The 60,948-nt window shown below is 46.9% G+C and overlaps 1 protein-coding gene across 1 annotated transcript; it reads left to right on the top strand.

The window, feature by feature from the left end:
• The first annotated feature begins 8,932 nt into the window (after positions 1-8,932).
• On the top strand, positions 8,933-38,186 carry CREBL2 (cAMP responsive element binding protein like 2). The gene is made up of 4 exons (XM_074983681.1): positions 8,933-9,093; positions 33,425-33,622; positions 35,191-35,338; positions 36,665-38,186. Exons 1-4 carry the CDS (start codon positions 9,079-9,081, stop codon positions 36,667-36,669), a joined length of 366 nt encoding a protein of 121 aa, XP_074839782.1. The 5' UTR covers positions 8,933-9,078; the 3' UTR covers positions 36,670-38,186.
• The last annotated feature ends 22,762 nt before the right edge of the window (positions 38,187-60,948 follow it).

Raw genomic sequence — 60,948 nt, 5'->3', positions numbered from 1 at the left:
CCCACCCCCAAGGAGCCCAGGGATCCTGAAAATTCACTGTGCCCCAGCTAGCTAGTCCCTGTTTGGCCACAGATGCAAGAAGCTGCCCGCATGCCTCTTGCAAGGGGCCAACCCAACCCTGCTCGTTACCCCACCGCTGAGTTAGCTCAGAGAGTGGAATGCCCTGCTACCTTTGGGTCCCCACAGGCCAGAGCTGCGAGTGGCAGAGTGGGCGGCAGCACCTACCAGTGCCTTGCTGTGGAGTGTAGCTAATCCTCTGGTACTTGCTGTTGTTGGTGCCCCAGTCCACCTTCTTGTGGCTGCCGCTGGCACACTGCTCCTTGCCACGACATCAGTGTCTGCAGTGTGAGCATGCAAGCAGCGCCAAATGCAAGCGCTGTGCCAGCTGGCGGGTGCATGGAGCCGCCACCCTCTTAGCCACGGCTGCTGAGCACTTGAAAGTAGCTGTATCTGCTGTAGTGTGGAGTTTTCAGATGGGCAGAGCCAGAGGTCAGCAGCGAGAGGATGGGGGCTGGGAGTGCGGCAGGGTCCTGTGGGAGGGCACAGCAGGCAAGCAGCCCCTCTCCCCCACCCCATGCTGGTGGCTGCAGCTGGCTCCCACCTCTGTCTCCGTGGCCCCCCATTTGCCCAGGGCCACCAAGCATGGTTAAGTTCCCCTCCTCCACTTCCCCATGCCTCCCACCTACCACTGTTGATTTTGACTCACGTTAATACAAGAAACACATATGTCAAAATCATATAAGTCGGGGTCTACTGTCTACACATTCAGAGGATTACACGTTTTCCAGTGAAATGTTACATGAAATAGTTTGAATAAAGCATATTTGAGTTAGGCATATTCCCAAGCATATTTCCATAAAGAATATGAAATATACTGTCAGAGTACTTAAACATCATAATATGTAAAGCTACCTGCAAACTTCTCATGGTCATGACAGACTCCTTTTGAGTTCTAATATGCATGTACACTACATAAATCCAGTTTTGTAAAACTCAATTTTGAAAATCCTTTATCTTTTTAACATTGAAAAGTTCAATCATTTGCAGTTTAGTTACACAGGGAATCATGTTTGTACCTGAGAGAAGAATAAAGTCATTATTTTCAAATTATTATCACTACTACTACTGCTACTTCACCTACAGTTCTCAAAACCCTCACTATGGCTTTGGGCTCCAGCATGCTAAGTGTTTTACAAATACACCCAAGAAATGGCTTAGGTGCCTAACCTGCCAGACTCCAGAAAAGAGGTTACCAGCTGTGGATTGGAAGTGGAGACAGGTGCCTCCCTTCAGTGTGGATTAGGCACTTGAAGCTAAGTCTGTGTGTAACCCACATACCTATGTTTGGTTAACTATCCCATGTAGTGGCACCTAGACCACTTCACAAAGAAAAGAGTAAGTGTCCTCTACAGCCTAAACTGAGAGCCAGTTTCCCTTTAGCTCATGTTGTAGAGGTGCCTGCATGAAGCTCGAGGGGTTACAGATTTGAGTCTGCCTGTGAGCAGTTACATGTGGAGGGGACCAGGCCTCAGAATACACCCCACCCATCAGCATCTCCCATTGACTAGCTCAGGATGCTTGCTGCCCAGCATGCTGACTTGTATGGATCCCTTTGTTAAGTACATATAGGATATATCTACAATACACAGTAAGTCCAGGGTTTGAACTCAGGTTCAAGCCTTACACCCCTTTCGTCCATGCACTGATAACACTAACTCAGGGCTCAGACCCAGGCTCCCAGCACCAGAGATTTGAGAAGAAAACCCTGAAATCTGGCCTATGTTAGGATGAGGTCAATGCAAGGCAGCTTCCACTTGGTATAACTGCTTTGTTACATCAACTTTCTATCTCCACCTCTACAAGCAGCGCACAGTCAAGAACAATGTAGTCAGGTTGTTGCAGTGTCAATGTTGATGCAATCTCAATGTAAACACTGCATTGCTTTTGGCTTATGTCAACAGGTACTAGCTTTCAGGAGCCATCCCACAATGCCTGACACGGACAGCACAATCTATACAAATGTTCCTGGTGAGGACTTGCACCACCAACACAAGGGGCAAAGAGTACACATGCACAAAGGAGGCAGTTACTGTGGTGGCTATTTGCCAACATCAATGCAGGTGACTCAATTTTATAGTGCAAATATGGCCTGAGTCAAGCTGGGCACCAGGGTTCAAGCCCTACTGCCAGGGTGGCCAACCAGCTAGATACTAAGCCAAAATAGCATGGGTAGGGTGCAAAGAGCCATATTTATATATTTTTATCTCTAGGTCCTTGTGGTAAGTCCAGGTTATGTTCCTAAATAATGCAACTTACAGCAAAATGACTTATAAAGGGGACTTAATATCCATAAGGAATAACGTAAGCTTAGCCTGAGATGCATTCCCAACACATACAGTTCCCTATACATACCCGTAGCTCACAAACACAATAAAAAGAAACAGATTACACAAATAGAGTACTGTACGGGATAGTAAAATAAAGTATGTGCACTCGCAACACGTTCACTTCAAAACTTACAGCCAGTAAGAATGACGGAATGGATTGTGGTGTGATGTCACGGCACACGATAGGGATGTGCAAAATGTGGGGGCGGCCCCTTGGGAAGGCGCAACATTTTTTATGGGGGCACAGCAAAGTTTCTCTCCCTGCAGCTGCAGTGTCACTAACCGGAAAAAGCTGGCTCTGCTGGAAGGAGTGCACGCTTGACACGTGCCCCAGCCATTCTCCCTTGCAAGTGGACGCTGCCCCTGCACACCTGGAGGGCATGTATGCACTGCCGCCTCCCTTCAACCCACCACACAGCCTACCCCTGCAAGCTCTCCCCCTGCGCAGCAGGAGGACACTGCACACTGCCGTTTCTCTTCAGCCTGGTCCACAGCCTGCCCCTGCTTCCAGCTGCCTTTGCTGGGCAGTGTGGCTGCCTCTGCTGTCTCCGCTCTGCTGCCTGGCCACACTCAGGTACTCTACAGTACCTGTACAGGTTGAACCTCTCTTATCTGGAACCATCAGGATGTGACCCAGGTCGGAAACGACAATTTTCCAAATGAGAGAAAGTCATCTTTCCTCAGCAGCCCTATAGCTGGATCCTGACTGATCCCAGGTCTTGGCTGCCGGGACCCAGCTTCTGCTGTCCCAGGAGCCACCATTCACCGTGACTCCCTGCTGCCTACAGATCCAGGCAGCCTGCAGCTGTCACAGCTGCTGACCCAGGTCCCCACCACCCTGGCTCTCCACAGCTCCCTGAAGCTCCCCGCCCAGCTTCCCGTGGCTCCCCACTGGCTCCCTCCAGCTACCTGCCCGCTTCACCTGACTTCTCTCAGCTTCCTGCAGCCCCCTCCCAGCTTCCCACAGCTCCCTGCTGACTTCCTGAGGTTTCCCACCGGCCCTCACTGGCTACCTGCCAGCTCCCCCTGACTCTTCCCGGTTACCTGCAGCTCCCCACTGGTGCCCCATGACTTCAGGGCTCACTTCCAGGGCCCCTGCACTACAGCACCTGCTGCCCAGCCACCACAAAACTCAGCTACGTTCCCGGCTTTTGGTCCCTTCGTCCCTAAACAACGTTAAGTGTGAATCAGTGCAACTTACAATGAATTTACTTTCATGAATCAATTAACAATGTATATGAGAAACAACTTATAGTGAGGCAACTTATAACGAGCACCCTCTGTATGTGGCTCAATGCCCTCCCCCTTTCTCCTAGAGTTAGGCACTCCCAGCCACACCCCCCCACTCCAACCGAATCCTCCTCCCTCAAGCCAGGCATCCCCAGCCCCCAATGTGCTCAAACCCAATGCTGGTGACTTACTGGAGCTGCCGCCAAGCACTTCTCCCTCTGAGGGCTGGGGCGTGTGCGCAGAGCAGTGGTGAACAGTCCAGGCTCATGGCTCTGAGCAGGAGCCACATTTCATTGATCAAAGAGCCACGTGTGGCTCAAGAACTGCGGGTTGGCCACTCCTGCCCTATTGCTTGACACTACAGACACAACCCCACTGGATTTGTGATCTGAAAGTCGGCCAAAACTATTCCACAATCCCACAGGCTGATTTGTTTGTCATCTGGACAGTGAAATTTGGAGAACAGCCAAGATTTCTCACACTGCTCGACAAACAATAGGCCCCACTACAGTGGTGTTAGGGTTGAGAATTCAGCAGAGACCTGAGAGTTCCAGAGCCAGAGCACATAGTCGATGGCCCAGAGATGGAGGAGACCCTACAATGGTTCCTAAAGCAGCGGGAGCAGACACAGCAGGCCCTGCAAGGTGTGCAGCTGACATACCTGACTGAGATGCAAACCATGGTAACCTGGGAGATGGAACAGCAGCAGAGACTGGAAGATTTCATCAAGGAGCAGAGCAAAGAGCAGCTGCAGATCCTCCAGTGATTGATGAGTCTTGGGGGACAGCTGTACAGCAGCTGGTGCTGTGGGTGTGGGGAACTAGGGCATATGACTGTGCAGGGCTCCAATAATGGGGTAGCATGTCTAACAGAAGCGGGAAAAGTACCCCAAAAGTTACTTGAGTAAAAGAGCAGCTGCCTTGACTTCTGGGTACTTGATTATAGTAAATTCTTTCATATCCAGAAGCCTGAGGACCAGGAGGTTGCTGGATATTCAAATATTCTGGATAATAGAGAGGTATACGTAATAATGCATAATGCTAAAAAAACAAGATTAGTTATTCAGAAACAAACAAAAATGTACACGGAGTGCTTTATTTACTAACAACAGTAGCACTGTACACTGTAAACTTGTATTGCATTTGCTGAAATTATTTGTATTTACTGTCACTATTACTATACTTACGGAAAACGTAGCTAAAACTTACTTATGGTTAAAATGCTGGTTATCTGAGCATTCCGGACAATAGAATAGTGGATATGAAAGAGTTTACTGTACAATAAAGAGATGACGTGTGTGTTCATGAGTGTGTGCAGACACGTGTGTGTGTACTTTTACTCAAGGCATTTTGCAGAGGACACTGGTGACTTGTAGTAAAGTACATCTCCCCCCAGCAGCTGTAGTTTTACTCAAGTAACTTTTTGGGTTCTTTTCCCACCTCTGCTGTCTAAGGGAGATAGGATATGCAAGCACCATTGAAGGAGGGGAGGGACTACCAGGCCTCCCTATGGAAGCATCCCCAGGGGAAGAGACAGGGACACTGCTGGGGGAAGTAGGGGAAACTGAGGCCCAAACCACATCCCAGGAAGAGGGGGTTAATATAGAGCTCCTGCCCAAAGGACAAGTGGTCCTAGAACATAAGAACATAAGAATGGCCATACTGGGTCAGACCAAAGGTCCATCCAGCCCAGTATCCCGTCTGCCAACAGTGGCCAATGCCAGGTGCCCCAGAGAAGGAGAACAGAAGACAATGATTAAGTGATTTATCTCCTGCCATCTATCTCCTGCCCTTGTACTGAAGGCTAGGGCACCATACTTTACCCCTGGCTAATAGCCATTTATGGACCTAACCTGCAAAAATTTATCGAGCTCTTTTTTAAACCCTAATAGAGTCCTGGCCTTCACAGCCTCGTCCAGCAAGGAGTTCCACAGGTTGACTGTGCGCTGTGTGAAGAAAAATTTCCTTTTATTAGTTTTGAACCTACTACCCATCAATTTCATGTGGTGTCCCCTAGTTCTTGTATTATGGGAAAAGGTAAATAATTTTTCTATGTTCACTTTCTCCACACCATTCATGATTTTATATACCTCTATCATATTGCCCTCAATCGCCTCTTTTCCAGACTGAAAAGTCCCAGTCTCTCTAGCCTCTCCCCATATGGGACCCGTTCCAAACCCCTAATCATCTTAGTCGCCCTTTTCTGTACCTTTTCTAATGCCAGTATATCTTTTTTGAGGTGAGGAGACCAGATCTGCACACAGTACTCAAGATGTGGGCATACCATAGTTTTATATAGGGGAAGTATGATATCTTTTGTCTTATTATCTATCCCTTTTTTAATAATTCCTAACATCCTATTTGCTTTACTAACTGCCGCTGCACACTGCTTGGATGTCTTCAGAGAACTATCCAGTATAACTCCAAGATCCCTTTCCTGATCTCTCGTAGTTAAATTTGACACCATCATGTTGTACGTGTAATTTGGGTTATTTTTTCCAATGTGCATTACCTTACACTTACCCACATTAAAGGGGAAGACTCATAAGGGGTATGACTGGTGTGAGGACCTTTTAGCAAGGGCTGACTTTTATGGACTGGGCCCCCTCCTCTGTATCTTTTGCAGGGAGGGAACTAAGGAATCTCCTGAAAAAGCCCTGAGGGAGTACCCCAAAGGAATTCCTTTAGTAAGGCCAGAGTGCCCCAGGGAGAGTGGAACCCTCATATAGGGTGCTGGGGATTGCCCACCCCAGAACAAGGGGCTGCTCCAGAAAAAACTCTACTGCTGAGAGTCAGAAGGGGTGACAGTAACCCCAGAAAACAGTTTACCTGAAAAAGGGTGAGGGACTGCCCTGGAGGAATCTTAACACTAAGAACTGGAGTGGCTACACGTGACCTGACCTGGTGGGTTCTTGAGGCAGAGGGTACATGACCAACTGCAGGTGAGACAGCCTGACCCAGAACTCTGTCATGGCAGCCCCACCCAAAGAGGGTTATAGGAGCCAGCTGAGCAAACCCAGGCCTGACTACTGGCAGCTGTGAGCCCTGGAGCAGAGGGGGTTACCTAAGGCAGCTGGGCATGCAAGAAAAGGAGGCAGCAGAGAGGGGGAAATGGGAGGTGCTGCTCTTCTGTAGCTGGATAATTGGAGGGGCCTTTTTTGATTGATTGATTGATTGTATGTAGGATGTGGTGGGACTTTCATACAAAATAAAAGCATGGGTGTGTGGAATTGGGACTAGTCTCTGTCATGTTTATGGACAGATCAGTGGCCTGGGGTCCAGGATTCTGAGAGGCCCCCACACTATACCTTTTTGCATATGCACCACACTGTTAGCTCATGTTCAGTTTATGATCCACTATAAATTCCAGATCCTTTGGAGATGTCATTTCCTATTTTGTGCTTGCTGTTGTATTTTATCCTTGGCTTTATTTAATATCATCTGGTTGACTTCAATTCTACAATTTGTCAAGGTTGTTTTGAACTTTAATACTGTCTTCCAAACTGCTCTCAACCCCTCCCAGTTTGGTGTCATCTGCCAATTTTATAAATTCTCTTGTACTCCTTTATTTCTTAGATAAGGTCCCATAGGAAGAAAATCTATCAGTTATCAGCTGAGTTTTTTAGTTTGCTTTTTTGAAGTCCATCATATTTAATCTTTTGCTCTCACTCCTTTTGTTCCTTAGAATCATGAAATTTCGCTTCAATTGCCTTGCCCCTTCATAATGACAATCAGTTCCTACCATCCGGTCAGAATAAAGTCTAAAATGGCTGTGCCTTGGGTTATTTCCTGTATTTTCTGAAACAAGATTAACCCCAATGCCTTTCAAGAACTTTTTGGAAATTGTGTTTGTCTTATATTACTGTTTCAATAGATGTCTGGGTAATTAAAGGTCTTGTGTTGAGATATTGGTTTCATTTAGAATTGCCTCATCCACCTCCTTTTTCCGATTTGGTGTTCTATCATAGACCTCAAAACTGACATTACTCCTAATTTTTCTCCTTTTACCTTTACCAGCGGAGATTTTCAGCTGGTCTGCCTCTTACTGTTTCTGGATGCCAGTACAAGTGTATATATTCTTGTATTATAAAGAAACATTACCTTCATTTTTCTCCATTTGTTTTTTGTACTCCTCTTTATCAATATTTCAGTCATGAGATTTATTCCAACTTTCTGTGACATCAGTTACAGCTCATAATTTAGTTCATGTACTAATACATAACCCCATGTAAGGTGTATAGAAGGAACTATTTCTCTAAGCTTTGTCCTGATATGAAATATGATTAGTTTAAATTATTTAAATAATCTATTATTACTGTATTTTACATTTAAGTTTCATTGCACTACCTCTAGCCAGTCTCCTAGTACACTTCCTGCACTGGGCACTATAGAAGATGAGTTCACCATTCTGTTTTTCCAGGGACTCATACTTTGGTGCGATTGGTGTTGCTCTAGTGTGGCAAGTGGTTTTGATTTCCTGGGGGGATTTTTGCTTTGTACTGTCTAGGAGGTTGGTGCCACTGAGGTCCCCATGGGGTTGGGGGAAGGATAGCTCAGTGGTTTGCACATTAGCCTGCTAAACCCAGGGTTCTGAACTCAGTCCTCAAAGAGGCCATTCAGGGACCTAGGGCAAACAGATTTTTTTTAAAAGTGTGCCTGGTCCTCCTAAACAGGGCAGGGGACTGGATTCAAGGACCTCTTAAGGTCCCTTCCAGTTTGTGTGTGACATTGCAGATAGGATCGTACTTTGTAGCACTATGGCTTCACGTGGGTTTAATTCCCAAGTGCTGTGTGGTGCAGGGAGTGTTTTATACAGGACTGGTTTTTTGTAAAAGAAGAGGAGCCGGTACTCAGCTGGCTCCCCCAGCGAATCCTGTGGCTGCTAGGGTGCCGGTACTCAGTACAGGCAAGTACCAGCACAAAAAAACCACATCGGTTCTGTCGCTGTGCTAGGAGATGCTACACACGAGCTCATCGCAGCAGCGCTCTGCAGGTTTTCCAGTAGGAGACCCCTTTCTCCACCCGCTGGGATAGCTGCCAGGCTATGCGCGCTTTGCCCCGTTCAGACAATTCATTCTGGGAAACGTAGTTTCCAATTGGGTGGCTCCTCCTCCTAACCTATGATTTCCCCTCTGGTCCAATACTACCCCTCCCAGTGTGCACCGCGCCACGCAGAGTTCCTTTAAGAGCCTGGCCCCCTGGGAACTGTGGTTCTCTAGCCTCGCGGCCGGCCCAGGCTGGGGAGACTGCCGCAGGAAAAGAAAACTCCAATTCCCAGCATGCATCCGCCCAGCTCTTCCCCCCGCCCCGCGCCGGCCGAGAAGGAGAAGGGGGTTTGTAAACAAACCGCGCAGCCGGGTATGGAGCCGGACGGCGCGTGTCCATCGCTGTCGAGCGTTCGCGCGCCGTTCTGAGCGGCCAGCGCGGGGGACACTGCTGACGCGGGTGGGCGTGCGTCTCCCATGGACGACAGCAAGGTGGGCCGGGCCGGGCCGGGCCAGCGGGCGGGCGGGGGCCATTAGCGGCCGTGCCTCGTGCGCGTCTCGCGTGGCTGTTCGGTGGTTGGGCCGAACAGGTGTAAGAGGGAAGCGGTTCCCCCCCGCCCCCGCGAATTCTCCTGACGCTTCCCTCACCCGTGTTGGTACAGGCCGTTGCTGGGGGGAGGGGGGGGAGAGGCGTGACGCAGCGTCACGCGGGAATTGCGGGTGGGGATAGCCTGGTTGTTCGCAGCACGTGTGGGCGCGCGTTGTCCCGCGCTCTTCTGCCCCCGGGCGACCGCCCGCCCCCCCTTCGCTGTCTCACCCACCAGCTGCTGCCGCCTTGCACGTGCGCGCGATCTGATGTACCACTAGAGTTTGGGATAGGGGCCACTGGTGCCAGGGCCTGAGGTGGGCTGGTTAATCCTGGTTCCTTTTCAATCGCCCCAGAGGGGTGGCCCGGTGAGCCTGTACCTTCTCAGGGAATAAGCAGTCCTGCCGCACCTTCGCAGGTAACAAATGTGGTGTTAGGTCCTGAGCTTCTGGAGTAAAGGCATCTGAGGAAGTAGGTCTTCCCCAGGGAAGCTCGTGACCTAATACGTTTGCTAGCTTTTAAGGTGCCACAGGACTGCTAGTTATCTTTTCAGTGTAAGTGAATGAATCCCATTGAAGGAAAGGGTCTCTAGTAGCAAGTTAATGTAATAGTAGGTAGAATTGTTATTCTTTTCTCCTGCTGTAGGTCTGTCTCATAATAACATGATGACAACTCTGGCGAGTGAGATCCTTCAGTTACACAGTGTCAGAGAGGTAACCCAGTTAGTCTCTATCTTCAAAAACAACATGAAGTCCTGTGGCACCTTATAGACTAACAGATATTTTGGAGCATATGCTTTCATGGGTCTTTGCCATGAAATACCCACAAAAGCTTATGCCCCAAAATATGTTAGTCTTTAAGGTGCCACAGGACTTCAGTTACACACATAGCAGATATTGAAGAAACAGTGGCACAAAAGTATCCTTCACTTGCTAGTTACCACTGTGCCTAAGACCTAACCTGGGGAGCCATGGCTAGGATGAAAGGCTAGTTTAGTTTATTTCCATTGAGTCTTTAAGCTTTTTGTCTGTTTGTTTGCTAGCAGAGTATCACATTTTGATTCGTTGGTGTGCTGGTTGCGATAGTGCTGGTGTTTTAAGCTGTGGACAGTTAGAACATAAGAACGGCCATACTGGGTCAGACCAAAGGTCCATCCAGCCCAGTATCCCATCTGCCGACAGTGGCCAGTGCCAGGTGCCCCAGAGGAGGTGAACCCAAGACAATGATCAAGCGATTTGTCTCCTGCCATCTGTCTCCAGCCTTTGACTAAAGGCTAGGGGCACCATACTTTACCTTTGGCAAATAGCCATTTATGGACCTAACCTCCAAACGTTTATCAAGCTCTTTTTTTAAACTCTGTTAGAGTGCTGGCCTTCACAACCTCCTCCGGCAAGCAGTTCTACAGGTTGACTGTGCGCTGTGTGAAGAAAAATTTTCTTTTATTAGTCTTGAACCTACTACCCATTAATTGCATTTGGTGTCTTCTAGTTCTTATATTGTGGGAGCAAGTAAATAACTTTTCTATATTCACTTTCTCTACACCATTCATGATTTTATATACCTCTATCATATCGCTCTCAATCTCCTCTTTTCTAGACTGAAAAGTCCCAGTCTCTCTAGCCTCCCCTCATATGGGACCCTTTCCAAACCCTTGATCATTTTAGTTGCCCTTTTCTGAACTTTTTCTAATGCCAGTATATCTCTTTTGAGGTGAAGAGACCACATCTGCACGCAATACTCAAGATGTGGCATACCATAGTTTTATACAGGGGAAGTATGATATTCTTCATCTTTATTCTCTATCCCTTTTTTAATAATTCCTAACATCCTATTTGCTTTACTGACTGCCGCTGCACACTGCGTGGATGTTTTCAGAGAACTATCCACTATAATTCCAAGATCCCTTTCCTGATCTGTTGTAGCTAAATTTGCCCCCCATCACATTGTATGTATCATTGGGGTTATTTTTCCCCAATGTGCATTACCTTACACTTACCCACATTAGATGTCATTTGCCATTTTGCTGCCCAATCACAGTTTGCTGAGGTCTTTGTGAAGAACTTCACAATCTGCTTTGGTTTTGACTACCCTGAACAGCTTGATATCATCTGCAAATTTTGCCACCTCACTGATTACCCCTTTCTCTAGATCATTGAACAGGATTGAAGTTGAACAGGATTGGTCCCAGGACAGACCCTTGGGGAGCACGACTAGTTACCCCCATCCATTGTGAAAATTTACCATTTATTCCAACCCTTTGTTTCCTGTCTTTTAACCAGTTTCCAATCCATGAAAGGATCTTTCCTCCTATCCCATGACCACCTAATTTACATAAGAGCCTTTGGTGAGGGACCTTGTCAACGGCTTTCTGGAAATCTAAGTGTATTATGTCCACTGGATCCCCCCTGTCTGCATGTTTGTTAACCCCTTTAAAGAACTCTAATAGATTTAGTAAGACACGACTTCCCTCTGCAGAAACCATGCTGACTTTTGCCCAACAAATCATGTTCTGTAGGAAATGGACTAAGATCAGCAACGCAATTGCTGTTAAGTTCCCAAAAATATGTCGGGCATTTGGTAAATTCTGGCCTGACCTGCATGGATTAGAACCAGTGATGTAGAAATGAAAGGCACATACCTCATTACGAATTCTAAGACCATCCAGTCTGCCTCTTTTTCAAAAATTATTTCCACCTGTGACAATCTGTTTATTTGCAGAAGACACCACCATAAAACACATATAAATACAATAATTTGAAATGCTTGTATCTCATGTTTATGCAAGAGAGCGTGTTGGGGGGCAGTGCTGTGGGAGGGGGTGGGGAGACCCCATGGCTGGAAGCTGGTTGGGCAGCCCTCGGCCTGCAGATCAAGCCATGGGGTCCCCAGCCAAGGGTTGGGGAGACCTGTAGCTGGAAGTCGGCTGGGCATCACCCAGGGGGTAGGGGTCCCAGATGATGCTGCCACTTGGTTCCCCTTTCCTCTCTGCTTGGGGGACCTGGGAAACTGACCAGCCATGAGCGGGAATGCAACCCCCCCCATGACTCAAGAGTTAACTGTATTCGTGTGACTGAAGTTCTGGTCAGGATATCCAGAACTGCAAATTACTGCATTGCCAGGTGAGAGCTTTGTTGGGGATCAGGTAGCTCACTGCCACAGCATTCTGTCTGCTTCACCAGCAAACTCCTGCCGTTCTAATTCTTGTCTGGCAGGTAACATATGGTGCACCCATTACCCGTCCCTGCAAAAAGCACTAAATTTGCTGCTTCCAAAAAGACATCTAGCTGAAGACTCACATATCACTTCAATACCTAGTATGACGGTAGACTCTAATAAAACAAGAATTAAGTTTATTAACAAAAGAACAGATTTAAGTACAAGAAAAAGAGACAAGTGTAATTACAAACAAAACAAATGTATCTTCAGTTTACTGAAATTTAATTTTAACAAGTTACAGTCTGCTTCAGCAGTTTTCTTTCCTACATCAAGTCATCGACATCTCTAGGCCTCCTCAGGCCGATGGTTTCAAGTTTCACAGGTTCAGAGGTTGCTATATCCAGTGTCTGCTGAGTGCTGAATAACTAGAATGTCTTTTTGCTTCTTATTGCCCGAAGGTCATTGTCTCTGCCTCAAGAGCCAGGGCTGATTCCTGGGTCCCCTTGCGCTTGTTGAGCGGCTGCTTATCAATTTGAATGCTTTCTTTACTTTGTATGCTAATATATTTTGACTGTCCCTTGCTTGTAATGAAGTTGGTTACACAGATGAATCCGTATTCTTTTCTGAATTTGTGCATTGCCTGTGATGTTTTTAAGAACATATTTCCAGCACAGATGCATCTTTTTGTACATAGCCACTACATACACCAAACAATGGTTTTGAGGGACCAGTGAATCACCGGTTTACATATATATGTTACCTTACAAGATGCCTTTAATATGCAAGTGACAACAGAGTATTAGTGGTAATGGGTGTGTCGGGCATTATGAGTTACAATATGGTATACTCTTAGGTGTCATTGGGTATTCTGGGGCTCTTAGGATCTGAACAACTTCTGCAAATAACTTAGTTGTAGATAAGTATAATACTTCACTAGCGCTTCATGTTAAGCTTTTGATATTAGTGTAGATACTAGTTTGCCATATTATACCCTTATTCTAAATCCAAATGTGTGGCCCGTCACTGAAATAAGCAGGGCTCTGCATGGGTGCAAGGGTCTGTGGGACACTGTTTATGGGAGCAGGACTGTAGTTTGGAGGGGCATGGGGTTTTGGTTCTAGAAACATGTAATGCAAAATGGTGATGCCTGAATTATTTTTTCCCTTGAAAAACTTTTCTTCTCTTCTTCCACAGAATATACTCTCAAAGACCTTGCAGATCTTCCAGTTTTGTTATACAGGTTGAAACTCTATAATCAGCACTTTCTCGTCTGGCAGCATCCATAATTTGGCATGATTTCAGTTAGCTGTATGACCATTATAATAGGTGTGGCCAAGTTTCCCATGATCCCATAAAGTTTGTTTCCTGCCATCAGTGTTCTGTGCTCTTATAGAGCTGTAATTTGCCCCTAAATAGCTTCTAAAAGCCCAGTAAGCAGTGAAAGTGTTGATAATGCTGCTAGACAATATGACCTTCTGTGGTCTGGATAATTTTCTCCTCTGGCACCGGTCAGGTCCCGAGTGTGCTGGATTAGAGAGGTTCAACCTGTATTTTAAATTGGTAGCTTTAAGTGTGTTTTGAGAAGTGTCAAGATTGTCTCAGGATAAATAATGTCCACAATAATCTGGTGCGTTTTGAGAGGGTTACTGGTCATACTTACTTACTGGGTACCAAGACTCAGTTTATTTAGTAAGGTTGATTTTAGTTGAAGTGAAATGTATCTAGAATTTTCTTGAAAGGAATTTTTACTTATGGAAGAGGAAAGCAAATATATGCTGGCTTCCACGTTGCAGATCAAAGTACATTTTCCTGATTTTACTTTTCTGTATAAACATCCCAATACTTGCAGTGGGGATGTAAATACTTTTAAATGGAAATGTTATCTTTGAAAGATTATCTTTAGGATCTAATACTGGAAAGTGCCAAGCACCAGCAACTTCATCTGAAAAGTCTAAGAATCGAATGGAAACAGAGACACAACTAGTATTTTCACATATTAATGGCATTGCTAGGTGTATTACTCAATGTGTTCACATTGCTTAAAAAGCCTTTATTATCTATAATTATCCTAAAGAGAGAACACCAACTCTTCACACTGCAAGTTAGCCAGAACCATGGGTGGCTAAAGTCAGTGGATCCCATCTTGCTTTGTGAGGGGTCTCACTGAACTGTACAGCAGGCGACTGCTGCGTCAGTGGGACAAGAACAGTAATAGTATCTGATGATATTAGATGTACAGTTTGATATGGGTCAAGGCCAACATAGTTTGAAATCTGTAATCTGCTAAAACATGGTTTCCCAAACTCGGGGGCGTGAAGAAATTCCAGGGGCATGCGAGGTGATCTGGCTCACCCCCATCATTCCCCTCCTGCTCCAAGAAAGAGCTGACCTTTGTTTCCAGCTCTCAGCCCCTGCCATTTTACATGGGTGACCTGGCGCAGCTGCGGTAAAAAGCAGACAACTGGCAAAGACCCAAGTGGAGCTAGCTGCCTCCTGCAAAGGAGTGTGTGTTGGGCAGGGCAGGGAGGAGGAGGATGGGATTAGATGGCGGCTGGTGGAGTCTGGCTAAGAGGAAAGTGAGGGACGGGGGTAGAAGTGGGGGCTGTGGTGGTGCCTGGCTTTGGGGGAGGGAAGAGGCTCGGGTGGGCGGAACGCAGAGTCAGGTGGCTGGTGCCGGTTCAGGTTGCTTAGGCTCGTGGGTGTGTAGCTGATCCACAGCGTGGGTGGGCAGCTCAGGTGGTCAGCCCATGGGTGGTTGACCCCGGTGTCTGGTGGGTAGGTGGGCGGCTCTGGCAGTGTAGGACTCTGGCGGGTGGGCGGCTGATGTGGGCAGCTCTGGCAGTTGGCACGGGGCTCAGGCGGCTGGCCAGCTGGGATTGCACCAGACACCCAAGAGGTGGGAGCTGTGCTGTTAGCCTGGCCAATCGATAGTCGGCTTCTGGGCTGGGGTGGGGCTGGCACAGTGTCCGGTACCCTGGCCAGGGCTGCAGCTGGTTTCTGCAGGGCCCAGGCTGTGCCTACAGCTCTGGGGCCATGCCAGCAGCCCATTTGGGGTTGAGTTGGCACTCAAGGGGCCGGGGCCATGTCCAGCATGGGGGTGGAACCAGCCTTCGCAGCCAGTGGCTGGGCTGGTGTCAGCCCAGCAGGGGTCAAGGTCTGGCAGGAGGTAAGGGGGTCCCAGGGCTGGTGGGGAGGATATTAAGGCTTCAACAGCTGGCGGGTGGCTCGGGATGGCACGGCACAGCTCCATTGAGTCTGCTATTCGCTATTTTCCAGACAACTTTTCTGGTAACCCCATTCATAAATTAGTACGCAATCCATTCAGTGTTGGTGTTGATACATTGCCAGAAGTACTGCAAGAACAAGCACTTGAAATAAAATGTGATTCAAATGCAAAAGATAGAATAATATGTAGTGTTTTCATCAACTTTCAAGTACGCTGGGAAATATTTTGTCCAAAATTCCTCCAAGTTTGAGTTTTCGAAATTATCTATCATGTTTGTCAACGTAGTAGTAGTAGGCATCCTTCAGTCTGCATAGACTATGGATCGCGCCCTTTAAAGTTTCAATTGAGGACTTCATTTACAGCGTCTATTGTGACTATGAAGACCTACACGAGAGTGACAGTCCTTGCTGCATCTCTTGCAGATGTAGTGGGTGTCTGGCAAGTCCTTATTGTGCTTTCTGTGCGCTTGCTTCTCCTCTGCTAGCTGTCTGATCTTCATCTCGCCCTTCTGAAGGCCCTTGTGTAACCCCTGCCTCCATCTGCTGCAGTCATCTGCTTGTTCTTCCCAGTTGTCCAGCTCGATGTCTACCTCTCTTAGGTCTCTCTTGCAGACATGTTTGTAGCGCAACTGGGGGCGTCCAGGAGGTCTTTTGCCAGAGGCTAGCTCACCATACAGGATGTCTTTTGGAATCCTTCCATCATTCATCCTGTGGATATGGCCAAGCCAGCGGAGTCGACGCTGCCTGAGGAGGGTGTGCATGGTTGGGATTCCAGCTCGCTTGAGGACGGCGGTGTTGGTCACTCTGTCCTTCTATGATATTCCAAGGATGCGCCTGAGGCAGCGCAAGTGGAAGACGTTCAGCCTCTTTTCCTGGCGGGCATACACGGTCCAAGTCTCGCTGCCATAAAGGAGGGTGCTGAGGATGCAGGCTCTGTAGACTTGCATTTTGGTGTGAGTGTACAGCTTGTTGTTATTCCACACTCTCTTGCTGAGTCTGGACAGAGTTGTGGCTGCTTTTCCGATCCTCCTATTTAGCTCAGTGTCCAACGACAGGGTGTCAGTGATGGTGGACCCAAGGTAAACGAACTCGTGGACGACCTCCAACATATAGTTGTCAATGTTGATTGATGGGGATTCAGCAACATCCTGACCGAGTATGTTTGTCTTCTTTAGGCTGATGGTAAGCCCAAAGTCCTTGCACGCTTTGGAGAACTGATCCAGCAGTTTTTGAAGCTGGTCTTCTGTGTGAGACACTACAGCAGCATCGTCTGCAAACAGCATGTCTCTGATGAGGACTTCTCGCACCTTAGACTTAGCTTTCCGCCTTGCAAGGTTAAACAGTTTCCCATCAGATCTTGTGTGCAGCAAGATGCCCTCTGTTGAAGATCCAAAGGCATGCTTCAGGAGGAGTGCAAAGAAGATCCCGAACAATGTCTGAGCAAGCACGCATCCTTGTTTGACGCCGCTCCTGATTCTGAAAGCATCCGATAATGCGCCATCATATTGGATGGTTCCTCTCATGTCTTCGTGGAACGACTGGATCATCTTGAGTAACCGTGGAGGACAGCCTATCTTGTGGAGCAGTTTGAACAGACCATCCCTGCTGACCAAGTCAAAGGCCTTGGTCAGGTCGATGAAGGCTATGTAGAGTGGCTTTCTCTGCTCCCTGCACTTCTCCTGCAGCTGCCTTAGAGAGAAGACCATATCAACGGTAGACCTTTCTGCGCAGAATCCGCACTGCGATTCGGGGTACACCCTCTCAGCAATCTTCTGGAGTCTGCCAAGGATGACACGAGCGAACAGTTTACCAGTGACACTTAGGAGGGAGATTCCACGGTACTTGTTGCAGTCACTTCTGTCTCCTTTGCTCTTATACAACTTTACAATGTTAGCGTCGTGCATATCCTGTGGAACCTCACCCTCTTTCAAGCACAGGCACAGTAGCTCATGTAGGGGTTCCAGGAGTGTGTCCGCAGCACATTTGATTACCTCTGGTGGTATACCATCCTCACCAGGGGCCTTTCCTGCTGCAATGCTGTCGATGGCTCTCTTCAGTTCATCCACAGTCAGTTCTTGGTCCAGTTAGTCCATTACTGGTAGGAGCTCGACAGCATCGAGGGCTGTGTCAACCACAACGTTCTCGCGTGAGTACAGCTCGGAGTAGTGCTCAACCCAGCACTCCATCTGTTTGGCTTTGTCAGCAATGACTTCACCAGATTTGGATTTCAGAGGTGCCATCTTGTTCTGGGTGGGTCCTAATGCCTTCCTCATACCCTCGTTCATTCCTCTGAGATTACCAAAGTCGGCACAGGTCTGGATGCTGCTGCATAGCTGGAGCCAGTGGTTGTTGGCACAGCGCCTGGCTGTCTGCTATACTGTTCTTCTGGCCTCTCTAAGTGCTTCCTGGGTACTCTGGCTTGGTGAGTGTTTGTACTCCAGGAGTGCAGCGCGCTTCTTTTTCAATGACTGGAATCATCTCATCGGAGTTAGCTTCGAGCCAGTCGTTCATGTTTCTAGCTCTTCTTCCAAACACCGACAAGGCTGTGTTGTAAACTGTATCCCTCAGATGTTGCCATTTGGATGTCGCATTGGCACCCCCAGGGCCGCTGCGCAGATTTTCCTGGAGGGTCTCTGAACTTTTCAGCTTTCTCCGAGTTTGCCGTCTTTCTGGTATCAATGCGGGGCCTTCCAGCAGGTTTAGAGCAGTACAGCTTCTTGGGTCTCAGCTTGAGCTTGGAGCAGATTAGCGAGTGATCTGTATCACAGTCAGCACCATGATAGCTGTGTGTCAGAAGGACGTTTTTGAGGTTATTATGCCTAGTGATGACCACATCTAGTTGATGCCAGTGCTTCGAGCGTGGGTGTCTCCACGACACTCTGTGCTGTGGCTTCGTTTGGAAGAAGTGTTTGTGATGCACAGATTGTGGTACGAGCACAGTTCAAGGAGACGCTGTCCATTGTCATTTATTTTTCCCACACCGAAGTGTCGTAAGCAGGAAGGCCATGAGGCCCAATCAGCTCCAACTCTTGCATTGAAGTCACCCAAGATGTACAGTTGTTCACGAGCAGGTATTTGCGCTACAGCAGCACTAAGCACGTCATAGAACTTGTCTTTTACTTCTGGTGTGGCGTACAGGGTTGGAGCATAAGCGCTGATCAGGTGGACAGGACCGGCGCAAGTTTGAAGCGTGATCCGAAGAAGTCTTTCTGATCTGCCCATGACTAAATCAACCATTTGTAGAAGGGTGTTTCTGACAGCAAAGCCAACACCATGCTCTCTGGGTTCTTCTTGGGCTTTACCCTGCCAGAAAAAGGTGTAGCCCTTTTCCTTTAGGGATCCCGAATCTGCGAGTCACGTCTCTTGCAGTGCAGCGATATCAACTCTGAGCCTCTTCAGTTCCTCGTTGATGACAGCAGTCTTGCGGGTGTCTCTGATGGCCTGAAGATCTTCTGTCAAGCCGGTCAGCATGGTCTGCACATTCCAGCAAGCAAGCTTAAATTGTTGATGTTTCTCATTTCTTGTTGATTTTCTTCTTGGTTTGCCTGGTGCCCAAATTTCAGTCACTTGTCAGGTTCAGGAACCTTAAGCCTCATGCACCCAGCGAGGCAGGTGAACTGTGGCGGGACAGTACCCTATTGGCTGGGGGCTGCCCAGCTTGAGGCGGGCGGTGACTGTCCAGTGAGATGCGAGGATCTCTCCCACCGTCGAAGGCAACCCCTGGCGCTCGTTCTCTACGCCAATCGAGCAAGAGCTTATAACCGGTATCTGTTGCCTCCTGTGTTGATGCAACGCTGTTCAGCGATGCCGGAGTACCTCTCTGGGCGTGAGCCTGGGCACTTATTATGGAGACTCTGGGCTGCCCAGACACCAGTGTCCCCCTCTCGGCTTTACTGATATAGTCCAAAGGAGAGGATAACCTCCATGTCTGGTACCAGCTCAGCTGCAGAAGTTGCCGGGACAGTGCCAGAAGTTGACACCGAACCGCCTTCGGACTCCACTCCGGATTTTCTGTCAGGGTTTACTCACTTAGCCTCTCTCCTTCCCAGGATAACCCACAAGGCAGTGGGGTGTGGAGAATGTGGTTAAGGATCCAACTACTTCATGCCTCCCTGTTGCCACGAGTCACCACAGCTCCCTGCAGAGCAATGACCTCATATCCCCAGGACCCTGCTCCCCACCTTTCACCGCCTCTCCCCACAGCTACCATCACCATAGGACCCTTCCCAACCCACTACCCCCATCTGCTCCCATGTCCGCCCTCCTCACTGCACTGGCCCCTCTCCCCTCAGCTGCTCTCAGTGCCCCCAGGTCCACCTTCCCCCATCGCTCTTCAGGCTCTTCTCTTCAGAGGCTCCTTTTCCTGGTAGTGCTGCCTTGCAGGGCACAGGTGGAACATCATACCTGAAAAGGACAAACACGGTGCTCCTCCCTCAGTGAACTCCCAGAGGCAAACTCCCTTGTTTGCTGGGAGCTCCCTTCTTATAGGGAGAGCTCCCAGCTGGTCAGGCCTGGCTCAAAGCCTTGCCTCCAGTCTAATTTTAGCCCTTGAAGGCTCACCTGGCAGGGAACTCCCCCAGTTCACACCTTGCAAACTGCTCTTCTCTGCACAGCACAAGCTCAGGTACCTAGGCAGCTGATCAAGCTGCAGACACAGACATTCACCCACCAGGTCACCACACAGCCCCCCAAATCCCACACTCCCCCAAGCTCCTCTAGGACACTTTACCCAGAGGCAAACTCCCTTCCCTGTTAGCTGCTGCCCCCTGTTCGCTGCTCACCCCTTGTTCTTTGGGAGCTCCCTTCTTTGTCAACATATCTCTGTGGAAAAAAGCTTTTCAAGTTTAGTCACATTAAAAACTAAATAAAGAAATCAACTGGATGTTAAAAACAATTTGCGTTGTGCACTTTCATCTTTCAAACCTGGGATTTCCCAACTTGTGAAGAAAATGCATCATCATCCTTCACGTTAAATTTATTTTGTTTCTGCTGTTTCTGATGTTAAATTACATTTTTATTAATTTTTTGGGCCAAGAAAAACTATTTGTGGTGTATTTTTAATTTTAAATAACATTTTTATATCAGATTTTTGTGTTTATTTTAAATTACGAATTGAATTTTTTATTGAAAAAGGGGGTTGGATGATGGTAAAGAAGAGGTGGGGGCATGAGGGTCTCTCAAATCAAAAGGGGGGCCGTGATGCCAAAAACTTTGGGAAGCACTATGCTAAAAGTTCCAGTGAGTTATGTTTTTCTACTTGTTGCCAGATTGAAGTAGGTGATCTTAGAGGTTCACTTCCAGTCTCACCTGTGATTTGAATCGCCATGCCTGGGAAAGGAATTTCCTTAAAAAAGCTGAGATGATTAAAGTTGCATCCATATGGGAGTGGTCATGTTATAGCTGCATCCACCAGAGTTCAGTCACTCTGTTCTATACATTTTGTTTTCAGCCCCCCTTATCCCCCACCTCTCCCCTCACTTATGGGCTCAAATTCTGGAGTTAAGTAAAAATACTTCACTAGTTTACAGTTGTGTTTGTAAGTTATAAAAGATCAGAACCAGTAATGCCTTAAATATATTTTATGCTTCTGTATTTTACAATGTATATGACTTTTATAGTAGGATACTCTGGAAATAATCAAAGAGGTGAACCATATTGATCTTAATATCAAGTTTGGAAAATGTGTGCTCCATGGCATCTTCTGTTCAGATGCAGTTCTGTATATAACACTGGTATTCAATTACATTTTCTGCTGGGTGGACAAGTCAGTGTCCAAATGCTGATGGGCCAAAGGACACTGCCAAGGGCCAAAAAGCTGTTCAGGTGGTTGCCATCTAGTGATTCTGTCACTGGCTGGAGGTTGAAATCTTTCAAAGGGTAGTGTGGTAGGTTGTATTTAATAATCTCCAAAATATTTCAGTGAAATCCTGCAGACAAATAATTATCTTAGTACACTAATACTTCTCTAACAGCGTGCTATTTGTATTGATTATATTAAAGTGGTGACGTTAATATTAGAAATTAGACCCATGAGAAATGGACATCAATTTTTCCTTTTTATTACCTGAACTTTTGTCATTAGCTCTTTTTCTCTTTTTTTCTCCTGAACAAAGTATTGCACAGCATGTGTTCAAGTTAACTAATGAAAGCATGTTGACTTACTGTTCGGTTTATGTTGCATAAATGTCTGATTAAAGGGGTACCACTGTAACTTGAAGTGTCAACACATTCTATTTCCATTGTGTTTAAATGCAGACAAAGGTGTCTATGTTAAATACATGGTATGACAAAGTGAGGACAAATGAACTGGTGCCTTTGTCCAGCCCCCATCAGTTCTGCCCCTGCTCCCTGTCAGTTCTACACTCTAGCCTCTGCCCAGCTCTCAGTCCTGCGTCAGTTGTGGCCCTTGTCTCTCCTGCTGTACCTTCCTCTCCCAGGGTGAGGGGTGGTGGGGTCTCCTGTGGGATCCCCCTTCAGAGCCAGGGTGGCGGAAGTTTTTAGAGGTTCTTCACCTTCTTTTCCCAGGTAAGTGTGACAGGGAGGTGACCTTGTGGCATAACAAGAAATTCATGGTTGGAGCTGGCCTTCAAGCTGCCAATTGAAGAATCGTAGAGTATCGGTTTTACCAGTAGAGCTTTTTAAAAAAAAAAAAGTCTTGTTTACTTTTTGTAGACATTGGTTCCTGCAGTGCTTCTAATAAATTAGGCTTTGTTCCTGTGTACAAGTGCAGTACTGCTTGACTGCTGCAGTGTATCCCAAAGCTGACTGTTTCTGTATGTAAATCCTATGGGTTCCAATCCTGCAAATGGGACCATAGATATGGATCTGTGGAGAGTTCCATTAATTTTAAGTGATCTTACTATTTTTGTTAATCCAGGTTGCACAATACATAACAAAGCTCAGTGCGGTGGGAGTCTGTACAGGAAGAAGGGTTTTTCCAGGTGCTTATTTGTATAGTCCCCATCACTAGAGTCTGTGTGCCTTCAGAGGCTGGAGGTGAAATAGCTAAATTAATTTATAAGGATTTTTTTCTTTGTTTGGGTATGGATGGATTTGAGGGAAAGCTAAATTGGTGACATTAGTGTCCTGCCTTTCTCTAAATGGTGAGTCCAGCAGTCATCCATGTCTCTAATGAAAGTGAGTTATGTAGTCTAGCTCAGTGGTGGGCAACCTGTGGCCCATCATGGTTCTGTGTGTAGTCTGCAAGTTATTTTCTTTACTGTTACACATGTACAGGAGTGACAGATTCCACTGGTTTCCATCTGTGTAATTTTTTCTTACCAGTTATTACTAAGATGACAAGCCTATGAAGTGAGGTGTGTTCTGATTCCACTCAGTATTGACTATGAGAGCTGTGTGCTCCTGCTTTATCCAACCAAAGCACTTCCAGGTTCAGTTTGCACATCCCACAAATTCTAGGTACACAAGCCCAGCAGAATTACCCTATCCTGGGAGACCATTTTAGTTATGACAGTCTTGTGGCCCCCCCACACTTGTGCAGCCTACTTGCTAGCCAAGGTTGCCCATTGCTGGTCTAGCTTAAACTCCTGTTAATTTTTTTTCTTGATCATTCATGAGACTCCTAACAGTTTCACTGTTGCTGTGATACCTAGTGGTTTTGGGAGACTCTGGACATTGAGGGAGAGTTGATCGCCCAGGCGATTAAGGCCAGTCCTATGAAGCACTTAGAGGGCCCTCTTGTGATTCCAACTGCACTCTTGTTTACTGAGCAGTCAGTGTAGCATTGGGCTGTGTATTCATAGCAACCTGGGTTGTTAAGGAGATAAGCTGCTGTTTTCTCTAGCAGTTGGAGCTTTTTCAGGATATGTGGCTTCAGGTTTAGGGTCATAGTTTGTAAGTGCCTTTGGCTGTTTTGGATGAAATGAATGTATAGCAATGTAAACCATTCTTAATGATATTTGCTTTGAGATTAAAACCTAAATGTAAAGTAGCTTTGACTTGTGGCTTTTTAAAAATGTTTTTTTTTTTTTTTTAGAATATATAAGCAATTGAATGGTGTGTACTCTCTCTAGTGTAACATGTTGATGTCACGTCACAGTTCTTTCTGACTTTTGGGCAAGAGGAAGCACTCAGGGTAATGCTAGACATTTTGGATCGTGGTACTGAAATTGGGTGTACTACATTTCCAGGTGGGCAGTACAACATACTAACACTGTAGTGATTGACCCAAGTCTTTAATTTTTAAAATTCCTATTTTTAGTAATGGGGGTGTGTCTCAGAAAACATACTGTATAAATATATAGTGTACTATAAAGATTTTTACATGATAAAACATTAAACTTTGTAGGGAATCATTGGTGGTTATACTATTTAAGAGTCAATAAAAATATGTTAACTGGACACTTACATTTTTTAGTTATCAGTTTCAGACTGGATGGCCCTTTTTGTGTGTGATTTGGGAAACTGGGCCTATCGGAGACGACAGGACTTTAAACACTCAGTGGCTCAGGTCCAGTAATTAGATGGATGTCAGTTAAGCAATGTGAAACAAGAAATGTGCCATAATATCAGAATCTCCTGTATGTGTACAGTTGGGTTATATTTGTATTCATGTAAGTGATATACTGTGACTTGGTAGGTATTATCACCTGTATTTTTGGGGCTTGTGGCTTATTACATGTTTGTTTACCATTGCAGAGCGAGAGCGAGCTTGTGAACACAGATTTTTTTTTTTCCCCCCCGCCTCTGTTATCACAGGTGTAGTGTTTCTGAGCCTTTATAGATGAACAGTGCCTGACATTGTCCGTTAATGCTGGGAGCATGGTACAATGTGGTAAGAACCGTGAAACCAAAGTTGTGTTCCCACAATACGTTGTTACGTAGAGGGCCAAATTATGCCTCTGTAGGTGTGCGATGTCCGTACGTTCGCTATTTGCCACATGTGGCGAATAGGACACTGGTGGTGAATGTGGCTCCTCCTGAGAGTCACACATGGTGAGTGCCATGTGCTTTGCTCATACACCCCACTGCTTGGTGGGTGAACTGTGTGGCGGCCCCTGTGGTGGCCTAGATGGTCACCCCGGCAGCAGTTCCAGCAGCAGCCCAGGCAGCTCTGGTGAGTTGCTGGCGTTGAATTAGAATTGCGGGGGCTAGGGGTACCTGGCTCTGGGGGAGGACATTTATTTTAGTATGAAATACCTACCGATATTATTTAATAAATATTATTTAATAAGCCACTCATTCTCCACGCACATTAAGTTCAGAATATACTGCATTGCAGTGTGGGAAATCAGCACAAAACACTGCACCAGACATTGAAGCATCTCAGGATCCATGTTGTTCTTTTTAATGGCAGGTGGTAGTTAATGTAAAAGCAATGTGAAAATTCCCTCTTCCATTCCTTTTCGGTAGGAAGTGAGGAAATGCAGTCTGGGATGATGGCGTCAGAAACTCAGAATGACTCTTGTTTCCCCACAAGGCACTGTCTCAGAATCCCAGAATGCAATGGGCGAACAGGAACTGTGCGATAGGCACCCACAATGCTCTGCTGCCACAGTTGAACTTAGGCAATCTAATGGTGACACACTAAGTTGACTTTGAGCAGTTTCGGACACTCAACTTTTACTTTATAAAATCTAGTGTTATGAAGGCATCTTTAATAAATTTTTGCTTTATTCCCAAGTGTAGATGTACCTTAAACATATGCTTAAGTGCTGTACTGTATTAGGGAGTGCTCAAGTGCTTTCTTGGAAGTAATGCCAAACTCCCTCTGTGACAGTGGTGGCTGCATGGGAGCCAGTGGTGGCTTTTGGGGGGTTTAAGGTTGGGGAGTGATTGTGCTGCGCCTCCCACTTATGAAGTTTCCTGCCCCTCCTGAGGGGGTGTGTGCCCCTGCCCTAGCTCATTCAATTGCTGCCTCCTTACTTCAACCTCCTGGCAGCTGCCAGCCTCATCTCTGTTCAGTACCCTCTCCAGGCCTGGTGGGGTTGAAGTGGGGTCCCCTTTACCACTTCCGAGGCTGACAAGATTTTAAGTAAAATTAAGTCTCACTTTTAGAACTCTCAGATGTCGGATTTTTTTTTCCCCAGTTTGTTTACTTGCTTATTTGAGTTTTTCTTGCTGGAGTGTAGCTACTTGTTAGCTTGATAGCTTTGTTTCTCTGAGATATAAATGAAGTCTCACTGTCTTTCAGATTGTTTTGGAATTAGCTACCAGGTGGGACAGCCACATTCCTATGTTTAGGGTGCTGGTAAGTCCTGTTTGACTTGAAACTCATAAGAAGGTGCTCGAGTTGGGAAAAAATCACAACTTTGGAGAGGGGTGTTTTGTTTTTTTTTTTTGGTTTGTTTTTTTTTAAACTGTGATGTTATGAATGAGGCTTAATTTTATTCAGATTCATTGCTAGAGTTGACATGTCTGTACATCTAGCCATTGTACTTCATAAGTACCTGAATCACCATATAAGGTACAACATTCTGCTTGTGTGTTTGTCAGTTTTAATTTTCACACAGACTCTGTGTGACATGCAGCCCCCATTCTAGAGAATCTTGAATGTATAAAAATAACCCTTTTTAAACTTCAAGTGCTACTGGCTGAAATGGCATTTGCACAGTTCAGTAGCTAATAATGTCTTTTCAAGTGTCTTGGGAACTGCTGATGGATGTTGGGCTGGTGACTACAGGGAGTGCAGTCCTGTATTAATCCACAGAACTGGTTGTGACAGGCAGTGACACGTTGTATTGAGAAAGAGGTCTGTGAACCCCAAAGAATAAGCAGCTGAGTCTTTATGCAACATTATTGTGTCATAGAAATGTAAAGTAAGATCTCTTACTTGATGATCATTATGAGATATACAGAATGGCTATGAGTTTGTATAAAATTGTGCTCATAATTTGTGGTGTAGCATTCAGTTCCACCTCACAGTGGTAGGGTGAATAACCAAGCAGGAGTGGCCATTTCCTGTGTTAGAGGAGAGTAGCTTTGAGCATTTACAGTTGCACAGTCGTGGAAAACCATTAAAAGAACTTGAAACTGAAAAGAAACTCCCAGTTTTGGGAAACCAAGAGTGAAAGATTTTTTCCACTTTGAACAGGTGTAGTGAAATGGAAGGGGTTTGACCTGAGCAGCATCCAGAAGAGACAGGGCAGTCACCTGACAGGCGCTATCCTTGAAACACCTGGAAACTGTTCAGCAGAAATAGGTAACTTGTATTAGAAAAGGGAGTTGATTGAGTCTGAAAGTGTAAAACCTGAGGTTGTCTTTGTTTTCTGTGTAGCTTGCATATGTTTGCTTTTTCCTTTAAATCTGTGACCTTTTTTCTGTTAAATGAACCTTTTTGTTTATTTTTATCCCAAGGAGGTCTGTGTTGTGCAACTGTGGAGTGAATGTGCCAAAGCAAGTGTCAGGGCTGGTTTGACATCTTCCGGGCATGATGAGCAAGAGGGTAAATGTTCAAATGCCTGGTGGTGAAGAACTTGTGGTGGACAAATTCAGGGAGACTCGGGACTGGAAGGACTGTTGGTGTCAACCTGGAAGGAGTAACTGGGCTGGAAGCCAGGTTGAGACCTTTATGCTTGTGGGGTGGTTGTTGGTGTCAGGGTTCTGAGTCGTTGCAGTATAGTATTAAGGATTGCAGATTACAAGATTATAGAGCAGGCAGTGATAGAACCTCTTACTACTTTGACTGATCCCTAAAATGCCACCCAGGTACAATGCATAAGTGCCTCGGGCACAGTGCCAGCTTTCCAACATTACCTTATCAGTGTGCTTCAACACTTAATTTCCCCACCAGTGCTCATATTCTCCTAACTCTGTTTGTCTTTTCCAGTGAGAAATTCGTACACCTCTCCCTCTGTAGTCTCACATAGCTGCTTTTAGGTATCTGCCACATCTCTTCCCATTGCTCTTTTGCCGTTTTTCCTCCTGCCAGCAAGCTGATTACTGTGTTCATATCCCTCCCAAGCCAAGTAGTTATGCCCTAAACTCAGATACGTTGCCCAAGCAAGAGTGATATTAAGACCTTGGTAGAGGGAAGAAGACATTTTCCCCTGATTTCTGAAATCTGTAAATGGATTAACTGCAACATAGTTTTCTGGATTTCTGACTAACAGATAATGTGCATGGAGGAATATCTTTTTATGAGACCAGCTTCTGGTGGTGAGAGAGTTATACAGAGCTCTTCTGCTCTGTGCAAGCTTGAAAACTCTGCATCATCCACAGAAGCTAGTCCAAGAAAGAACATTACCTCACTCTCCTTGTGTCTAAAATCCTGTGACCAGCAGGGTTATGACAACACTGCATATGAGAAACAGATGTATTATTATTACTAATGATGGTTTTTATTTTGGTTCTCGATCCTGTATGACTGCTTGAAAAGATAGTTGCTGAATGATGCTGATAATTCCAGATAGTATACTAATGCAGATATAAAGGGAACTTGGGAATTTTTTTTCTCTCTTCCTTGCTTGGATTCATCTTACAGTGCTCTTATGTTTTTTTCTGCTATCCCAGCAACGTAGGTTTTGTCTACACTTCTAAAATTAAAGTGCAGCCACAGCAGCATTTTAAAATGAAAGTCTCTCCCACTGCTCCTGCAGTGGCCACAGATCTCCCACTGCTTTAATTAAATCACTTCCATGAAGAGAGTAGCTAACTTTCCTGGGAGTGGCTCTCAGTACTGTAGCCTGGTTTTTCACTTGCGCTTTAGAGTGCTGTAACTTTTACTAGGCTGGTGGGCTGTATTTTCACATTCATAAGCCAAAAAGCTGCAGCTCAGTAAAGTGTCAAGCAAATGTAGCCTAAGTAAACATGACTAGAAGTCAAGGAAGAGACAGTAATACAAAGGATTTAACCAAGATTTTTTTCTCTAGACACGTCACTCAAATTTACAGTAAAGAAAAAAAAGTTCCATGTTCCCAAGGGGGAAAAAAGTCGATTGTGGTCGTGGGATTATAATTAAATCACCTGATGGTGCGAAGTGGCATCAAATCATGTGAAAACGTGTGGATTGGAACCTTGACATTTCTTCCTGGAGAAGAGAGATTAGAATATTGTGGAACTTTTAATATCACTCTCAAGTCAGATTCCCAGAATGCTGGCGGCTAACTGCAAGGGGTGCTGTGACCTTAGAGGGTAAGCTTGCTCTCCTGCCCCTTGAGTGCAGAGCTGTGTGTACAGGGTGGCTCAAGTGATCACTGCTGTGTAGCATGAGTAGGGGGTCCGTCAAGATGACAGGATAAGCTTAACTGCCTCATAAAATGTGCATGTATGCCACTGAAATGCAGCTGTTCCTAGGAAAGATGGCAGGAGCCAGCTAGTACGTTGCGCAGAAGTACAAGAGGTGAGCTTTTGGTTAAGAACACAAAGACAAATCTCTCTTCTTACGGAAACAAGCAGGATCCTAATTTTCATTCAGAGCAGACAGAGCCTTGGGTTTAAGGTCTTATCCAAGTGATTTCCACACTATAAACTTGATGGTTCTCCATCTCTTGCTCTCGCTCACACACACACACACACGCACCATGTTAACTTGAGTGCGTAGTGCTAGAAAGTCACAAGTGATGCAAACCTGATGCTCAGATCCTCAAAATGTGATTTCCAGGATAATGAAATACCCCAACACTTTGAAACCTCCTTTTGGGAAAATTAATGCACCAGTTGTATGATTGTGTTTTGGATGATAGATAAAAGAAATAATGGACTTTGAGGCTCTTATTTATTGATAAACTCCTGTATCACTTGAAACATATAAACCATTATGCAAGTTACCTATATTGGAATAAATAGCCAAGCCTTAATTATTGCAGTAAACAAAATGTTTAGTTTGCATGGAAACCAACCAATTATTATAAATGTGTCTGACAAGGGGCTTACAAAACTTTATTCACCTGGGGTTAAATTTATTGCAAGTACAGCATAGTGAGAACAACATAGGAATGCAAGAATGAATTTTATTCCTTTGGGCCTTTGTATGCTAATTTTAAAATGAAGTTTTAAATATTTGTGCTTTGGAGTCTTTTGTCATAGGTAAGGTATATGGAATTTAGAGTTTAAAATAATGTTGTACGCTTAAACTTAGCAAAGATTTGAATCTTCTTCTGATCTTTTGATTGTATTTATTTGTTCCAAAACCAGTAGCAGTCTATGAAATACACTGTGTTCCCCCGTTTGTTCAGGACAGGTAGCCAATTCTGAATAAATTACAAAAAGGCAATAGAGAGGGCTAGGAGTAGGCTACCAAGTATCGCTGAATCATTTCACTGCATGTAGAATGAGTTCTGTTGTCTAATCCACTTCTTATAGAACATTTACTTCATTTAGCTATAAATTGTTTTACTGCTTGATGATATAGAACAAGTTTATGTTGATAATCCTAGATAACACTTGTTCTCCAGTGTTTGTGCAATTAAAAATGTTCCGTAACTCAAACGCTTATTTGAGCACTTGCCTGTAAGAAAAATACAGTAGATGTGTAATTTGCTGCATCTGCATCACAAGCTAAAGGTACAGTATTAGTTGAAGTACACTTATCCCTTGTTAAATAAGTACTTTACTTATGAGTACTTGCTTAAACGAGGGACACACATACCTACCTTTGTTCACTAGACAAGTGAACTCCCTTCCACTAATACAAGCCTTCCCTCCCCCACCCCCCGCTGCTCCAACCCACCGCAGCCTGACTCCCCCGACCCTCCGCTGACTCCATGGCCCCAACCAGCCACAGCATGAACCTTCCTCCTCTCCACTGGCCCGCTGCCACCACCCCCCTCCCCCCCCCCCCGCAACGACCTGGCCTGCTCCCAGCACCCACCTGGCCTGGTCCGCTAACACACACCCTCACGTAATTTAAGGACTTACTTGCTGCTGGTGCAGCCTGGAAAAGCTGCCAGTATCTCCAGCTGTGCACATCAAAATGGCTCTCGCCACATGGTGGGCCAGCCGTGTTCTGCGAAGCGGCTCTGACTGTGCAGCGGGGTGCCAGCAGCCATGCTATCAGGTGCCTCCAGCCACACCCCATAGCTCCCCCTGCACTGTCCGTACCATCCCTCTCCCAACACTTCCCAGTCCTGCAGTACTCCCTGGCTCGGCCCACTCCTAACACCTACCCCCTGGCTTGCAGCTCCCTCTGGCCCAGCCCACCTGGCCCAGCTTGCTCCCAACACTCCCCTGGCCCGCAGCTCCCCATACACAGCCTGGCCTGGCCCCATCCCAACACTCCCCCAGCCCAGTCTCTGAACCCCTCAGCCCTCCGCACCGCTCTCCCCAGGTACCACTGGTGCAGCCCGAAAGAACAAGCCGCCACCTCCTCCTTCACCAGAGCTGCCACAAGGTTTTAACCCTCCCTCCCTCTCATGGCCCCAAACTGCCCCCAGCCTTTAACCCTTTCAAGTCCCCCCCACCCTGAAAATCCAGGGTTCACTCACCTTTCAAAAGCAGTGCCACATGCTGCACTCCTTCGCCGAGTTGGCAGCACAAGGCACCAATCAGAACTGTAATGTGCATTTAATGGTAATTTAGTGTCCCTCTTACGAGTTTTTGCCTACAAGCAGAAAGTTGGGAACCACTTGTGCCCGTATAGCAAGTGATGAGTGTGTTCCTCACAGGTTTTTGGAATCTGGGCAAATCAAACCGGTGATCCATGAAGGTACTTTAGAGGAAAGCTCCAATGCTCTGCTCATCAAACTGGGGGATGCTAATCACCCTAAAGCACAAGTTTATTTTTGGTTGATAGCATGGCCTGTCTGCCTAGTAAAACATTTGCAAGGCAACCCCACATAATAGCACCAGTATCAGGTTTGAAAGAAGTCCAGTCACCTTCTGCATTAGAAGAAAAATATGTTGGGAAGGGAATTGAGACGTAAATTGCAGAGAAGTGAGTCCTTTCTGGACCCTGTATTAAATGTTCTAGTGTGATACATTTAAAATAGATTCTCCAAATTCAATAATGGGTGCTGGATACTTTATACCGAGTGCATATTCAGTGGCAGTGTTGGGACTGGAGCGGGAGAGGAAAAGGAGAATATTAGGAATGGAAATGTACCCAAATTACCAGGTAACTATAAAACCCATCAGATCCTTTTGAAATGAATCAGATATAAGAGGATGTAAGTGTGGTGCATTAGAGTTAGAATGGACCTCCTGAAGCCACGGTTTCAAATAACATCAGGGTCAACTTTGCCCTTCATTCTTCTCTGGCACATACGTAGAATGTCACAAAATTGTTGAGGATAAGCGTGTGTGTGGGCTTATAGCAGGTATGAAACTTCATGCGAAACTGGCAGAATACTTCAGATGCTGAACATCAAAGAACCTGTGGCACACTCTGGGGGGGGAAAAAAATAGAGCTTATTCTGATATCCCACTGTTGTGTAGCATGATCCGTGTCACAGAGTTTGCTGCACTTCTATGATACTGCATTATTATTTTATTTTTATTGCTGTATTAAAAGAAATCCCAATTCACCGTAATAGGTACTCTCTAAGCACATAACAAAAAGACTGTGCCTGCTCTAAAGAGCTGAAATATATATCCTTTGAGTTGGAAGATGGTACATTATGTAGTTGTAAACTAATAAAATGCTGTAGCGCTATACAATTATTCAAGTTGCTATATGTAGTATAGTAGTTCATAGTGAGGCAATGGTTTAGAGAACTTTTTGGTTTGGAATGTATTTTAGATTTTGAGGAGCAAGACTTTTGTGTTGCCTTAGGTAACTTTTGTCGCATTCATGAAATCTTAATGATTAACACTGTTGTCTCTTCAATGAAGATCCTTAGAATAAAAATTAAAATACAGTTAGATTTGGATTGGTAGATGCCTAAGGGGGGAGAGAAGAATCAAAATTATAGAGAAAGTGCAACATATTAAATATTTATTAATTTATTAACTTTTACATATTACTGTTCTGTGCATCATTAAATAATTTAAAAACAGCCTTGCAAAGTTGTGAAGACTTAACAGCACAATCTACTTGCCTATCCCCATGGAGATGATACTTCAGTCATTTATTGGAAAAAACAATTGATTTGTTATGGGTGATTTAGGCTTTGCAGCGGGATGATTTTTAAGAAGCAGAAGTCAATGTAATTCCTTTTGTAAAGTATATTTGGAAACAAGAAATGGTTCTAAATATACATCTCTCATTGGTGAATAGTTTTTCTTGTTTGTTTTTGTGTTTTTTTGCACTTAAGTCTGCAGGAGATTGTAGGCAGCTGGACAGCAGCCATAATTTGTATGTATGTATGTATTTTTTTTTTTTTTCTGACCAGTACTGTGATTTTCCTCTTTTGCAACCCTTTGCGGATCAGTCTTGTAATTTTATTAAACATAATATTTTAGGATTATTGTATAATGCATACACTCCGATTTTAAGATGCTAAATTCCACTCTAACTTGAGGGCTCTGTATTATCCCTAGTGGACAGGATTCCTCGCTGCATAGCGTGATCCATGACAGCAGCTGATGTTCAAACAGGCCTCAGCCTTGGCTGAGGTCTGATCATCTTTTTGTGCTTCTGCAGTATAGTTGTCCAAATCATATTGGAGTAGCTCACTGTACAGCTGCCTGGGCAGTGTCTTCATGTTAAGAAGTCCTTGTTGCTTCTGTTGCTTTTAATCAGCTCCCCAAAATAAAAAGTAAACTCTCTTCTTCCTTAGTTATCCAGTATCAATTAAAATAGCTAAGTACTATGCTTGACGCATCAGAGAATTAGATGGGATAGTGCTGCCTTGATTTTATTTTGCCACTTTTATTCCTTCGTGATAAACTTCGCAACGGTAGGTTCCACTCTTGCTTTGCAAATCCTAGCACAATGGGAGGAAGTCCATGCTTATTTCCTTCCTCCTCCTCTCCTTCCTCCCCCACTGAATGGAAGTTTAATTTACTGTCATTTTATAGGTGGTCGGAGGCAAAGTTAAGAAACCAGGCAAACGAGGTCGCAAACCAGCCAAAATAGATTTGAAGGCAAAACTAGAGAGAAGTCGACAGAGTGCGAGAGAATGCCGAGCGAGAAAGAAATTGAGATACCAGTATCTGGAAGAGCTGGTGTCCAGCAGAGAGAGAGCAATCTGTGCACTTAGAGAAGAGCTGGAAATGGTAAAGTATTTTCTTCTAACCTAAACTTGGGTTTGGGCTGGATCCTCCTGGATGTCAGTGAGTTTTGCTATTGACTTAAATGAGAGCTTGATTAGGTCAGAAGATGTCAAGATCACAAGAACAGATATGTTAAGTGCTAGCTTAGTTTGCATGTTGAATTCAATCCTGGTATCAGAAGAGGTTTATGAGTTAGTCTTGTTTGTATTCGATATTAGCAAGGAGACTGCTGTGCATGAGTGTCTCATCTTAAAATCTTATTTTGTATATCTGGAAAGATATATAATTTCTAAGAGTGGAAGGAGGCCTCCTGCATCTATAGAGTCATATGTAGCTTGTAGACATTTTCAGCCAGCTTTTGTGCATGTTTCTCTCTCTGCACAAAATTGTTTGCATATGTAGATTATGTAGTCGATTGCTCAGCTGTCCAGTTTTCATTGTGTGTGCAAAATGGGCATATGTACACTTTTGCAGGCACAATAAGTTGTGGACAAAAGTGAGCTTGCAAAATGGAAGCTTTGTTTGGAAATTTAGTTTTTGTTACATTGTGGTCTTAGCTACCCAGATAATCAATTTTGTTTATGAAACAGTGAATAGTCAAACAACAATCCTTTACTTTATCTTCTGGGATTTGTATATTTTTATTTATAGCCTAACCAGCAGAAATTAGGTTGGTACCCTGTACTTTCCCATCCCGCTGTTCCTCAGAAACAAAAAGTTTATATTTTTTGTAGTCTGTTAACAACAGTGTGTTTGTCTCTGATGTGGCTGCAAGCAAGGCAAACTACGCATAATTCTGGCTTGCAGAGTACCTGAATATCCACCAGCATTCACTTACTGTGAAGTGTCTCTGTTTCTGTGAAATGTTTTGGAAGGTGGTGAGCTGGAAGAGTATTCTAGCTAATGACATGCCAGCAAACGCACATAATGTTACTTGCAGTTTAGTAATTACTGTAGTCTAGAATGTGGAACTGCTACCAGTAGTACTTCTGCTACTGAAGCAAGATTTACTCAGGCTAGGCATGCGGTCATGGACGCATGCTTGACTCATCAGCAATCATATAAAAGGCTCCAGCCTCATAAATTCAAACCTTAAATGAGTATAGTGGAAAGTAGAGAGAAATTACAGCTGTTTTGTCTGCTAATGCAGCAATTTTCAAATAATGAGTCAGGACCCCAAAGTGGGTCTCAAGCCCATTTTATTGGGATCATCAGGGCTGGTTTAGACTTGCTGTGGCCCAGGGCAGACCCATCAACTTGGGGTCCAGGCCCCACTTTTCAGGGCCAGAACACAAAGGCATCAGCTGTGGGAGGCAGGACTTAGGTTTCAGGCATCCTTGGGGCTGAAGCCCTTGGGCTTTGCCTCTGAGCCTGGGGCAGTGGGGTTTGGGCTTTGCCTCCATCTCCTGGGATGGTGGGATTTGGGTGAGTTCAGGGTTTCGTTCCCCCCCCCCTTGTTTTTTCGGTCATATAGTAATTTTTGTTGTCAGGAGGGGTTTTAGTGCAAGGAAATTTGAGAACCCTTGTACTAATGTGATGTTTGCTAATGCTTTAATGTTTGCATTTTTCAGTACAAGCAGTGGTGCATGGCAATGGACCAAGGGAAAATCCCCTCGGAAATAAAAGCCCTCCTAACTGGGGAGGAGCAAAGCAAAGCACAGCAGAACTCAACCAAACTTACCAAGTCTGGGAAGACAGAAACCCACAATAACAATCCCTGTGAGTATCATGCCTGTGATAATAGGAACTGAGTCTTCATGCAGGAGTGCCAGAATGGTAGGCAGAAACATTAAGGATATGTTCACAAACACAAATGATCAATTATAGCCTTGAGACAAAAGGGTTTAGTGGGATGTGTAAAGACTTTGTGATATTACTTAACCAGTACAACACATGCAGTGGTAATAGCCAGGAAGCTTGGTGATAATGTTTAAGAGAGTCACATATTGCAGAGCAGCTCTTTGCTATCATTTTCCCTATGATGAAATACTGAACATATGATTTGTGTGTGTATTTGCCCTACTCTGATCATAAGGCTATTGTTGGAGGAAGGATATCAAAATATGTGAAGAAAGGCACTACTTTGGTATTAAAAAAAAAAAAAAAGCACTCCTGTAGCACCTTAAAGACTAACAGTATTATTTATTAGGTGATGAGATTTCATAGGACAGACTCACTTCTTCAGATCTGGAGGATAATAACCCAGATAATGAAGTGATGCCTGTATAATTTCTCTTAGTGGAAGAGGCATTTGGTCCTTGTTGCTTCCTCTACTTCCCTTTCTACTGTTATTGCTATCACCATGTGGGCAGCTGTCATCTCCTGGAGATATTGAAAGAAAAGGGGAGGGCAGCTCACCTATCACAAAATAAATCTAAAAGTTAGAACCTTAGGCCTGTTGGAAGGAGTGGGGGATCTGGGGTAGAAGTTGTCCAGAGACTTGAACCCTAGTATGGTCTGGGTTTGTAGTAAAACCCAGCACTTAATTTCTGTGCACAGCTGTTCTCCGGTGTTTTTTATGTGCATGACGTAAAGGGGGAGGACCTGAGTCACTGGTACATTCCACCAATGTAATGCTAATGAACTCAAGGTATTCCAGTGGAATTACATGGGGTTGCAGTTGGAGTAAAGCACTGGTGAATCAGGTCCGAGAAGTTCTTAGACAGTTGTAAGGGGGGTGGGGGGAACCCAAACAAGAAAAGAAAAGCTGTAAGTCTTTTTTTTCCTTTTTCATCCCAGATATTTATTTGATGTATGAACTAATGGAAAAATGTGAGAGAATGCGTTTTGTATGTCTGCTACTTAACAGGGGGTGTTGTGTCTAATTATATTTTTAAGATCCTTCAGTCAGGTGTTGCTTTCGTAATGGGATAATAGCATTCACTGAGGAATGTGGATTTCATGAATTGCTTTTCAAAAGGTTTTATAACTTACATGTAATTATTAAAATGTATTCAGTTTCAAAAGTCTTATTTTTCTTGACAGCTGAAACCATAACTATGTTTAGAAGAGTCTTTGTGATTTATGATTGATTTTTTCTTTCAGGGTGAGAGGTGTTTGGTTGATACAGAAGTCTGTGGTGACTCCAATTCTGCTCAGCATCCCATGAAAGAATGGATAAAATTTGGCTGCATACTTCTGTTTGCTCTGTATAATGGACTTGTGAGATCTTTTTAATTGTCATGCCATAAAAGTCTGTGTTGATATTACCCCAAAGAGTTTGACACCAGCCCATAAATGAAGAGAAATTCAGAGATGTAAGGCTGAAATTCAACTTGAACCGGAGCATGCTTACGTATTATAGCAAATGTGAGATGTAAGATCATCTGATGTTGATATTGCTACTGTAGGGAGAGGAAGACAAAAATTCAGCCGTAACACTAAATTTCCCTCTTGTTAATACTATGTAATATTCTCTATGTTTTGTCCTTTGTATAATCCAATTTATTACTTTTTATTCTGGCTACTTGGGTGAAAAGTGTTTTTAATCTGCAGAAAGATAGCAGGCCTAATGCTCCTGTTATTCCATCAATAGACCAAGATTAGGTTGAATTTTTGTGTGTGCCCTATGCGTGTATGGGATACATTATAACATCTCCTTTGAACCATTTTCACAGAAGTTATTAATATATATTTGTGATACTGTCATTTGCATTGCTGTCATCTACTTGCATCTTTTAAATAGTAGCTAAAACATTGAGCCTCATTCCTTTACTAATGAATTGTAGCAACAGCTCATTTTAAAGGAAAAAATAAAAAACCCACTGGTTTTCAGTTACTTTTGAAATCACTGAACTTTCATGAGGCCTGATCCCTAGTTAGTGGAAGATTTTGCCTGGGTAGAATAAAGGAGTAGACCCACTTGTTCTTATGTTACCATTTAACTCAAGACTGGCTTTAATTAATTACATTCACACTGTTAACTATGGTGTCAAACCATAATTGTGCAAATAGGCTTGGCAGAATTGGATTTTTTTTTTTTTTTAAAAAAAAATGTTTGACTTATTTTTTCTGAACAGGTGCACAAAATTGAGGGTTTTAAGCATTTTCTAATTTCTACAGATTGAAATATTCCCAATTGCAAGAAATTATGGAGAGTAGGTCAGAAAATGGATGAGGGCAAACAATAATCAAGAATAGACATAGAGGTTCAAAAATGTAAAGTTTCATAGCAATTAAAACAATTGTGAACATCATGCATTAAAATACACATAATAAATATTTTCAAATCAAACACTGGTATGAAAAGAACTGCTTGAGAGCTTACTTTGATAACCGAAATTTTTCGATAACAATGGGGGGGGGAGGTATAACAAAATGAGGGTGGAAAATGCCGACCGACCATTAGGAGCAGTGGGGCTACTTGGTACTCTGATGATAAAGGAAGATTTCAGTGTGGGACAGGAGGCTATAACTAGATTGCAAAATATGTTTCAGTGAACCAACGTGTTTGAAATAAATATGAAGATCTTCTTGGTATGGATGGTGGTTTCTTCTTTCCATCCTTCTTCCCTGGAACCTGGCAAATAATTTAATTAAAAAGGGCACAGTGCTGGCCACAGCAGTGCTTCGTGTTGTGTGATGTGATTTACTTTTGATGCCCTACAGCTTTGCCATATATTTTCATGGGAAAATCCATGCAATGTCCCTAATACCTGCTGTTGTGTGAATGCTTCTCCCTGACTTTCTCTCCATATAGTCCTCCTAAGCTGCTGGATTGGTTTTCACATTTTGTTTGTTGGGCGCTACTTGGAAATTCTCCACAGTTGTGTCTACATGTGCACAAATCATCAAAATAAGCAGCCCTTTTTCAGGGAGGAGTGTCCACACGTGTGAAACCATCTTTCAAAAGGAAATTGAAGAAACCGGGCACAGATGTCAAAATCCGAACCCCGACCCTAGATCAGGAAGATCGGCCCCTTTCGAAATACTCAGTCAAAAGACCTGCATCTGATGATGTGGGTCTTTGCCCATGAAAGTTTATGCTCATGTATTTCTGTTAGTCTATAAGGTGCTACTGGACCCTTCGTTGTTTTTGTAAATCAAAAGAGTACATGTGTAGACACTCCGCAGTCTGCTTTTTCGAAATACGGGTCCGCCATGGCACTGGTCAGCTGGAGTGTGGGGCCGCTCTAGCCGGCAGCAGTGGGGCTCTGTGGTCCCTTCATTTGGCTGTCTTAGAGCTGCACACACACAGGACACCCATGGCAGGAAGCTGAGAGTGTGCTAGGAGCAGCCTCTACATGTGCTCCAGCCCCACAGCCCCCCCACTTCTGAGCCCCTGCAGGGCTCCCGGGTGGGAAAGTAAAAAGGGCCCCCTCCTGGACAGAGCAGGCGCTGCGGGACCTCCTTGGCCTGTGGAAGGAGGAGGTGGTCCTGCATGAGATGGGGGTCAAGCGACACAATGCCACTGCCTTCAGCTGCCTGGGGCAGGGCCTCCAGAGCTAAAGGAGCTGCAGCAGGGCTGTGCCTGGTCCAAGGCCCACACTGGCTGCTCTGGGGCAGCTCCAGCCACATGTCCCTTCTGGGGGCTCCAGGACAGCTTCCCTCCCCTGTTGTTCCTGGACGCCTCAGCTGAGGAGCTGCAGCCGGAGGAGGAGGAGCAGCCCGGACTGAGGACCCAGGAGAGCGAGGGGACCACAGAGTGGTCGAGTGAGGAGGGGGACCTCACCATCGTCCTCCCCTCTCACATCTCCAGCTGGGTGTCTAGGAGCCGGACATCCCTGGATGTTGCCAAGGGACCCTCTGGTATGTAGAGGGAGGGGTGCACATCTGCTCCACAGGGTGGGGGCAATGCAATGGCTAGTCACCTGCACGCAGGACTGGTGGTCCCAGACTGCACACAGGCCAACCCCCACATGGGATGCAGCACCCTGCGGTGGCCCACCGGCGATGCCCAGCACCCACCTTCAGTGGACAGGACCGCAAGCTGCACAGGGTTGGTGGCTGGTCAGTGCCAGACAGCACCTGGGGCCTGCACACCTCAGGCCAGGAAGGGCCACCTGCATGAGAGACCCCTGGATGCACCCCCCAGGATGGGAGGCCCAGCCCATGGGGGGCAGGTCAGTGCCCTTGGGGGGGGTCAGTGTCCTTTGGGGGGGCCACAGCCAGGCTCCCTCCGTCCAGGGCACATTACTGACATGCTGTCCTCTCCACATAGCTGCACCATCTGTGGGCGGGGAGAGCCATGTGCTGTCCCTGAGAGCCCCCCTGCAGCCCTCGGAGGCGCCAGCTGCCAGCCCAGGTGGCGCACCATCGGTGCCATGGCTGGAGGACCGCCCCCCCCCAGACTGAGGAGGACCCAGCCAGCCAGCGCCAGGCCGAGGTGGCCGAACAGCACCTGCGGCTCGCCCAGGCAGAGATGGAGTGGCAGAGGGCAGACTGGGAGAGGCTGCTGACCACACTGGAGGGCATGGGACACACCCTCTGGAACCATGCGGCCACCGTTATCCCCCCCCCCCCCAGCGGCCCCCACACCCCTGCTGAGCCTGCCTCCACCCCCACCAAGTTTGCACCCTCTGCCCCCACCAGGCCCACTCTCTGTCATTACCTGCTGGTGCTACCTGCACCCTCTTCTCCCTGTAGGGACCCCGCACCCAGGAAGGCAGGGGCTGCAGGGGCCGACAGGGCTCATGGCCCACCATCCCTGCCCAGAGTGAGCACCCTGCTCCCCTCCAAGTTAGGTTCCCACCCCCATACATAGTTAAGAAGAATAGTGTAGATAAATGTTTATTTTAATGTCCACCACTCCTCAGGGGCATGGTGGGTGGTGGATGTGTGGGTGTGGTGCTGGTGGGAGTGGGGTTGGGGACGGTGGGTGGCAGATGTGAGTGGGATGTGGGTGTGCATGTGGGTCAGAGGCCTGCCTGAGGGCTTACCATATGCGGTGGCTGTCCCCGCGGGCCTGGCAGATGGGGAAAGTGCCCAGCTGCTCATAGCTGGTGCCGGCCGGAGGGGCCCCCAGGGACATAGGCATCCCCCTTTCCCTCCACAACATTGTGGAGGATGCAACAGGTACCCACCACCTGGGGCATGTGGAGGACCCTCTCCGGCTACACGTGGAGGCGGCTACACGTGGAGGCACCTCCACCGCCCCTTTAGGTGCCTGAAGGCCCGTTCCACTGCATTGTGGGTGTGGCTGAGGCGCTGATTGAATGCCTCCCAGGTGGGGTTGAGGTGTCCTATGTACGGCCTCATGAGCCACGGCTGCAGGGGGTACGCCACATCTGCCACCATGCACAGCAGCATGGTGACATCCTCCGCCACCAGGAGCTCCTGCTGGGGGACGAAGGTGCCAGCCCCCATGTGCTGACAGATGCCGGAGTTCCAGAAGACCCAGGCATTGTGGGTACGGCTGGCCTAGCCCACATAGATGTCAGTGAACTGGCCCCTCACATCCGCCAGCGCCTGGAGCACCGCCGAATGGTAACCCTTCCTATTGATGTATTGGCCAGTGCTGTGTGGTGGGACGCGGATGGGGATGTGCGTGCCATCCAAAGTGCCAATACAGTTCAGAAAGCCCAGGTCCTGGAAGCCGGCGATGGTGTTGTCCAAATTCCCCAGGCAGATGACCCTATGGAGCAGCATTGCATTGATGGCTCTGATGACTTGCGGGGGATGGAGGGGGACACGTGCTCTAGCGCAGGTGTGGCGGCTGTCTTCCCCCCACCTCACGCCCATTCTGCCCCCTCCTGTCCAGCCCCCTGCCCCCCACCCACGCAGCCCCTGCCCCATCCAGCCCCTTACAGCAGTGGGTTCCCCTTGCCCTAGCCTCCCACCCACCTGTTGGGGATGTGTGACCCAGCCCCACCTTACCTCCATAAGTGCAGCCCTGATGGTGGCCTTGCCCACCCCGAACTGCTGTCCCACAGAACAGTAGGAGTCTGGGGTGGCCAGCTTCCAGATGGTGATTGCGACCCGTTTCTCCAGGGTGAGGGCTGGCCGCATGCAGGTGTCCTGGTGCCAGAGTGCAGGAGTGAGCCAGTGGCAGATCTCCTCGAAGGTGTGTCTCGACATGCGGAAGTTCCTCAGCCACCTTTCCTCATCCTAGTCCCCTAGCACCAAGTGCTCCCACCAGTCGGTGCTGCTGGGGTGGGTCCAGAGCCAGCGGGGCACCCGGGGGGGTGCCCGTCGGTGCCCCAGGTAGGGGAGCCCCACGGGCCCAGGGGGACTGCCCAGCCACCCAATGAGATGGGTTGCAGCTGTGATAATGGTGCACAGCACTTCCAGCAGGGTGTCCATAACGAGGGCGTTCTCCTGCAGGAGCTGTTGCTGGGCCTCCATCATGGGCACGGGTGGGCTCTGCTGGGCTGGGAAAGGCTGGGCAACACTTGGCTCATGTGGAGCGGAGGGTGGAAGGAGGGGCCCTTTAAAGGGGGCAGCTGGCTGCAGACCTGGAAGGGCTTGTCGGCCATGGGACCCCATCCTCAGCGTTTCCTGCCTCCCTTCTTTCGAAAGAGGGCTTGGAGCCGTGTGAACGCTCTCTTTCAAAAGACTTGCAGCAGCACTTCAAAAGAGCGCATCAAAATGCCGATCCGGTAATGGTGGCAGGTGCTCCCTTCTGACAGCCGCTATTTCGACCGCCGAACTTCGATTTTTGCCCTTTTGCAAGGGCGTTCACATGTAGACCCAGCTCAGATGTAGTCTTTCTGCCTCCCACCCAGAGCCCTTCTGTAGCACTTTGGCTGTAACACTCCTTCTCCTGTTGACCGAGTAGGCCTGATCTTAAAGCTCCCATCAAAAGCTGCTGTGTGTCGCTGAATATCAGTTTGTTAGTGTTACTTGAAAACATCTGGCTTACTGGCTACACTTTGATGAATTTATAATATCACTGGCACGTAATAACAGAGTACAGTAGTTAAAAGCATGAAGTAGGTGTTTGAAACTTGCTGGGCACACTTTAAAGATTTCTGTTTCTTGGAAATTTGTGAATTTTTTTTTAACAGGCTGGGATTTGAATTATGTTGTTTACGTGTTTCTTACACTCCTGTGCTGTCCATTTCAAGATTTGTCAGTAGTGAAAAGTTGTACTAACAAGGAATGCCAGATTCTGCTCAGACTTATATAGGTGAAACTCCTAGGCTGTGTCTACACTACAAAAATAACTTGGAAGTTGCTTCCTTTGAAGCTGAGTGTCATATACACCCTACTTTGAAGTTAAATTTTGAAGTAGGGCATTACTCCATTCCTGGGAATGGAGTAAGGACTTCCAAGTTGGGCTCCTTTACTTTGAAGTAAGGGAAAATGTGTGTAGACTCTCAAGGCTATCATGGAACTTCGAAATTGTGCCTAACTTTGAAGTTAACTTCAAATTTAGTTCCTAGTGTAGACGTACCCATAGTGAAGCCAAAGGAAAATGCACTTGTGTGAGAAAATGGCCGGGTCCAAAGAGCCTAACTTACCTGTGTTTTCAGCAATAATATAGATGTTTAGCCCCACATAGTCCTTCACATCCAAACCTCTCAAAATATTTTACAAAGGAGGGCAGTACTGCCTGAGAGCTTACTTTGAAAACTGGAATGTACAGATAAGCAGTGTAACAAAGTGAGGGTGGAAAATGTTGACCAATCATTTTACAGACGGGCGACAGTGAGGCACAGTAATTTGCCCAGTGTCCCTCAGCAGGCTGATGGAAGAGCCAGGAATAGAACTCTTATGTCTCCTGAGTGTGTCTGTGTAGATAAGCCTTAAGTGTAACATGCTGTATTTTTGTCTATATAGATAGTCCAGTTGTGGAGTTGTGATGGTCACAAATACCATGGAGACTGATCCCCTCTTTCAGAAATTTTAACCAAAACCATGGGCCAGTTTCCACAGGGCAACTCTGCTTCAAACAATGACTTCAAGCAGAGCCCAAGTGAGAGAGCAGATGCTCAGGCTGCACTCAGAGCCTTCTAGCCAAAGCCTTGCACAACAACACTAACATCACATATTCCTTCCCAAAGCTGAACATTTACGCACACTGGCAGATGATCTTGTAAGATTCATTGTACCGGCAACCTGGGGCAATAGCTGCCTCAGTGGTACATTCTTGGAGGCTCCAGTGCTTTAGCCACTGTGTTGCATTGCACCTTGGTGTAAGCCAAGAGCAACTTCACCCAAGTGAATAAAAACACCATATTTGATTTGAGATCTGAATGAATTCCAGATACTCTAAAACACGAAAAGGGTGGAAATGGGTATTTCCTTCAGGGCAGTGAGTTATGTTTCAGACAGTTTATTAGTAGGGTCTGTCATCTCTTGAAATAAAATAGCAATTAGCCTTTTAATAGTAGTGAATAAACAGTTAGCTAATGTTATTGATTAAAACCACCTCAGTCATTCCCTTAGCTCTGGAGCACGGACAGTTCTTCTGTTGGGGTGCTACTGACCCCAGAAAAAAACAATTGTGGGTCCACAGACAGCCTCACAGGGGTGCTTGGGGCTTTCTCCTTCAGTGAGGTGAGCTGGTGCTCCCAACTGCAGTTCCCACAGGGTGTATGTGAAGGCTCAGGGATGGAGCCAGAAATTAATTCAGGGTGTGTGCTTGTGATGGGCATAGGAGTGAGGACCCAGGATGTGAGAGGGGTGAGGGCCCTGGATGGGGTTGCAGGCTTGGGGAGGGGCCTGGGGCTGAGGGATTTGGGAAGGAGGGGTCCTCAGCTGAGGCCAAAGAGTGGGAGGGGGCTCTGGCCACAGGCAGAGGCTTAGGGTGTTGAATGTGGTCCCTGAGAGGGAAATGGGGCATGGTGGGGGGTGGTTCTGACCAGGAGCAGGAAGTTCAACCTGCAGGCTTCAGCTGGGCGGGGCTTAAATGAGGTCACTCCCAGAAGGGTCCCTGCCTCTACACCACTCTTAGATGGGAGGCAATGTCCAGCCCCTAAATGGAGGCCCAGCCAGGCATGTGTGCACAGTGCCTACTTCCCACACCCTGAGATGCCACCCTAGCAGGTGCTGCTTGCTGTGGTCCCCGACCGGTGGGGGCTGGGGCAACACATAGAACTTTGCCATGGCCTCCTCTGTGTCTAGAAGCAGCATGGACACGCTGGCCCCTTCTGTAGATTTGCTGCTTGCTAGATGAAATTGAGGTGCAGACTGGAGGCTCCCCACCCCTGCTAGCTACTACAGTGGTATTGTAATTGATCTTAAGTTTCCTGCCCATGTGCCCAAATAGCAAAGGTCTGAGTGACAACAGGAAGAGGGTGGTTTGTCTAATCCATCTGACATTCACACCTCAGACTGAATGAGTGTAGTGACAGTTTTGTAAAAAATAAAAGGAATGTTTGTGTGCAGTGCCAAATGACTCTTGTGATTGGTGAATTCATCCCAGTGTTTCTCTGCCTCATGTTGGTTGTGTGACATAGGCTGTATAAACTGAAATGTAAAGAATTATAGCTTTACCATTGTGCCTTGCTGCGTCACAAATTGCAACCTGAAACATCGCCACTCACCAGTATACAGAAAATATTTCAATCTTTGGGAGACTATTTTCTTGCCTTTCCCTCATGCTATGGGCCATATGCTTCACTTCAAAATCTCTGTCTCTTTTATTATAAAAAGAATCTTCTGCGCTGCAAATTGTATGCAAGATTATTCTCTCTGGAGTTTTTGCAGCCAATGAAAAGATGGAGGATGCTCCTGCGTTAGTGCGTCTTTTCTTCCACAGATGCTCTTTCCCAAGGGCTGTGCGGATGATCCTTTTCGAGGCTCCCTACTGAAATAATGGGGACAGAGCTGAGGATTAGTCCTGTTGTGCTCCAGTGCTCTTATCACTTAAGGAAATCTGCTAGGTAATATAACCCCAAGATTCACTAATTCCTTTTGTGGCTGCTACCTTTCAAGAACAGGAGAACTCGGCAGCATGACTAGTGCAGAAATCAGGTTGCCAGAGAAGATTACAGATTAGACTAGAGAGACCATAGCTCTGTCTGAGAAAGCAAGTGTTGAGGAGTTTTGTCGAACTTGTTCCCTACAAACTATGCATATCTCCACCTCCACTCTCCCATCCCCTTGATCCCCGCCCAAAACCCTGAGGGTATGTCTACACTACAAACTTAGGTCAAATTTCTTAAGGTCAATTTTCTAGCACCCAATTTAACAAAGTTGAGGGTGCATAACCCCACTGGCACATTAGTGTTGCCAGCTTCAACTTTGTCAGCAATGCCTTGTGTGTACCTATCCCACAGTTCCTGCTGCCCTGTTGCATTGTGGGTTTCTGTCCCAGTGCATGACAGGGCAAAAATGTGCTGCAGATGGTGGTGGGTGTGAGTGGTCAGCATCCCAGAGTGCACTTCTCTCTTCCTCCTCCTTTTAGAAAGCAACAGCAAAAATTGTTTTCATGCTCTTTTCCCATATCCATGCAAATACCATTGCCAGGCTAGTATGGAACCCCTGTAGCTTAAAACTGTTTTGGTAAGTATTATGAGCACCTCCCACATTGTGCTGTGGCATGTGCCGTGCCTATGCAGGTATGAGAGGAATGAAGACTCTGAGGATGGATACATATGAATGTGAGACGCTGGAGAGAAAGAATGGGGTGATACTAGATCCTTTGTGCAGAACGGAGCACAGGTTTTGATGCCGCGAAACAAGCTCAGATTGGTGGGACTGCATTGTTCTGCAGGTATGGGATGATCAGCAGTGGCTACAAAATTTCTGCATGCCTAAGGCCACTTTCATGGAACTTCGTGAATTTCTTTCCTGCCACCCTAAAGTGCTACAATGAGACCTGCTCTGACAGTTCAGAAGTGTGTAGCAATAGTTTTGTGGAAACTTGCAACTCAAGACAGTTACCAATGAGTGAAAAATCAGTTCAGAGGGGGCAAATCTATAGTGGCTGCTGTGATCCAAGTAGCAAAGGCAATCAATACCCTTCTGGTACAAAAGACAGTGACTCTGGAGCCGTGTCTACACGTGCACGCTACTTCGAAGTAGCGGCACTAACTTCAAAATAGCGCCTGTCACGGCTACACGCGCCGGGCGCTATTTCGAAGTTAACTTCGACGTTAGGCGGTGAGACGTCGAAGTCGCTAACCCCATGAGGGGATAGGAATAGCGCCCTACTTCGACGTTCAACGTCGAAGTAGGGACCATGTAGTTGTTGCGCGTCCCGCAACTTCGAAATAGCGGGGTCCGCCATGGCGACCATCAGCTGAGGGGTTGAGAGACGCTCTCTCTCCAGCCCCTGCGGGGCTGTATGGTCACCGTGGGCAGCAGCCCTTAGCCCAGGGCTTCTGGCTGCTGCTGCGGCAGCTGGGGATCCATGCTGCAGGCACAGGGTCTGCAACCAGTTGTCGGCTCTGTGTATTTTGTATTGTTTAGTGCCACTGTGTCTGGGAGGGGCCCTTTAAGGGAGCAGCTTGCTGTTGAGTCCGCCCTGTGACCCTGTCTGCAGCTGTGCCGGGCACCCTTATTTCGATGTGTGCTACTTTGGCATGTAGACGTTCCCTCGCAGCGCCTATTTCGATGTGGTGCTGCGCAACGTCGAAGTTGAACATCGACATTGCCAGCCCTGGAGGACGTGTAGACGTTATTCATCGAAATAGCCTATTTTGATGTTGCTACATCGAAATAAGCTATTTCGATGTAGGCTTCACGTGTAGATGTAGCCTGGGAAATGTGCAGGGCATGATGGATGGTTGTGCTGTGGTGAGGTTCCCTGACTGCTGCAGGGCGGTAGATGGAACATACATCCATATCATGGCACCAGACCACGTTGCCATAGAGCACATAAACTGCAAGGGGTACTTCTCTAGGGTGTTGTAGGCATTGGTGGGTCACAAGGGCCGTTTCATTGACATCAGTGTGGGGTGGTTGGGAAAGGAACATGACACACTCATCTTTAGGAACTCTTGTCTGTTCAGAAAGCTGCAGAATGGGAATTTCTTCCCAGACCAGAAAATCACCATTGGAGATGCGGAGGTGCCAATAGTAATCCTGAGTGAATAGTTCACCCCTTGCTCCCTTGGCTCATGAAGCCACAGGCAGGCAGCCTGGACTGGAGCAAGGAGATGTTCAACTACAGGCTGAGCAAATGCAGGCTGGTGGTAGAATGTGCATTTGGCCATTTAAAACCAGGTTCAGGATCCTCCTGACTTGAGTAGGCCTCACTAAAGGCGATGTTCCCTTTGTGGTGGCAGCCTGCTGTTCTCTCCATAATTTATGTTGAGAAAAAAGGGGGAAAATTGTACGCCAGGCTGCAGGGCAGAGGCAGATCATCTGACCGGTAATTATGAGCAGCCAGACACCAGGGCAATAAGGAGAGCACAGTTAAGGGCACTGTTAATCAGGGAGGCTTTGAAAAACAGCTTTATGAATGAGCAGACAGCAATATGACAGTCATGTCTGTTGCTCTGAAGGAGGTCCCCCTGAATCATGTGTGCTTAACTGTAAAGCCTGTAAACCCTGCTCCCTCATGCAACACAACCAATGAAGACACTGGTCTCTTAAGCTCAATTGTTTTTATTCAGAGGACAACAAAGAAATTTATGCCATTGACTTTGGGTGTGGGTAAGCAGCGGCATTTTGCTGTCACAGGTGGGGCAATGTCAGCCTTCTGCTCTGAGAAGCATCCCTGGGAGTGGAATGCAAGGCTGCTCTAGATTCCCCCTCTCCCCACACATTCTGGGGTGCCAATGGGAGGGGAGGTTAGGGAACATGGTGAGGAGGATATCTGATTGATCATGGGCTGCAATGGGGCTCTGTGGTCCTGTACCAGGCACTGCAGGAGCCTTGTTTGCTGCCTCATCAATTGCAACATCTTTCTGGGTCTCCATTTCACACTCTGTGCTTGTCCTTGCCTCACGATCCACTCTCCTTTCTTCCCAATCAGCCCGCCTCTCCTCCAGCATGGTTCTCCTCCACTCATATAGCTGCCCTCTTCAGGTGGGTGATTTCCATGTGCTCTCTGAACATATCTTCCAATGTTCGTTTTCTCCTGTGGATCTGTGCCAGTCTACCAGCAGGGCAGGGGTATGGTGGTCAAAGATCCTGCTGTTGAGCACATTGTAACAAAACATGAGTGAAGGCCAGACATTAAGGAGATACATTTACACTATATGAGTTTAACAGTACACGAAAGAATTTCATGAATAAACAGTGAAAAACAATGGGGCTGTACTCCATGCAAAGACAAATTTTGGCTTTTAAGCATCCCCTGTGCAGCAGGTACTATACAGAGATCTTAAGGGACCTGTTTGACATGGTTCACTTCCAACTACAGTAACACATAGTCTGGGGGCATGTTTTCAAACCTATGATTGCAAAGTAGTTTCTGCAGCTGTGCATGTTGCAAATGGATGGGGAGGAGTCTGCAGGGGGTGGCAGTGGTGTTTACCACTTGTGCCTGATTCTGTCAGTCACCACATGGTCTCCCTGCCACCCTTTAGGTTGGGACAGTGAAAATTTCCCTTCCCCCAGCAGCCTGGGGAAAGGAGGAGGGTGGTCAAGGCATGGCAGAGAAACTTGTACTTTCCTGGTCACCATGTGGTTTCCCCTGGCCCCCTTGGCTGGGACAGTGAAAATTTATCTTCTCCCAGAAGCCTGGGGAAGGGAGGAGGATGGTGGTCCAGGTATGGCGGAGCAGCTCATGCTGTTCTCTCTGTGGCTGTGTGCCTGGCTCTCTTGGTCACTGCGTGGTCTCTCTCCCGCACGACCCCCTCTGCTGGGACAGCGAAAATTTTTCTTCCCCCACCAGCCTATTGGTGGCTTGGTGTGGAGAGGTGTCCTGTCAGGGAGGTCAGAATAAGGCAGACCTCCCCAGAAACCTCATGAGAAGAATTGCAGAGTACCTGTCTGAGTGCTTTCTGGAGATGTGCAAAGAGGATGAGTGCTCCATCCTCAGATGCATTAGTAAGTTGTTCTGGGGTCCCTGGGCAGTGGAGGTACAGCAGCCATCACAGATCACACCCAACTGCCTTAGTCCTCTTGTAGCATTACAGTAAAGCCTCTATTTAACGGACTAATGAGGGATGGGGGCCCGTTAATGCCGAAAGTCTTTTATAGCTGAATGGTTATACTGTGTGATGATGCACTGACCTTCCCAGCCCACCACTCACTCCTGTCCTCTGCCCCCACTTCCCTTCCCCCCTCCTGCCTCATTCTTCCACTCACACCTCCATCTCCTTCTCCCAATTACCAGGAGAGGAGCTGAACGCCAGCCTGGCTCCTTCCAGCTCCTGCAGCTCTCAGCGCTGCGACTCCTCCAGTCCCTGGCTCCGAGCTGTCCACACAAAGGTAGTGTGTGTCCAACCCCACCCTGCCAGCGGGCAGATGATGACAACACCATGGCTGCTGCTCAGCGCCTTTGCAGACTGTGGTGGCTGGGCACCAACATTCTCCACACACATGGGGCTGGTGGGAGGAGCACTTCTCTCCCCCACCACAGCCCACCTGGCTCCTCTGGCCCTTGTGGACCCAGCTGCTGCGGCAGCTTCTCCAGCTCCAGTGGTGGTTCTGGTGAGTCTTCAACATTTATTGGGAGGATCAGAGGGGCTCGCAGACAGCGTCCTTTATTTCCAAAGTCTGCTTCATTTGCCTGCTGACCATAGTCCTCTTCCTTCTCTTCCTCCCCCACCATGTCCTCCTTGCTGTAGCCAGAGGCTTCCTGAGGAAACTCTTTAGAGGTATTTACAGACTCTTTGGGGACAGTGGTTGGGTCACTACCTAGAATCCCATATAGCTGCTCATAGAAGCAGCATGTTTGTGGTGAGGACCCAGAACATCTGTTTTCTTCCTTTGTTTTATGTTATGCCTCCCTGAGCTCCTTTATTTTCATGTGGCACTGCTGTGGGGGTCCCTGATGTATTCTTTTTCCTCCATGCCCTATGAGACCTTGGCATATATGTCTGCAGTTCTTTTGCTGCTGCTTAGTTTCTCCAACCCAAATTTTCCAGTAGTGAGATCCAGGATCTCCTGCACGCCCCATGCTGCAGCTCGTCTGTGACCCTGGGAATCCGTGGCCAGATAAGCTGCTGAGGTGGGCTTGCCTGCCCCACTTGCCGTGCTGGCCAAGCAGAAAATGAAATTCAATTTTTCCTAGGCTGCTTTCTGCACACCTGGAGAGCAGCAGAGCTGAAAGTGGTCCAGAGTGGTCACAATGGGGCACTATGGAACACCTCCAGGAGGAGGCCAAGAATGTTGAATTTCACCACGCTCCATCTATTCTACCCTAAGATCAACAATGCAAGTTTGACCTTAGGAGCCCTGAAAGTCATTGGAATGACCCCTGTAGTGTGGAATGGTTCTTTAGAAATTCAACACAAGTCACCTAAATTCAACCTAATCTCCTAGTGTAGACTAAGCCTGAGTTGTTTACTGCAAAACTATCCTTAGCATTTTCAGCCTCTCTGCCCATTCACGCCTCCCCCACTATCATTCATCTAATCTGCATGCAGGAAAAAAAAATTAATTTACTAATCACTGACGTTAGTTTTCTTTTAATTTTTTCCTGTTAGATGGAATAATGAAAACATCCTTGTTAGTTCCCTGCTTTTTCCGTTCAATTTTATTTCATGTTCTCATTCACTGACACAAGTGCTGCATAGTTTGCATTGTTGGCACTGAATGTTAAGAGTTTTAAACTGTTACCATCTGAATTAAAGAAAAAAATCCCATTAAACACTTCTTTTGGCTTCAGACTTTGTAAAAGATTTGTTATGAAATACACATTTTAGATCCTGTTTGCTTTGATTTTAATAAGACACTGCAAGGTCAAAGTTTTAAAGATAATGGAAGAAGTATGGTTGAATATGGATATTCATTTTCTATGAATGTAAAATAAGGAGGTGAGTTGCACTGAAGTTTCTGCTGTTTTAAAATAAGAAATTACAATGAATTTTTCTTTCAATTTGCAGAGCTATAATGCTGGCATATGGGGTGATTTCCCCCCACCCTCCATCTGTAGGGCATTTTATGTTTATTATAAAATGCTGAGCAAAAGGAAAAATCTTTTCATTTCTTAAAATTGCATGTTAAAGAAACATATCAAATATATTTACAGAAGAAGCTATTAAAAAGTAATATAGGTTGAAACTCCTTTATGCAGCACTCTTTCATCTGACAACATCCCTTGTCTGGCAGGACAGGCTGGGACTCCAGCTGGGACCCTTGGCAGTCCTGCAGCTGGGAGCTGACTGGGGTGCAGATCCTCGCTGCAAGCCCCAGCCCCAGGGACCCAGCTGGGGGAACCACAGCAGCTCCAGTGCTGGGAGCTGGCTGGGGTGCAGAGTCCCACTGGCAGCTCCACAGCTGTGGGAACCCCAGCAGCCCCTGGGCTGGGACTTGGCTGGGCATTGAGCTCCACAGGCTGTCCCGCAACTGCGGGCACCCCTCCTGCATGGCACGGAGCCCAGAAGCCCTGGAGGAGGAGCCATGCAGGAGTGGGCGCTCCCCCTCCAGGCATCTGGCCTGACTTTCCTTTATGCAGCAAATGCCCTTGTCTGGAACCACTCAGGTCCTGAGGGTGCCAGACCAGGGCAGTACAACCTGTATTTAATATTCAGTGTTGGAGTTGGGTCAGTGTATGAAATCTCCTGTACAGTTCTAACCAATTCACCTTAGAACCCTTACATTCCGGTTGCTGTTGGTTGCATGTTTTGGATGAAAAGGGATATAAATACAGACATTTTTGGCTGAATTGTTGCAATCTCTCCCATTCAAATCCTACACAGTGCTTTTTCCCAGACCATCTGCACCATTCTCAGCCCGTTTATATTGGTATGGTAATTTACACCAGCTGAGGAGCTGGTCCTGCATAGTGTATAAGCTAAAATCACGCGTATGATTCATGTTCATAAAAGCTCCTTGCATGGGCTGCAATGCTGCAAAATTTCAAGTTTTGCATATATGCAAGTGTTTGCAGAAGTGGAACAGTGGATATGTTTGTATCAGAGAGATAGCCACGTTAGTCTGTAGCTTTGAGAACAACAAGAAGGGTGCGTCTACACTTGCATTCCTCTTTTGAAAGAGGTATGCAAATAAAGTAAATCAAAAATGCAAATGAGGCATAAATTTGCATATCAACACCTTATTTGCACATTCTAATTTTGAAAGAGCTTCTTTTGAAAGAAGAAAACTAGTATAGATGCTGCTCTTTCGAAAGTAAATCGTATCTTTGAAAGAATCCATCTTCCCATTAAATAAAGGAAAGAAGGATTCTTTTGAAGATGGGGTTTACTTTTGAAAGAGCAGTGTCTACACTAGCTTTCTTCTTTTGAAAGAAGCTCTTTTGAAATTAGAATATGCAAATGAAGTACCAATACGCAAATTTATGCATCATTTGCGTTTTTGATTTACCTCATTTGCATACCCCTTTCAAAAGAGGAATGCAAGTGCAGACGCACCCAAAGTCTTGTGGCACCTTATAGACTAACAGATAATTTGGAGCATAAGCTTTCGCGGGTAAAGACCTGCTTCATCAGATGCGTCTGATGAAGCGGGTCTTTGCGCACAAAAGCTTATGCTCCAAAATATTCTATAAGGTGCCATAAGACTTCTTGTTGTTCTGGATATGTTTGGAGGGCAATGCTGCAAGATAGTGAGGGCCCTGTGAGAGCCCCTGCAACTAGTTAGAAGGACTATCCCGAGGTAAATGGCATCATAGTTCTTAAAAATGACTTTTCATTTTCTCTCGTTTCTTTCCTTATTGCCCCTATATGTCATGCTATGCCTCCTTGTTTAATTTAAGACATCCATGAAACACACAGAAGGCTTTCTGTCTGTCATGGGGAACCTGAAGAAATTCAGTGAATGACTCATGGTTACCATTCTGGAAATTACATAAAAACAGACATGGGGGATGAAATAGATTAGAGACTTCATAATAAGTAGAGGCTTAACAAATTCACGGACATGAAAAGTGTATCATAGACTGTGAAATCTGGTCCCTCCCCCATTAAATTTAGTCTTAGGAATCCTTTTACCTTACGCTATACAAGTTTCCCTCGTAAGAGAGCTGAGAGATGTTTGTGAGCAGGGGTGTCAACAGCCTCCATGGACCCAGCGGCAAGATGGGAGGGGGATGTGGCCCCTGCCCCAAAATGGGTGGGGCCAAGCTCACAAGAGGCGGAGGTTAGGGCAGTCAGCCCTGGCCCCTCCCCATGCTACCACAGAACCGCACATGGAGTGGTGGAACAGTGCTGCATGGTGTTTCAAAAGGTACTGGAGCTCCGGCCACTGGCTCTGGAGTTCTGGGCCCTTTTGAAATGCTGGACCTGGGGGCTACAGCCCCCTTTGCCCTCCCCCCAGTCCCCTGTCAGCAGGCCTGTTTGTGAGGCAACGTTAAGTGCTGTAACCTACTAGTAGTACCTAGTCTGCTCCAAATGGCTCCTCTCAAAGTCACCTTTTTTGAGGCGCATTTTTCATTTTAGTCCCAACGCTCCTCCCCGCCCCCCACATGAATTTAATGCCCACCTCTTTTAGTGCTGAAAATTATTTACTTCAAAATAAAGAACTGTGACATGAAGGCTGTATAACAAGCAATTTACAATTAATGGTGTGAATCTGGCAGCATTTTATACTTCCTGTTGAATGAATTGTTTGTGTCTCTCTTCTGGGGTCTTTATCAAACTTTGTAGCCCACATTTAGGGCATGGGAGGGTAAGTGTTGCAGCTGAAATAGTCTCCAGTGCAGTCAAGCCATCATCTTTCATGAATGTTAAACAGATAAAGTGAAACAAAGACGTGCATAATGAAAAAAAATCTACTCACCCATTCATATAAGGTCATTTTTGTCAGTCTGTATGAGTTTATCCTTTATAGCAGAAGCTTTTCAGGTAAACTCTAAATACATGATAAAAAGTTTCAAATACATGATGATTGTCATAGAAAACTTGACGTGATAATATTTCTGTAGCACATCTCAGAAGAGTACGATGGGCTGCATTTTGGCTTATAGACTTGTAACTTGAAACCAGGGGTGGCTGAAGGCATTCTGCTTAGAGTGCTAAGGTAGACAAAATGCCCCCAGGGACTATGGGAGAAGCATCCTCAGAAATGGCTCTTGCAACACCTCTTCACAAACACATTATATAGTTTAGTTTTAAGGCTGGCTTCTTATAGGTAGCCTGTAAGTCGGAGCAGTAAAGCAGGCTACATCTATGCTAGGAAGTTTTTTTGGAAAAGCTGGGCCTTTTTCGAAAAAGCCCACGGAGCATCTAAACACAAAATGTGCTCTTTCACTGTGAAATGGAAAGACTGTGGCCCTTTTTCTGGCTCCGCTCTTCCTCTCCCAGATGAGGAAGAGCACCTTTTCCTGAAAGATTCTTTTTAAAAAAAAAGAGCATGCGTAGAAGCTTTGTGAGGCCCTTCTTTCAAAAGAGAAGGCCTCATGGTGCCAGCTTTTTTGATCCCTGGCTTGTTCTTTTGAAAGAGCGGGGACTGTGCGGATGCTCTCTACTGAAAGAGCGGATCGATCTTTCGATCCACTTTTTTTGTGCATGGACATGATCTTTCAAAAGAAGTTTTTTAGGAAGATCTCTTCTGGAAGAACTTCTTTTGAAGGATCACTGAAGTGTAGATACATTGACAGTGAGAGAGTGGAGTTTCTCTGTCTGCACTTTCTATTGAAGTTGAGGATACGAATAAATCATGTTATATGAGAATTCCTATAGCCCCAGCAGAAGAACAGTGTGAGGAGCTTGCAATCACTAGTTATCTTAGGGCCCAAAGTTTGGTTCATTAAAAAAAAAATCTCCCCCATGCATTAAAGGAACAGTTGCTTGCCTTTTATTGTGCCCTGTGTTTTCTTGTTCCTTTAATGTATGAAGGAGTTATTGATTGATACCTACAAACTCAAGGACAGTTGTGTTCAGATGCTTTTTTTAATAGAACCAAACTTTGGGCCCTAAGGTAGCTGACACAGTTTGTAAATGGCCTTTAAGAAAAAAAAATTGCCTGTATAAGTGGTGGACATGTAGCTCTATAGACAAACCTTCCTTGTGTCACCAGCAAAAAAGTACTTTTGCTAGCAAAGATTAATCTAATTTCTTAAGTGAAATAAGGTATCCCAGCCAAAGCACGTTTATGCTGATATGGTGGTGATGTATTCCGAACTGTGAATTACTTGTAATAGATATTTTCTTCATCCTTATTGTTTTGGTTTACAAACTTTTTTGGGGAAAAATACCTCCAAATATAGTCTGTAAAAGAAAAAAACTGAAGACTATTGTGGTTTCAGACCCATTAGTGAGCCTTTGTGGCTTGAAAAGCACTTTGAGTTTTAAATTATATCTACCAGACCATTCGTTCAAACGGCAGGTTTAGTGATTGCAGATAGACTCTTCCATGGCTCCCAACATTTAAAATGATAGATCAAGCCTGAAAACAAAACAGCCCCCTAGTCCCTTCCTGTTAGTGCTGTTACTCTTTTCCTTAAGGATTTGTTATGGTTTGAGAGTTATTCTGCATACCCAGTTCTGCAATGCTCTGTACGGTAGTACAATATACTGGGACATCTCAGCATTAAGGATGCACTGATTAAGGTTTTGTTTGGTATGCGTTGACAGATAGAGCCACGCTGCCTTGCCAAGGAGCCACAGTTAAAGGGGATAGCTCATGTACTTTCATTCATTGACCTCAATGGAAGAACTGTTAACAGTTTCACAGCAACGAGAGCTGACATGAGTTGAGTAATGCAGCCTCATGATCTTCCATTGGTGGAGATGGCATGATCTCAAAGCAGGAGACATAATGATTCCATTCAGACTGACAGCTTTAATCAAACTACTGTTTGAAAGAACAAGTCCGGGGATTTAAATCCAGCAAATCAATGTTAAAAAATAACACCCGGGGACTGACCAGATCAGAGAAGACATCATGAAAACCCGCTTGTCTGAATTTCCAGCTTTTGTGGGAGATGGAGTCCGATACACAAAACCAAGCTAGTCCTGATGTCTCATGAAGAAACAACCTGCTTAGAGCAACTTCTGTTTGAGCCAATATGTATATTTTATTTGTCTTCTCTCATTTTGAAGGTCTGCTGCACGTGAAGTCAATGGGAGTTTTGTCATCAATGTTAATGAGAATAGGCTCAGACTGTGACTTCCTAGGCATAGTCTTTATAGGTACAAGTGTTTAACATTGAAGTCAGTAGGACGTCTAGGGAACATGAAAGACATAAAATGTTCCCAAGGAAAAAAGTTCTGTTTCATAGAATTAAAAAGAAGAAAAAAATACAGAAAGTTTATGATGGAAATAGAAATACCTGTAAAGACGACAGCCTCTGCAGCAGGCTTTTAGGGTATTTTGCACATCTACTACTTTTCTTAGCCATCATTGGTATTGCATATGGTGATTCATCATCATCATCATCAACAACCATGGGCTCAACACCCGTTGGTGTCTGATGCCTCTCTCTCACTATTTCCTTCCATCTGTCCCTATCCAGTGCAGAGTGGCTTGGTTGCTGTAAACTAGCTCTGCAACAGTCTACTATGTTACCTACCCATTATATGCTGATTGGATGTCCATTTTGTTGCCTGAAACCTCTGAAAAGCTAAATAGGGCCCAGGAGGCAGTGCAAGGTAGGACTGCTAACAAGCGCATAAATAAGTCTCAGATATCTGCGAATGCCTTGCAAACAGCCTGGAGCAGTAAGATGACTCAAGCACTCTAGTGTAGACGTAGCCTATAGGCTACGTCTACACTAGAGTGCTACTTTGAAGTAGCGTCTTTCGAAGTAGAGACATTGAAAGACACTACATCAACACCTACTGTCTATACATGTGCCAGAGTTGGTGCTGTTGACATACAATATTGAAATAGAGATGTGGCTTGTCAAAAGAGGCCACCCTGGATGCGGGAAGGCAGCGTCCACCCATACAAACAGCCTCTTTCAAAATAAGGGGCCAGGAAAGGCTGCAGATGGGGTCGCAGGGTGGACAAGCCCTTCCAGGGCCACAGCAAGCCGCTCCCCTAAAGGGCCTCTCCCAAGCACACTTGGCCTGCACAGCACGAGGACAGCCAGGCTGCCACAAGCTCTGCAGACACAGTGCCCGCAGGAACAAACGTGGAGCAGCAGCAGCTTGACACCCTGCTGGCTGCCACCAGTGGAGTGAGTGCCCCGTGAGCCATGGCACAGGTGATCATCCAGCAGCTCCTGGCAGGGGAGCCCTCCCCAGGGGCAGAAGAGGACACCCCAGACCCTCAGGCCCTCCTGGCGCCCCCCACTCAGGTGCCTTGCTGGCTCTGGAGCCACCCCACCAGCTCTGAGTGGTGGGAGTGACTTATCGCGGGGGAGTGGGACGATGATGGGTGGCTCTGGAATTTCCGGAGGAGGCGGCAGACCTTCCTGGAGCTCTGCCAGTGGCTGACCCCCACTCTGAGACACCAGAACACCTGGATGTGGCCCTCCCTCCGTGGAGAAGAGGTTCATGATAGCTGTCTGGAAGCTGGCCACTCCAGACAGCTACCGCTCCATGGGACACCAATTCGGTGTGGAGAGGGCCACAACTGGGGCTCTCATCATGGATGTAAGGAGGCCTGGGCGCGCACCCACCAGGGGTGTGGGGAACCTGGGGAGAGGAACTGGGGAGTGGAGCCTGGCACACCCTCGCGGGTGCTTATGTCCCTTCCCTGTAGGTGGTCTGCACCCTGAACACCCTGCTACTGCAGAGGGTCATCCGCACCAGAGACCTGGATGCAGCCGTTGTGGGCTTTTCCGCACTGGGGTTCCTGAATTGCTTTGCAGCCCTCGATGGGACCCACATCCCCATCTGTGCTCCGGAGTACAGTGGGGGATAGTACATAAACCAGAAGGGCTGCTATTCCGTGGTTCTGCAGGCCATGGTGGACAGCCGGGGCCAGTTCCAGGACATGTACATGGGCTGGCCCGGCTGCACCCACAAAGCGTAGGTCTTCTGCAGCTTGGGTCTGTGCTGCCAGCTGGAGGTGAGGACCTATGTCCCCCAGAGGGAGATCCCACTGGGGGACACCATGGTGCCCCTCTGCCTGGTGGCTGACGCAGCATTACCTGCTCCAGCTGATGCGGCCATACACGGATCACCTCACTGCCAGCCAGGAGCAGTTCATTGGACAGCCCAACCATGCCCACCAGGTGGCTGAACGCACCTTAGACTTCCTGAAGGGGTGGTGGCGCGGCCTCCTCACCTGTCTGGATGTGGGCGTCCTCAACCTCCCTCAGGACATGGGTGTCTGCTGTATGCTTCACAACACTGTGGAGAGTACGGGGGAGGCCTACATGCAGGGATGGGTGGTCAAGGCCGGCCCCCCCAGTAGCCAGGCCCACCAAGCAGGGGTCCACATGCAGGAGGCCCTGCAGCAGTACTTCAAGCAGAGGCCACAGTGAGCACTGCCCTGGCCACCCTCAGTGGGCCTCCTGCACACTCCTTCCCGCTCCCAGCGTGCTGCCCCTGCAATGAGCACATAGCGTACGGGGGTGTGGGAGAGCAGAACTGTATCTATATTGTGAACAAGTGCACCTTAGACTAAAACGTGCTTGTAACCAACAGCAGTGCAGAAAACTATGTACATGGGGGTGGTCAACTTTTTACGGCGGGGGGCGGGGGTCAACCATTTATGGGGAGGCACTTGGACGGCCTGGCCACTGGCCCATCACTCCAGGCAGGAATAGAGGGGCACAGGAGGGGTGCTGATGGGCACTGGCGGCTGGGTCACTGTCCCAGGGCTGTGGTCTGTCTGGGCCTGGGCAGGCTGGGGTCTGCTGAGGGTATGGGGGGCCCCTTGTTGTGTATGGTGCCCCCACCCCATGTCCCAGGGTGTGTGCCCTGTGGGGAACATGCCTGAGGGTCCACCGCTGACGCTGGGGGATGCCTATCTTGTGGATGCCTGACTGGAGAGGTGGGAGAGGAGGTCCATTACCAGCCCCCCTCCTTGTTGGACGGCCTCCCTGCCTGGCTCTGGCTCTGGCCCTGGTGGTGTGGGGCTGGCCTGTGATCCCGGCTCCTGCTCTGCAACCTGCTGGGGCTTCTCGGCCATGGTGTTGAGGACGGCTGGCAGGGAGGAGGTGTCCCAGGGCCCCAGGATGGCCCCAGGATGGCCCTGAGCTTTTGGTAATAGGGGAAAGTGGCAGGGGCGGCTCCTGACCAGCTGGCTGAGTCCAGAGCCCAGGTGTAACCCTGCCACAACTGCTTCACTTTGCTCTTGAGCTGGTCAGGAGTGGGGGGCAGGGTGATCCCAGGCAGTCAGGCTCTTGGCCAGCCCGACGAATGCAGCCATGTTTCGCCGCTTGCTCCCCATTATGCGGAACACCTCCTCCTCACCCCAGAGCCCCATCACGTCGTGGAGCTTGGTGTTGGTCCAGGAGGAGCCCTGCTTCTTTCCCCTGGCTGAACCACTGAGAGCCTTGGATGTGCTTGGAGGGGGAGCCCTGGGGCTCCTGACCTGCCTGGGTCCTGGCCATGCCACTGTCTGCCGTGCTGGGGGTCATGCTGAGGCGTGCAGGGATAGCATGCGTGGGGGCTGCTGCCTGCATGCTCTCAGCTTCCTGCCAGGGGGTTTCCTGGTCCATGTGGCTTTAAGAGCTGCTGCGTGCACAGACCATAGAGTCCTGCAGGGGCTGGACAGCAGGTTTCCATGTCCCAGCTGATTGGCGCCATTGGGGACCCCGCTATTTTGAAGTAGCAGGGTGCGGAATGTCTACACGTGTCCTTTTTCGACGCTGGGCGTTGAAGTAGTGTGCTATTCCCATTTTCCCAATGGGACAGTGATTTCGATGTCTCCACGCCCACCGTCGATTTCAACTTCGAAGTAGCATGCCGCATGTGTAGACACAATGCGTGCTTCTTTGATGTGGTGTCTGCTACTTCAACATAGCAGGGTAGTGTAGACACAGCTATAGTGTTCAAACCCTGTGCCTCTAGCCTTTGCTTCAAACAGCCTTACCAAGCTCTCTTGCAGTGACATTTAGATTGAGATTCTTGCAATAACCCTCTCTGTAGTTCTGTTTTTCCTCTTCTCCCCTTGTGCTACAGGGAAAGAAAAAGTCTGTGGTTTTTTTAGAAATTGATCAGTATCTTGGTTTAACTAAGACACCATTTTCCACTTAGAGTTGCTGGGGGAACAGCAAGTGGCAGTGGCACCTTACCTCTGTCCCCTGGCAAACCCTGCAGTCTGGACCTGGACCGGCTTCCCTGACCCAGCCTGTAAAGCTCAGAGCTCCAAACCCTCCTCTTTGCCCCAGGCTGGATGCTATGGAGGGGAGCCTCAAACCTCCGGGTCTGGATCCAGGCATCCAGACCATAGGCCAGGAGTTGCCCCCTCCTGCTGTAGACCATTATAGCTGCATTATTTTCTCTGGAGACACACCAGCATAAAACTGGTGTGACACATAGCCAGAAGCTCTGGTGGACCTGGTGAAACTAAAATCTGCCCTT

The sequence above is a fragment of the Carettochelys insculpta genome, chromosome 1 (assembly GCF_033958435.1).
Source record: "Carettochelys insculpta isolate YL-2023 chromosome 1, ASM3395843v1, whole genome shotgun sequence".
Taxonomy (NCBI): domain Eukaryota; kingdom Metazoa; phylum Chordata; order Testudines; family Carettochelyidae; genus Carettochelys; species Carettochelys insculpta.
Note: the sequence above shows the minus strand (reverse complement) of the source record. Positions and strands in the feature narration are given on the sequence as shown.

Bases quoted from the DNA above. Each gene is read 5' to 3' on its own strand.
- CREBL2 (XM_074983681.1), top strand. The intron at 33,623-35,190 runs GTAAAGTATTTT...TGCATTTTTCAG, and splicing joins TTAGAGAAGAGCTGGAAATG to TACAAGCAGTGGTGCATGGC.